The following is a 72,089-nucleotide window of genomic DNA, read 5'->3' as shown; positions in this document are numbered from 1 at the left end:
TCAAAGAACCACCCTTGCTACCAAAACCTTGTAACGTAAACTCAATAGAGACCTTAAGTTGGTGAACATGGAAAAGTTTTCAGGGCTTTATTTTCCCCGACACATCTGTGTCTCATTCTTTTGCAGTTTTATAGAAGACAAACAAATTACTTATTCAAACCTGTCAACGAAAATAATGTTAGGATTAGAGGACGCATTACAGGTAGACAAGGAAATGGAGAAAAAAATAGTTTAAGAAGTCTAAAGTGATACAAGAACAGTAACTGTACAACAGAAAGATACAGTGTGATCATTGCACAGCAATAATTTCCTATAATAAGAGGAAATTCTTCCATGAGTTAGAAACAAGACACGATCCTTACACCTAGGCTTTTCACAAGATATTAAACTGGTTTTAGTGTAAGATTTTACAGTCACAATGTGATCACCACCTGACAACAGCAGAAAGAGGCTTTTTATGTGCACTTCTGATTAGGCCCTTTTTTTAATGGCCTTTAAGTAATAGTACTATATGGGAAAAAGATATGACCAGGGCAGTTGCAGGAAAATAAGACTTTGTAGCCAGTTTTCTTTTTTTTTGCCCTGAACATCTGATGAAACCAAAATGAATATCATCATATTGTGTATGTGACTACACATCTCAACCAAAAAAATCTTTCAAGTAGTTTCAACTTGGTGTTTCATAGTGATGGAGCTTTTACAGCTCATCAAATACCAAGTGAAAATTGGATGATTATTAGAGGAAGGAATCCTATGCTCTTCATACACATTCCAACAACAGGATAAGCTTCAGAATGTCTCCGAAACTTGCTAATTCAGAGAATAAAGGCAACTACGGAAAAACTTAGATTTTTTAGCTTTGCTGGTCATGAAGCTTTTATTTTAATCATGTTGTCTTTTCAGGTACACATAAAAAATAGCAAATTCCTATTTTGTCTTCTACACACAAGACATTTTTCATTTCTCACAAAGCTGTGAGTCCTTTGGTAATCCACAGCATTGATCTAGGGTAGGTTGACAATAACCATTAAAGCTATTGCTCATTATTCTATGACAATATAAAAATGATGTCTCAATCCCATGAGTAAGAAACAGCAAGGATTTCTGCTTTATATTTGGAAATCTGGAAATATTTGGTATTATTTACCTTAAGAACTGCTGAGTGGTGAAAGTCTGGTCTTCATGATCTTGCCCCTTAAATCATTTAAAGCTTGATCTACAGTTGCTTCCCAAGTTAAAAATAATCATCATGTCACATACAGGTTTGGGACAATGTGAAAATATTTTTGATAGGACTTTTTATATTTAAGTGGTTTAGTGTCTTAAAAAGTGACAGAGACATTGACCCACAGCTCGGGCCTGCCTCAGCAGGCCCAGTAGATGACAGCAGTGGTGGGACAAGACCAGTGTGGGTGGGATAGTACTGAGGTCCCAGCAGGGGTGAATTGGGGTTCTGGACCCATGAAGGCAGGGCTGACGAGGCTGTGCATGCCCTTAAGACTGAACAAGAAAGGTCTTTAGAAACCTTTTCTAAAGCTGAAGTGCATACTGAAGTGAGCAGCTGCTATTTAGCCACAATAAGTGGTCTTCCTTCTCATACTTTTCCCCAGCTCTAGCATGGGCTTTTCATCAGCTGCACTGCTTCAGGATAAATCTGCTTCAGCAAGGGTCATCCACAGGCCACAGTTCCTTCTGGAAATATCCCCTTGCTCCTGCACATGTCCTCCACGGGCTTCACGTGGATATCTGCTCCAATATGGTCCCACCATGGGCCACAGTAGAATCTCTGCTCAGGCATTTGCAGCACCTCCTCCCTTCCTTCCCGCTCACCTAGGTGTTGCAGAGCTGTTTCTCACATTTTCTTCCTCAGTCCTCTGCCTGTCCAGCATTTCTGCCCTTTCTTAAATGCCTATTCCCAGAGGCACCAGCAGCGATGCTGATGGGCCCAGCTGTGGCAGGACCTTTGCAGAGCCAGCTCCAGGCAGCCCCTGGCCTCTTCTCACAGAGACACCCCCTGCAGACCCCACTGCCAATACCAAAATACGATTAATTGCCAAATACACCCAGTATATGGGGTCAATGGGGGGAAAGCACTGAAGTGCAGGTTGTTTTTTTGGGAACAGCGGGAGTACGTGCTCAGCCTTGTGCTTGCCTTGACCTAGAAATAGGAACAGCAGCAAACAAAGAGAGGGAATCCCATGAGTCCTGAAGCCCGACACCTTTTGTTTCCCCTACCATGCATCAGTATGTGAGACTGTCTTTGGTTTTATGAGGAAATTAGCTCAGATGAGGTGGAAATTCATCTGGTTTATATTTAAATGCAAAACAAAACACAAGAAATATGCTAATGTAGTAAAATTATTATGTATGTTATCCGAATTTTGTGTAAAACATTAATGATGACAAATTCCAGCCAAGAGAACTCTAATAAATGGAAGTCAGGTATTGAAACGAGTGGTACATGAGAAAGGGCTCTCAGGGGAGAGAGTGTAGCTAACCAGGATTTTAATTTCCGAAGAAAGTGTTTGACATAGCTTAGTTCCTAATTCTTGTATTCTAGCCCCAGATCATTACTTAACATTTATAATAAGCATGTTTTCCTTAAAACAGTTGCCGTATAAGACAGCCTGCATCAAGTTGTCATTTTCCATCTCAACATGCTTTATAACTCAATGTACCTGACAATTTGATCTGATATGCCACACTTTACTCTCTCTATGAATACTAAATTTAAAAATACTTTATTTTTGGAATCTTAGCTATGGTAACCAGTTTTTAGAAAGTGAATAATTCACAGAAATTATCAAACAATTCAGGCTTGACTATTCCCCACAAATATACTGTGAACAGTGCGGATCCTTTTCTTTCCCTTGGCTGGTAGAACTGAAGTTATTGCTCATGTGGAGTGTATTCAAAAGAGAATAATTTATTAAAAAAAATAATTTCCAAAATGAGCAAAGAAGGTGCACTGCTTGGTTTAAGAACTTTTCTCAGGAAAACCCACCTCCTCACAACATAATATAAGCTACTGTTAAGGCTTCTAAACTCAGACCCCTGATCAAAGACCATGTTCCATACTTCTCCTTGCAACCTTCTATCTTCCATTTTTCTGTCAGTGTTTCCAGCATACTACAGCCTGTATTCCTTCTCTTCAGCTACTTCTTTCTATCTATAATTAGTGCTATTGGATAGCGTCACAAGTAACTCTGTCAGCATTCTGAGACGATTGGGATATTTCATTCCTGTTTTTATTCAATCAGAAGCAAGGAGGCAGTAAGATTCCCAATTCTATTAGATCACATGACTTGGAAAATAAGGTTTATCCTGTATCATCCTTGTAACACTACCTGTTTGATATGTCTTGAGGCTGGAAGGTGATTATTGATAATTCCAGTTCCAGTCTGTCCTGGACAGATGCTTTGTCCTCAGAAGATGCTGTTTCTTTCTCTGCCTCATGACATTCATTTCCCCAGTAGCTGTGAGTAGAGATACAAATGAGCTATCTTCAGGGCATGAAATTGACTGAAACTTTTAGTTATAGGCTAAAACCAAGGTTACGGATTCTTGTTTATCTACAATTAATAAAAATACTCCTTTATACCAATTATAGATGCTAGAGATGGAATGAGCTGAATGGATACAAAATATATAACTGACCATTCTCAGTCAAAAAACGGTGGTTTTTTTTAAGTCATAAAGGATTATTTTGTACTCTTATGAGATGACAGCATTTCTGGACTCCTCTTCCCCCTGCACTTTAAGAAAGTTATTATTACAAAAGCCAAGAAAGTTTCAAAATCTACAATAGACCTTGGAGCATCAATATGTCATGGACTTGTTTTTGCCAAAGTTCTTCTGAACCCACCTTCCCTACTTGGTCTGCTTTGGAAGCTATAACTAGGATAAAGCATTGCAGGGCCCAAGAAAGAAATGGCTCCAGGGCTCTACAGCTCCTGTGAGCACATAGTTCTTATAAAACTGAAGAGCAGCAGAAGTCAGCAGAGGAATTGCTGGAGTCCATCAAATCAAATATCGCCTCTTGTTGCTATGGCTGCCCTCAGGCACAGGTGTTTTCTCTTTGAGGTCAGGAAGTTTGTTCACTCCTAACTGCGGTACCCAGCACAGCATGGAAACTGTAAGAGAAAGAATAATTGTATGATATTAGACTGAATTTCTCTGGCTGTAGTATCAGGTTATTCTGATTATTCTGGGCAGTTGTATCCAAAACACAAAGGAGTACCTTTAATAAAAACAAAGAAAAATGAATCTCTTTCAACCAAAAGCCTTAAGGCAATTAAGTTGCTGTGGAAAGCCTCCCTCATATAAATCTTAATAATTTCTCCAATTATGTTTGCTATGTTTTGAATCAGACTGAAACATCCAAGAAGAATATTAAACCTTTTAAATTATATTTCCTGCTTTTGAAATGCTGAAATGTGTAGGATGGTGGTCATTAAATGGTGATACTACTTCTGAAAATAGACTTTAAAAACCAAAAAAGCCCCCCTCCAACTACTAAACCATGAGCTGAGTGAGATATAAAGTAAAGTGGACTATTCATCTTCAGCGGGCATCACCTGTATATGACCTGTTAGCCGGCTGTACCACCCCTAGAAATGTGCTCCTGTATGGGGCAGGAACAGAACCGTCACCATTTGGCTCCTTGGGGCTGTGAGTAGATGTTAAGTTTCAGCTCTCTGGAGTGGAGGTAAATTCCAAGTTTTTAGCACTGTTTCAGGAGAGCAAGTTGCTCTGAGGAGAATCAGCTCTAGTTAGATCCTCTGTCGACAGCAGCACTGCAATATTGTGTGTGGCTTTTTCAGTTAAGCAGATTGCAGCACTGATGGAAGATAATATGATTATGTTAGTTACATATTTCTTAGCTATAGTGAAGTCAGGAAGCAATGACAGGAGAAAACTGGATAATAAATGTAAATAATGGAAGAGTCTTAAATATAAGGCATTCTTTAGATCAAATATTAATAATCACAAGTCTCCAACAATGAATAAATGTGCTTGTTATTAAGTCCATTTTCTAAATGAAGCTTCTTGGATTCGAGGATGCAGTTCACATTCTTCAGCTTTGATCAAACTTATCTCTTAGCAATTAAATTAACAGTGTCCTACTTTTTTGAATCTAAGTACTCTGAAACTTTTTATATTACAAAGAGGCTTGTTGACATCATAGCTCATGGGATTGTTTGTCTTACTCAATTAGGGTTAAATAGGGTAGTTCTATCAGTACGACAGGATTATTCTTTCTCCACGGAAATGTACTGAGTGTACATTCATCATACCAATATCATTAGATTTAGAGTATACTTTTCAAAAGTATGTTTTTAGTATCACATTACAGTTAAAATAAATGGTTAAGGAGTATACAGACCGAGCTATTTTGAACTGATGTGTCATGGTGCACTTTCCCCAGCCCAATGCTTTACTTTGCCATCTCCTAGAAACTATTTCTGTATATAAGCTAGAGCATAAAAATGCTGACGGCTGACAAATTGCAGTTCCACAGGAGTTTCAAGGAAATATTAGCAGTTATTTATACTGGTTTAGGTCTGTCTGGATTTTGATTAGCCAAAGCTTTAGTACTTTCAAGAGTGATTCCAGCCCACTCTCCTAGAATTAACCTCAGACACATTTGAACAGGACTGGGGCAGAAATTCAACCTCCTTGTGGCCAGTTCAAAGATGTTTAACTCATCTAAACATAGAGATTTTGATGAACAAGCCTGTAAATAAGTAAATCTCACTTTCAAATCACATTACCAATGCTACAGAAAGCTCTCAGCCTCTCAGGAGATATAGGTCGGCTAGAAGATGGTAATTAGATGAACTGCCATGCCAGTAGCTTAAGAGATATGGTTACCTTTTTTTTTTTTTTTATTTCCCCCTAGTTGTATCAAGTTCACTAAGACATCAAGAGGAAAAAAACCCAGAAAAACAAAAAAACAAAACACTTGAGTGGAGGCTACCTCAGGTTCATATACTAGGTTTTCCAGTGAAGAATCACAGAATGTCAGGGATTGGAAGGGACCTCGAAAGATCATCCAGTCCAATCCCCCTGCCAGAGCAGGAACACAAGAATAGTTGTTCTGCATGTAGTCTGCACCCTGTTTGCTACACTAAAACTGTTTCAAATCAAACTGTGGGCCAACTTTTGTCCCTACTCAAGGATTTCCACTGAATCCTGAAGGAAAACAAGGTCTATCTCACAAATCTGAACTAACGGAGGCATGAGAGATCAGGCAGAGTACTGGTCATGGTGTAACACTATTAATAGACATATTTGAGGTACTAGAGAAAGCACAGAGGAGGCAATGGAGCTGGTGAGGGGCTGGAGCACAAGTGTGATGGGAGCGGCTGAGGGAGCTGGGGGTTCAGCTGGAGAACAGGAGCTGAGGGGAGACCTTCTGATCTCTGACCTGCCTGAAAGGAGCTTGGAGCCAGGGGGGGTCGGGCTCTGCTCCCCAGGAACAAGCACCAGGACCAGAGGAAACGGCCTCAAGTTGCGCCAGGGGAGGCTGAGGTTGGATCTGGGGAACAATTTCTTCCCCAAAGGGCTGTGGGGCATTGGAACAGGCTGCCCAGGGCAGTGCTGGAGTCACCATCCCTGGAGGGGTTGGACAGACAGACATGAGGTTCTCAGGGACATGGAGTAGTTCCAGAGGTGGGTTATGGTTGGACTTGATCATCTTGAGGGGCTCTTCCAACCAAAATGATTCTATGACTATCCCTAGATTTTCAATCAGAACAGAAGAAGGATGTCTGTGGCCTGAGGAAAGGCTTCTGGGTCCAAAAGTGAGCAATTAATTACAGTCACTTTTAAGTCACATCATCACAAAAATCCAAAATTTACAGTGATGTCCCAGACCTTTGAGGATTGTTTAGTCAAGTTCATTTGACTTTACCATGGCTTTTTTACCTGGAACAAAGAAAAGCCCTCACAGAAAGGACAAAAAGCAAGGGACCAACCTGTTAATGCTGGACTGAAGGAAAACACAGAAGATAAAATGCAAGAGAAAAGAGAGTAAGCACAGTCTGACTTATTTTATAACACTAGTGACTAGATACTTTGCGAATGCGCATGGGTTTTGAAGGTAAGCTCAGTCTATTTATTTTCTTGTTGCTGTGTTATTACTCCATTATTAATCTATGCCCTTATGATGACATTCAAGGTCCTACTTGTGAAGGTCAGGTCATTGTCCTGAACAACCAGCACATGTTTCTTTTGAAACCATAGTAGTTTGGTTAGATTGGTTCATTGCCTAAGGTTTGTTCTCAATGCTGAAGATCACCCACCTGATCTTCTAGTATCTGAGGCTGAGAAAGGAAATAAAATAGCAGTGCCTTTAAGAAACTGCAGTTAAGTAAGTATTAAGGTCAGCTTACCTTTCTTTGACAAAGCAAAATGTTGCTATTTCTCAGGAATTAAAAATCAGTAGAACCTTAACAAAGACTAAATTTTCTTATAATTGAAAACACCTCAGTTTTTCTTATCATACATATTTCTGCTACTTGCTTAATAAAAAAATCGTCATTTTGAGCAATGTGTCTAGTAATGCTTATCTGGATGTTCAGAAGAATTTAATAGAACTCATAGCAGAATGAAAACTAAGTGATTCAGTGTAGAGACTTGTTTTTTTCAAAAGCATTTAAAAAGGAAAAAAGGTAAAAAAGGAGAGGCATTTAGAATAACAGCCATCTCTCATTTGTGCCTTTGAAAATCTTTCCTCAAAACCCTGAAGTGTCATTTTAACAAACTGTTCGATGTAATTCGGTACAAAAAACCCCAATGTGTTGAGTATTGCAGAAATCTTGACATTTCTCTCATGGAAATAATTAGCATGGAAATACTTCCAATACCAGAGTGATGCTAATTGCTTCCCAGTGGTAAATGTCAACTGTAGTCAGATAGTAGGAGGTCACAGAAGAGGAAAAGCACATTTCTCGGGGCAATTGATTCCCAGCTCCTTTCTGTTGTGCCTGTGTCAATCTTTGCATGTGCCCACAGATTAGCTGGGTATTTCTATAACTATTAGGACAAATATATATCTCTCTATTTTTCCCCCTGTTCCTACCCAATCAGTTTTTCCATTCTGATAATTTGCCATAATACATGGAGGCACATAAACATATTTTTTGTGTCTTGAGATAAGTTATGATCCTCACCTTCACTATTTCAGACATGGGGCTAATATAAGAAGCTCTTTCACTTTCCATGGTTGAGGTTCTTTGAAAATTTAATCATGGTTCCATCTTTGGTCTAAACATCAGCTGAAATGTAGCCGTTTCACAAAACAGTAAAAAATAGGAACTACATGAATGTTCCCATATAGCCAACTCCCATGAGTTTCTTATAATAAAAGATTGCTACTGATTTCAGAGATTTCAGTCAAATTAAAACCAAATGAGAGCACAGAGACCATATGTGAGGCCTCAATGTAGATGTGTGTATGTTCTGGAATTTAAAGTGTGGATTTAACTTTTATGTTGAAAAATAAGACTTATTTTTAAATGACCTAAGCTAGTAGACTGATTTCTAGCTTTAAAAATATTCACAATTGATATCACACTAGATCCATATTTTTTAAATCTACAATTGATTCAAGATTCTTATGATATTTTGGCCTAAATTATTCTTGTCCCTTATCAGAGTACTGTTTAAAAAAACCAAGTTCTCCTTATTGAAGCAGATCACAGAGTTGCAAGAATGTCATATAACTTCTCCTAGCATTATCAGGTTTTCATAGTTATTCTTTATTGTGATGTTCATGATTAAATAACATGATTCATTAGGTTTTTTTTGTAATAATTTATTTTTAAGCAATTCTGTGCTATTTGCAGATCGGTCTGTGGTTCAATATTGAATTACAATACCCTCATCACTCTGAATTGTATCTTACTTCATATTGACTTCACTGGATCTTCTCTAATTTGATATACCATTCATTATCAAAAAGCTGGTGTCTTCATAGACCTTGGCCCATCACTTTGTAATCGTTAAAAATGAAACAAAAAACCAAAACAAACCAAAAAAAGTCTTTAAAAAAATGTTTTGTTGATCTGGAGCTTCTTTTACTATACTATTTCAACACTGACTCTTTTTAAAGGCATTCTGTGACATTAATAAAATAAAGCAAAATAAAAATTGGTACTAAACTTTGAAAACAATGTAGTATTTTACCAATACATATTTTTTCCTTATGTATATATTTTCTCACAGTAAAAATCATATTTTTCTGCTGACTAAACCCCTGCTCTCTTTGCAACAGAAATCAATAAATGGCAGAACAAGGCAAACTTGTATTTATTAGCCTGAGAATTTTGTTTTTATAAATATTTAAAAAATAAGTGCTCAGCAGATTTCAACGCAAGCCTTACTGCTGAAAATAAAGTAAATTATGGATTTTCCCCCCACTTGAGATGTAGAAACCGACACTGTCATTTCTAGTCATTACATATCTTTCTATACTGATGAACTAACATGCAAGTATGTACATATATAATTAGGAATAATTATCATTTCACTGCTGAAACTCTGTATCTGGGTAGTTGCAAGAGCCTACCTCATAATTCCCTGGCCTGATGTCGTGTGTCATCAGCTGTGGAAAATGGCTGGAATCCTTCCAGCCAGATTCTCTATTTGCTGAGCCTTTTCATGTTGCCCTGTGTATTCCTTCCTTCCCATCCCAAACATTCTAGCCAATTTTAGTCTAGAATAGCCATTTTATAATAGCATTACTAGTAGATGTAGAGGCAACGGTACAGCAGGGCTTGATACCTTGACCAAGGTCACTAGACTACAGGTAATAAAATCATAAATAAACTAGATTTGTTGATCTCCTTTTCACTGTTCCAGGCATTCAGACTGTCTTCCCACCATCTTCAGTGCACAGTGCTTGGGTAATGAACACAAATGAGTAATGAATACATTTAAGCTTCAATTCCAATTGCTTAATATCATAATATTATTTTAACTTCAATTTCGCTGCTACAGAGACACTCTATCCTCACTACTGCTCCTTTAAAGCTATACCAGAAGGCAACAACCGTATACTTTCTTGCAAGCCTTTGGCACTGAACTGGCTTCATGTCACCTTGTAGAACAATAGTTATTAATAAACCAACTAATCTGTTTGGCGTGAGCAGTCTGTGAATGGAATTAAATAAAGCATTTATTAAAGACTGACTCTGAATATATTTCTGAAGGCTCACGGAGGACCTGTGATACAATACAGTTTTCCACTTAGCTTGTAGGTGTTGAGTGGAAGAACAAGCCAGATGATTCGGTGCTACTCACTGGAGTTATACAGAGCACACCGCTCTTTTTTTGTACCCTAGTGCACTGATACAACAGTGCAGTAAGCCAAGAACTGAAGATGTTTTTTCTTTCTTATTCGAAGGTACTGACATGTTGTTTAGAGGACATCTTGAAAACCTTTTTAGTAGGAGCTTTCAATTTTTACTGCTGAAATTCCAGAACTGTGAAAGAAGGCTGCTTAAAATGAAAACCATTCTACTTTCAGTGCCTGATGGGCAACAGAATTTAACACCGAGAAAAACATCATTGAAGTCAGAAGCTGATAGTTCTGCCAAATAAAGAACAGTTACTCAGTTATTTCATAGTTTTGAGCCAAAAACTTTCCTTTAAAAGTTTTACTTTCTGTGATTTAATTTATTCTTTCCTCTTTTTAAAAATAGTTTTATCTGCATCAATTCAATCCTTTAACAACTTATTACAAAGAGACAGCTTCAATATTAAAAAAATAGGGAAGTAATGACTGAATTATTTGAGTTGGAAATTAGCAGGAGAAATTAAATTTCACACTGTAATTCAGTCACAAATCCAATACTTAGTTTTGCATATGCTAAAAGCCTTATTAGCATTTAGGAAGAAAGAAAGTGATGTTTTGAATTTTGAGCAACATACATTTTTTTGAATACATTTTTAACATCTTAGGCAATGCTGGAATCACATTGAGGATTTGAAAGCAGTTAAAGGGAAAAAAAGAGTATATGAGTTATTCAGTGTTGACTGATTATTTGTAAAGTGAAAAAAAAAATTGTATTCACCCTATAGTGGACAGGTCTTATCATCAGACATGTTTTGATAAATTAGCATATATATAACTATATTTTTTTTTAAATTAAACTAAAATATTTTTTCATTTATTCATGAATTAGATAAGGGACCTTGGAAGGTATCTAGTCCGATCTCTTGCTCCAAGCAAGAGCAGGTCTGAGGTCAGACCATGCTGATCAGAGCTTGATCCAGTCAGACCTCAAAAACCTCCAAGAGTGGAAAAAGTGTGACAATCACAGAAAGCTGAGGTTAGACGGGACCTCTGGAGGTCATCTGGTCTAGACTGGTGACATGGTGACAAAATGTCCTCCAGTGCCAGTTTGTCATTTTTCTTATTAATTTGAACATGATCATCTGATCAAGCAAAGCCACCTAGATCTAAGTGCTCAGGACTGTGTGCAGACATCTCTTGAGTATCTCCAAAGATGGAGACTCCACAACCTTTCTGCACAACTGGTTTCAGTGCTCAGGCACCCTCACAGTAAAAAAAGTGTTTCCTGAGGGTCATACAGAACCTTCTGTGTTTTGTGCCCATTGCCTCTTGTCCTGTCACTGTGCACCACTGAGAAGAGCCTGTCTCTGTCATCTTAGCACCCTCCCTTCAGGAATTTCTCTACATCGATAAGATCCCCTTGAGCCTTCTCTTCTCCAGTTCAAACAGTCCCAGCTCTCTCGGCCATCGCTCACAGGAGAGATGCTTCAAATCCTTCGTGGTCCTTTCTTGGACTCTCTCCAGCATGTCCATGTGTCTCTTGTACTGGGGAGCCCAGAACTGGACACAGTCCTTCAGGTGTGGCCTCACCAGTGCTGAGGAAGCATCACCTCCCTTGACCTGCTGGCAACATTCCTCCAAACGCAACCCAGGATATCGGCCGCCTCTACTGCAAGAGCACAATTGCTGGCTTGTGGTCAATCTGCTGTCCACCAGGACACCCAGGTCCTTTTCTACCAAACTGCTTTCCAGCTGGGTGGCCTCCAGCATATACTGGTGCCCGGTGTTGTTCCTTCCCAGGTGCAAGACTTGGCACTTCTCTTCATTGAACTTCATGAGGTTCCTGACCATCTATTTCTCCAGCCTGTTGAAGTTCCTCTGGGTGGCAGCACAATTTTCTGGCATATCAATCTTTCCAGTTTTGTGTCATCTGCAGACTTGCCCCATCATTTAGATCATTAATGAAGATGTTAAACACGACTGGACCCACTATTGACCCCTTGGGTACACCAATAATGATGGGCCTCCAGCCAGACTTTGTGCCACTGGTCACATCCTCCGAGCTCAGCTGCTTAGACAGTTTTCAGTCTGCCTCAGTGTCTGCTCACCCAGACATCATCAGCTTCTCTATAAGCATCTTGATGGGAGAGGACATCAAAAGACTTACTGAAATCCAGGCACACATCCGCTGCTCACCTGTCCTCACAGACATTTTAGAGCTCATAGGAATTCTGTATTTTCATGTTTTAATGTTGGGGTTTTGTTTTGTTTTTTTGAGAAGTGATGATGTGCTTCAATAGTGGTTTCAGGATTAAAAAAAATGTTTGGGCATGATTTCTGGGGTCAGTGACTACTGTGAAGACTAGCTACTTATAAACTTTTTTGCCCCCTTCTGAATGCATCTCTCACTAACACAAATTGATATTTAAAGCTGTGATCATCTCTACAGAGCATTACTTTATCATTTCTATTCATTTACATTGCCTTTTACAACACATGATAATATAGCAGAAAGTGTAACAAGTAGGGTTATTTTAAACACATATCTTTCTCCAGGAGACACAAAGTCACTCAATTTAATTAACAGCTAACATTTGGCTTTAGTGTTCTGAAGTCACTTGCAGCAACTATAAATAGCTACTCTGCCCTTTGCTCCTGTCTGCATGAATTGCTTTCTTTTGTAGACTGTCATGAACAAAAATAATCATTATGACATGTTTTCTTTAGGTAACTATTACCACCTGAGGACACATATAGTAATTTAAAGATTACATCTTTAAAAATTACAGCTTCATGTATATAAAAAAAAAGTTGGTACTAAAAGTCAGTATGAGGGGTTTTTTATACTAATATCATGTCTGTAGACTCATGCCAAAAAAAAAAAAAAAACACAAAAAACCCACATTTTTCACTCTAGTATTAACATTTCCCTTAAGGCTTCATATGATACCATTTTATATGATACCTTTGAAATTACAGACGGAGATAACTTCAAGTTCAAACTGCACTTTAATGTGTTACCATCATCCCAATTATGCTGCAAATACAATTTTTTTCCATAATAAATACATTATACTTAAAAGCTGTGCTTGCAGAATTCAGGTAGTATTTCCATTACAGCACTAATAACAAAGACTGAGTTGATACTCCAGACAGTGTTCAGCTGAATGACATTTGAATTGACTAAGCAGAATGAAGCAGAAGAATGAAAAGGAAGCAGAGTGACCAAGACAATATTCCTGATTGTAATTTGCCTTTTGGAAGGTCTTAGCCAGAAATCAAGAACCAGCCTGTTTAACCTGGAATAACTGCAACAGTCTGGCAGGGAATGATAAGAGAGAAATGACAAAAGAGGTGCCAGAAAGAAATAGAAGCTGTAAGAATTGAGTAGGAAAAAATACTTACTGAACATGATCCTATTCAGTATTTTGTGTCAAGGCTCTGAGGGCACCAACAAGTTCTGCATCATCTTCCCCTCTCTCTCGAGGGCTTCCCTGTAGCGTTCAAGGTCAGCCCTGATGTGCTACAGCTGTGTAACTGCATCACGCACGCACATTGCTGTCATAGGATCATTTAGGAGAGTGATATATATTAAGCCAGTTTTAAACCATAGAATTAAACTTTACTAAACTAATTCATTAACCACACAGTTTGTGTTAATAAAACCCTAATTCAGGAGAATATGCGGTTCTCAGATATCTTCAAAACACTTTATTATTATTATTTATTAGTTTTTTGAAAGCAGTCTTTAAAATGTAAGCACCCATATTCCAATGAGAATCATGGTATTCTAGAAATTCCATGACTTGATTTCCAAACTTTCTGTTTACTAGATGTAGTGATTTAGGTGAATAATGCTACTTCAGTCTATGGATATTCAAATTAACAAGAAAAATGACAAACTGGTGCTGGAGGACATTTTGTCACCATGTTATGAAAGATGGTAAATCAAACAATATATTAATGCACCATTTTGAAGATCACCATTGTATCTGCCCATTTTTCACAAACACGGTGTATATGTGAACAGGAAATTCGAAAGACATCACCAGCAAAGCCTGTGTTTAATTTATTCATTAGTTATTCCACAAAAGGTTCTTAGTAATAAATGAGCAGTTGCATGTATCATCTCATATATATCAGTTGTATACAGCTGTCACCTATACATTAGCTATGCATCTGACTTGAATATTTAAAACCTAAATAGAAAATGGGGCATATTCTCTCACGACTTGCTCTTATATTTTCTCCACCGTCTGTTTCTTATTCTTTGAATAACAGGTAGATTTCCAACATCATTGCCCAGTCAAGGGATTGGAGAAGGGCCTACAGAGGGGAGGTATTGTGGACTAACCTTAACCCCTGACTCCCTGGCACTGCTTGGGATGGGGAAGAGTCAGGAGTGAAGGACTGAAGTTGACCTTCAAATGTGGGGGACCTTGCTTTAATTTTTCTTCATTGCTACCCAAATCTATTTTAATTGATAATAAGTTCATTTCCCAGGGTGACTCTGTTTTGCCTGTGATGGTCATTCGTAAGTGATCTTCTCGTCTTGATCTCAACCCATGAGCTTTCACATCCCTGTTCTTTCTATTTTTCTCCCTTTGTCCCACTGAGAAGGGAGAATAAGTGAGCAGCTAAGCGGTAGCCCGCGTGGTAGCCAAGGCTAATCCACCACATTAGCAAAAAAATTTCTCTTACAGATGTGAAATACAAGCGCTACCAGGGAATTACGGGTGGGTTGGATGCAGGAACCACAGAACCACACTAATCAGTGACATATGACCAAACATTTGTCTGTTTAGCAGGGTGGGCAGTGATTGATCTCTGTTCTGTGACACAGTCTCATTGATCAAAGTCGTGCCGCTGCGGCCCAGTTGAGACCAACACCATAGACCCAGGAGAACGACAGGACACACACTCTCACTGGCAGGTGACTGGCTTCCCAAGCTGCACATAACTTAACTGGTTTATCAGATGACAGCCAAATCAAAAATCATACTATTGGTGTCTTGTAGTTCTTTCTCTGATACCTGATTTTTTTGTCCCCATTGGAGACCACTGAGTTGCTAAAAATGTCACGGTCCTGAGAAATGCTGAGCTCAGTCTGGACTGTAACAGCTCTTTTAATTTATTTGAATTTAATTTGTTAAACATTAAACACCCTTTAAAACTCACAACAGCATTTTAAATTGAGAAAATTCAAACCACTCATGTTTTTCTATCCTGGAATGTAAGCCTGGAAAAGACCCTGAGACTTCATCTGATCCACCACAAGGCTACTCAGTGCAGCAGGTGACCACACATTTCTGATGCTGCCATTTGCCGTGCTGTAGTTTGCCTTTGCTTGCAGCTCTGGGAACCTTTGCCTGGTTTTCTTTTTGTCAGTGCTATTTCAAAGTCTCTGCGGAAATACTTTTCCCTTTTTGTTCACATGCTGGTTTTTTTGCACTGCTGTTCTTATGACTTAACATTTGCAAATCTTGTTAAGTTGTTACGGTGTGTTCCCATATTTTCTCATCCTTTCTTTATCCATTATCTTGCAATAAAGTCCTTTTTTCCTCTCCCAAAGAAGAAAATTTCACTGTTAGAGTTGAGATATGCCATCATCTCTGGATGCTGCTAATAAAACCTTGTGCATGTCAGGTAGTATCAGCAGATCCTCATTCCAGGTCATACTTGTGTCACTGCATAGCCCTGTAACTTTCACAGAATCCCAGGATCCCAGACTGGTTGGTTTGCAGGACCTCTGTAGATCCCCCAGTGCAACCCCCCTGCTCACGCAGGGTCACCAGAGCAGATCGCACAGGTCGGTCCAGGCGGGTTTGAATGTCTCAGAGAAGGAGACTCCACACCCGCTCTGGGCAGCCTGGTCCAGGCTCTGGCACCTCCCAGCAAAGAAGTTTCTCCTCATGTTCACATGGACCCTCCTGTGTTTCAGTCTGTGCCCGTTGCCCCTCACCCTGGCGTTGGGCACCACTGAACAGAGTCTGGTCCATCCTCTGACACCCACCCTGACACATTGATCCCATTGATCAGATCCCTCTCAGCTTCTCTTCTGCAGCTCAGCAGCCCCAGCTCTCTCAGTGTCCCCTCATCACAAAGAAGCTCCAGACACCTCAGCATCTTTGTGTCCCTCCGCTGGACTCTCTCCAGTAATTCCTCGTCCTTCTTAAACTGGGGAGCCCAGAACTGGACCCAGAACTGCAGGTGGGGCCTCCCCAGTGCAGAGCAGAGGGGGAGGAACAACCTCCCTGACCTGCTGCTCACACTTTTCCTCATGCACCCCAGGTACCGTTGGCCTCTTGGCCACAAGGGCACATTGGTGACTCATGGTCACCCTGTTGTCCTCCAGAACTCCCACGTCCTTCTCTGCAGAGCTGCTTTCCAGGCAGCCTATTGCAATGACTTCATTAACCCAGCAGTTTGAACTTTTCCCCACTTTTCTTCTACCTCATTATGTCTGGTCCTGTTTGTTTTGTCCTGGCTCACAACAGAAATGGAAAAACCTTTTTCATTTCCACTTACAGCCATAAGGGCTAGAAACTTACATTGCGTTTTAAGTGGGAGATTACACTTAAAACCTAAAAGAATCAACAAACTTCATAACTTACAATAAAATGTGACCACTGGCAAACTGATAAGCCATTTTAAGTCTTTGATTTGGATTTTGGTATCTCTAGTGTTGAAAGAACCATAGCTGAAGAATTTTTGAGTTTCATAGTAGCATAAATAAGATCAGCACCTGGCCAAGCTCAAGATAGTAAGATGAGAATGATCGGAAAGATATTAATCACAATAGTAAATATTTTAGTAACACACAGTTAATCATTCTTTTTATATCCTAATTATATGAAACGTTACTAATAATATGACGTCATATGTAGTCATCTGATAAATACTGATGTTCTTATAATGTCATTCTTCTCATAATACAACCAGCACAATCTGATAACAAATTGACCTTATTAATTTAATTGATCAGACTAAAACCAGACTACTTCCCATTTTAACAAAGCACTTAAATACATATGAAATTACTTTCTTAATACAAAAAAGTGCTTACATGCGTGTTTAAATCTTGCTGAAGAAAGCTGAATGGAACACAATTAAAAGTTACTTTAAACCATGCATTATGTTAAGCCTGTCTCTTCGGTACCTTATTATATTAAAGACAAAATAAGTTAGAACAAGTCCGAAGCTTTGATAGTCTCCAAACAGTGTCACTTCTGACATAGGGAAGAGGAGGCCCCATCATTCAGCATGTTTACAAATAGGGACCAAGATGCAGAACTGAGGAAATGGGCTATAGAAAATAAGCATCCATTTCCAGGGATGTGGGTTAAAAAAGCTTAATTCTATGGCTGTAGTTCTATCTTCCAACATTGAACATTTCACAGCAGAATTTCCAATGGCTGGTTAATATAGTCCAATATCTGGGATAACTATTCTAATAAACCTGAAGACTTGATGAAATTAAATCTTGACCCTTCATTGTAGCTTCAATAAGAAGTGATGAAGAACACAGGAACAAATTAAATTTGAGTCTTTGGGGCAAAATTAATAAAAGCAAAATTAATATCCTCCCTGGGGTAGTTGTCTTCTTTATCTCTCTGCCACTTCAGCCTCCTAAATCTTTCCCTAATTGAGGCAAAATCTTTATCAGGAATTTTTATGGGGTAGGAAAAAATAAAATTAGAATTTCATATTTAGAAATTTTATTACGCAGCAAGTAAAGACACTTTTAGATTCCCGCATTTTCTGATTTATAAAGCGTATCATTCTCTGGATTATTGAACTTCACAGGAAAAACAAAACATTCAGAGTTAGTATAGTCATTGCCTCTCTGGGAACAGTGTTGCTTTGTTCAATGTGCACAACTTTCTTAAACTTTAGTAGTAATAAAACAAAACTTTTCCTCATTTCCCAAATATTTGTTATATTGATTTTACTGAGTATACATGGTGTGATATTAGCGGGGAACATAAATTGATATTGCCCTGTGACTTGAACTGCAAAAATGTACGAAATAACTGCAAATTTTGTTCAGAGTTTGCTAATATATTTTATTGACTTACAGAAAATAGATTTATACTGGGAAGAAAAAAATTTCCCTCTTAGTTTCCTGATGGATATAATGCCATAACATTTGTACAGAGATGGGTAATAAAGTGCATACAACAAATCAGGACAAGCAGGAAAAAGGGTACACAGCCACCAAGATAGTTTTTTAAAGTAAAGGTCTGCAAGTTTTTAATTTCTACTTTTAATGGACTGAGGGTAGCAAGGAGAATGAAGGTCCTGCTAGTTTAGGTGATTCAAAATTATTCAGTTCCTTTTGCATGTAAGAAAGAACATCACGTTTGCCTCTGGGAACGTAGGTCTGAAACTTAAAAATATTTTGAGCCCCTGTCTGAATGGGAAAGATACGACAAATTTATTTGCTGTCTAGCAGATTCATCTCTTTTCGTATTTCTACCGAGTAATTGCTGAGTTGTGTCTGATTATTTCTTCTTCCTGACTGGTAATGCCTGACCATTTTCTGTGACCTGTAACTATAACCTGAGGTTCTGATTGCAGAAGATGGTCTGGACTTATGTGTGGAAGCTCCTGGGACTACCATCTTGACAGGGAAAATCTGTGGAATAGTGAACATGGTGATAATACAAATTAAGAACTTTGTGAAAAAGTAATCACAATAGTGCAATCAGTCTCTGGGGAGACCTTATTGTGGCCCTCCAGTACCTAAAGAGGACCTACAAGAAAGACGGAGAGGAAGTTTTTACAAGGACATGAAGTGATAGTACAAGGGGTGGTGGCTTTAAACTGAAAGAGGGGAAATTTAGATTAGATATAAGGACTAAATTCTTCACCATGAGGGTGGTGAGGCCCTGGAACGAGCTGCCCAGAGAAGCTGTGGATGTCCCATCCCTGGGAGTGTTCAAGGCCAGGCTGGACAGGGCTTTGAGGAACCTGGGGCAGTGGAAGGTGCCCCTGCCCATGGCAGGGGGTTGGAACTAGGTGATCTTTAAGGTCCTTTCCAATGCAAACCATTCTGTCATTCTATGATTCTATTATTTTAAATTTCAAAATATTCAACCAGTTTTTGTCAGTTCGTTCATAAATATGTTTATGTGCTCTGATGTTTTAACACATAATAACATTTCTTTGAAGTCACTTTTGAGAACTCCAGTCCAGTGCACTGAATATTGGTCAAGCTGTTCATACATGTATGTATAGCAGACATAATTGGCAATCTGTAGCACAGAAGTGCATAACAAAGCAGTGAGTTTCATTAATTCAAGATTCTTTACCATTAAGAATTATGTAGTTTTTTATTTGCTTGTTTGTTCCTGGTTTTTTTTTTTTGTTTTTTGTTTTTGTTTTTTTTGTGTGTGGGCTTTTCCTTGTTTGATTGGCTTGGTTTGTAAAGAAAGGTGGAAGCTTTATCTGTCAATTTAATTAAAATAATTTTTATATTGTTCACATTGCTACCTATATTAAAATTATTGCCCATCTTCATCCATTTCATCAAGAAAGAGGTCTTCACTGTAAATGCAGCTTATTGACAGATGCATTGGCATTGCCAATACAGAAAACTAGGCTTAAAAAGGATATGGAAGTTTATTTCTCTTCTCCTCCTGTTAAAACTAACAGTCTAGCTAAAGATACAGTGAATAGCAGTATGATACAGCAAAAATTCTCAACTATTTCTTCTGTAATAAATAAAACAGTAAAACTGTTTACTTTGTAGTCCATAGTTTTTATATTTTCTAACTATTAGAACTGAATGAATATTTAGGGGAAACGTAAAGATATAAAGGTGAATTTATTAACGAAGTTCCTTTTTGTTCTTTTTTTCAGGAACATTGGTTTTACTGAAATGTAAGTGTTATAGTCTACTAAATTTGCCATTCACTGTTCTTCATTGCTCTTGCTCTCTGGTTCATGAGCATCTACATCTCTCTTTTCTGAAAGTATGGATGTAATAAATTGAAATCTTGTTATGAACTGTACTTTTTATATTCATTGTAATTGTATATTTCCATGTAAATGTGTATATGTGCGTGTGTGTATATGTGTGCATATATATTTAGCTACTTACATATACATATATATATATAATTCCCAATAATCTGTTACTTATTAAGAGTTCATATGATATGGCATCTCAGCTTAAGCTTCACAACACATTTTGGTTTGCAAACAGCTTTCACTGTCTAAGTACTAGGATCCTTTTTGGCAGTTGAAACATGGATGAAACACTAAAATGGTCATGTCATATGATTATCTTCCAAATGTTCACAAATATATTTTCAAACCAGCTTCTGCTTAACTGACAGCTCAGTGTGTAAGAGATGTAGAGCACATAGTCATATAGCAGCAAATAATGATGAGTAGAAATGGACTGCATTTGTGCTGAATAAAGGTTTAAACAATTTAGTAATTCAGCTTTCCAAATTACACTTTATTTTCCAAACTCCTCATTATCAGTAAAGCTGGTAGCAATTGAAAAAAGGTATGAAAGTGTTAGGTGAAGAGTTATTTTTAATATGCGGCCTCCTTAATCATTAACTGCTACCAATCACTCAAATCCTTCCCTACAAAAATATTTAAGGAACGCTATCCTCAGAAGGCCTAAACCACACATGTTAGCTAAGTGCAAGCTAATGTCTGCTTGAACAACAGAATTCATTATTTGCTGTTTGCCATCCATTATTTTTTCCTAGGAAATTCCAGTCATTCAGTCAAAACGAGAACAGAAACATACGACCTATGCTGACTAATTGCATTTAAAGTGTAGTAAATTGTAAATAGGTTAAGTTCATCAGATTCCCATGGGTGAAAATTTTCTTTGATATGTCATTTGAAAATAGTAAATTGTGTTTCTTTCTAAACACTCATTAAGGCTTTTCTGAAACCTAAAGCGGGTATTTGAAGGAGAAGATTTAATTATTTTTCATCAGGATATGTAACATTTATATAATATGAGCCAGGAAGTATTAAGCATGTTGAAGATTTTATTGTATATGCTCTCTACTAGCCATCTAACCAGAGATATTTTTCATCCCAGGATGAAAATGAATGCATATACCTATACCCTATATGCTAACTTTTGAGCAGGCTTCCAACTTCAACCAATTTTCAGTTTCCAGACTAAGCTTTCCATACATGGTTTCTATTAAAGTATTTCTCCTAATTCCAAAGAACTTTTCAGTTTCCAAATAGGTAATGTCTAATTAAGCTGTTACTCTCCTAGATAATTGTCTTCTGGATAAATAATATACCATGTTGAAATGTGTTTTCTTTTTAAATTGAAAAAGTAGGAGTGAGAGTCATATTAATAATAAAAGTATTACTTACCATGCAACCTAAATTATACACTCATTTCTATGGATCCAGAGCTAAGCAGCTGTCTGAAGTCACTAGAGACTTTTTATCTTTTTGGAAAGATTTTGCACTTGTCAGGGTATTCTGTAAAATGTCTGCACTGTACAGAATTCGCACTCGGCATTTTATATTTAAATGTCTCTGCTAAAAGGTGTGATCACACTTATAATTACATTCTCCACCTTTCTGAGTACACCTACCTTGTCATCCTTTTGAAATGTCATACTTAAAAAACAGTAATGCAGAACATTTAAGATAATTCCTTTGTTCTAAGAATGTATGTATTTAGTATTGGAAATATTAGATTACTTTTTCCCTCATCTTATAATGTTGAAATAATTTGTATCTCTATGAATCTCTATAGCCATCAGTAATATGAATATTTCCTCTTGGACAGAGAGCCCAAATCATGACTATCACAACAAGTATGATCAATTTTTAGTGTGTCATAAAATTGCTGATAAACAATTGGTCTCATTCACACCCATTAAGATATTTTCTCCAATTTAGGTAATTTTGGTCTACTGAAAGCCACTGTGTGGGATTTCTTGAATTCACAGCATTTAAGGGCCATGAAGACTGGAGGAGCTTTCTGCCTTCAAGATTTCTGTGATCTACTAAGCAGATCACATTTAATTGATGACTGTGCCTCAAAAATACAAAAGCCTCTCCAATTTATTTTCAATGTCTTTCTTGGTTAAAATAACTTGAAGACGTGGGCGTCTACGTCTTTAAAGTGATGAATTTTGTTATTTTTACATGTTGTCTGTTAGCTATGCCCCATTATTCAGCCAAAACTCTCAAGCAAAGAGATTGTAGAAGGGCAAACTTGCAAAGGTATATTTTTAAATATGTTATTTTCTGTTGGCATTTCTTAACCAAGTCCAGAACTTAGATGGCCAGGTTTTCTTCCTTGTTTTAAAGTGCTCATTAAACAGAAAGCACAACTATATAGTTGATTATTTACAAGCATTTGCACCAGTTCATCTCACCTTTCTCCTTGTCTCATTAGTCTCCCTGAATTCCTTTTATCTCTAAATAATAATATCTAAAAAAGATATTTATTCATTAACAAGGTCTGCTATCTTCGTTAGTCTTCATTCAAAGAGTGTAATATATTTGAAGGGAACTGTCAACTGTGCCTGGCATACAGATTTTGTTATTTGCTTTTCCCATATCTCTAATGAAGATTAAAACACACTGAACACTAGAACAAGTTGGAACATTGAAGCAAGTTTACTATATTTTGTGCATTTTATCTGAAGGTTTGAGCAAGTTTTATACAGACAATAAAATTCAATACAACCATGATCACATTATGTACTTTCAAAGGAACAAAACTCAATAAATGGAATTTCTGTAGTTCATCTGCACTCCAATATTACCTTGCTGAAAAAGGATGGAAGACCTGGTAGAAGTAAAAGTAACCGTATGCCAAACTATAGTCTAACCTCAGTAAAAATACCCTTTAGGGTCTGGATGAAAACTTGTTGTGTTGGGGCATGCCCCACCATAGTAATGCTTGATAATTCACTTCAGCATAATACTAGTACTAAAGCTAACATTAATTCTAATACTAATACATACTAATAATACTACTAATAAAAGAAATAGCGGTATGGAGTTAAAAGGAATATCCGTTTGAGGCCTTGATCTATGTCTGTGGAAACTGCTTTATTGGATTTCACACTGAAAAACTTTTTTAAATCATGGAAAGGGAAAATGTTTTTGTATTGACCAAGTGGCTGTAAGCTGAATTCTCAGCAACTGTCATTAATGAGCTCCTGAGAATAACAAGATATCAAACACAAGCAAATATTATATTTTTGTTCTCGTAAGGCTATTTATGACTAGAGAAATAGTTCTTCATGTTACCGTTGTTGTAGATGGGAAATCATTATACTCAGTTTAATGCAATGCAGGTGCAATGAAGGTGCAATGTCAAGTGCTGCTGCTTGCAATTACCTCCTCCATAAAAGCGTTGGCCCGTATTCCCTACCATTTCCAGCCTGAAGCAGCTGAAAAACATAACACAAGGTAATTTTTTAATACATTCTGTGTAGTATTTGTGTGTGTATATTTATGTATATGTACAAACATAGGCACCTCTACACACAGACTCAAAACCAGACTTTCTACGTGAAAGAAAACTTTTAATAAAAGCATCTTCTACCTGAGGACTGACCCAAGACTTGATTTCTGAGAACATCTTGCTACATTCTGATATCTGACACATTGTGTAGCTGGAAAGAAATTTTGTCCATAGGCCATTCAGGTTTAGGTGAGTTTATCACCGTAATCCCTATCTAGCAAAATGCATAAGCCCAGGAGCAGTGCTACCTAACTTGCCTCTTCCAAGATAAGCTGAGCAAATACTTATCTTACAGGAACCTGTAAATAATTTCAATTGCCTAAACTATCATAAGGTCTTGGGGTTTGGTTTTGGCCTGCCAGATTCAGCATATCTAGCTCTGGACTGACCAGTTTTGTGGCCTCCGAAATAGAGGTTTCCCACCAGAAGTTGCCAGGAGCCCAACTCAGATTACCAGAACCCAATTTAAATTCGATTTCAGATGAAATTTGTAAATGTCCTTGAAAGAATTTGAGTAGCACTTGCGTGAATATAACAGAAAAAACATGTCTTTCTAAGGTTTATAACTATACATAGACAGAATCTGTACTGGATAGAAAGATTACTTGGGAGGGAGATAAGGAGACACTAATTTGTTGGAATAACACTTCTGTAATAACCACCACTACTGTTTTTTCCCTAATCATTTTTCATCCTCACAAGCTGATTCCAACTCTACTTTGCTTGCAGCTAGAACTGGAGCATCTGCTCTTTTCCTGCCTTGTGTTATTTGCTTGCTGCTCTAAAATGTTGCTTCCTGACACTTCAAAAATCAGTGTTTATTCTAGAAGTATAAGATGAAAATGCTTTACTGGCAGTGGGTCCTGTTTCTTAACCTGTCCATTCCTTAACTATCTTTTTTTTCCACTTTATTTTGCATCAGGCATTACTTCTCAATATATCTACTAAATTTCAGTTCATAGACAAAATATGATTTCCGTAGTTAGCCTCACTGCCTTGTGCCTATTTGCTCTTTTCTATTCCATTCATCTTATGCATAACATATAGGCTTTCAGTAAGGAGTTCTGAATAGAATGATTCCTGCTTCGTATTCATTAGTGACACTGTTCCCAGTGGTAATTTTCTAAGGAAGCTCAATGATTTCCCTTTATTGGGAGCCACATGTACTTTGCTAATTTGCACGAGTTTCCATCCATGACAGAAGGAAGGTCAGGAAAAGAAAATTGCAGCTCAGTGTGTGAAGGACAGGTTTTCATTTTATAGAGCTGTAGTCATAACTGGTGGCTACTTGGGCATTGCATGATAGATATGACTGATACGGGAAATGATTGGTGCTTTTTTCTTTTCTGTTTTCCCAACAGGACAAATTTGAAACACATTGCAGAAGCAGTATGGAAAGTTTGCCTGTACTGCAGTTGCTATTAGGAGAACCACCATGATAATTGAGATATATGTCTGAGCACTAACGTGTTCCTGAAAACTGATTGCATATGAACATGAGCTCCAACCTGGCAGTGTACCTTGAAGCCACTGTGTACTTGCCCTTTACTCAGTCTCTTCATGAGAAGCACATATCTGATTATACGTTATGAGTTAAGAGCAAGAGGCAGTGGTTTGGGCTGCTCTGCTTTGTTTTTAGTCAAATTGCACTGAGAATGTACCCTTCTCTTGCTCATTTCAATATGCTTCTGACTCATCTTTCCATTTAGCTGAACCTCCTTCACTCCAAATTGTGCTACTTACTGTTGCTGGGCAACCCTGCACCATCGTCTGCCGGTACGTTAAGCAATACCATCGGTAACTTTTAAGTCTTGTTTTTCACAAAAGGGATAGACACAGCATAAAATGCATTATGCCTTGAGATATGCAGGGTACCCTGGTGGATGTGGAAAAGTTGCTTTGTATTCAATTCTTACTTCTCTCTGATTCTGCATTAAGCATTTTATTGCGTAGCACAGACATCTGCATGCAGGTTAAGTGAGGGCCACTGCTGGGAATGGTTTTTGTGGTAGGAAATTTCTGTTATAACCAGCAGCGAATCCTGAAAAAAACTGTATTTAGAGCCTTTGCACTAAGCCATCATCAAAACAGACTGAACTGGACTGAAAAGAAAGCTTTTGACACTGTTTTTGCATCAATATTTGTGTTAGTGTTAGAAGTAATTGTAACTGTTAATATCTGAAACCTCAGGCAGCTTTCCACGCCTCAGTGTGGTGGTGAAGCTGCGAAGAAAGCACAGGCTCCAGATTGGAAGAGATTGCCCTAAGGGAGTAGGTACTCATCTTTGTAGAACCAGCTCCTGATTGCCAGTTTAGGCTGGGTCTGGGCTCCTGTGGCACTGCTGAGCGCCTGCACTATTTTTCAAGTACTGCAACACCGATTCCAGTTGACATCTAAACTCAGCTTTCTGCAATCATAAATCTTGGATCAATTTTAATGATTCCAGTAAATTGGTTAATCATTGTTTGACAGGAAAATCAGGAAAATTGACTACTCCCTCCTTTCATTATTCCAGAATGTTCTTACTCCAGCCTTTGCCACATCTCACGTATAATTTTCTACAATACTTTCTACAACTTCTTAGATATGAAAGATTTAAAACTTTTTAGCATATCTGCCAAATACTCCGTTAGCAGTACTTGAAAATTTATACTGCTTCAACTAAGATGCAGTTTGCAAGCATTCTATATAAATAAGAACTTTACACTGAATATAGTATATCAAAAAGACAATCATATCTCAAATGAAGGCAATCCAATCCGTTTTTCTGTACAGTTCCATATGAAAAACTGAGATTATAATTTTGTGAAGGAATTCAATAGTCAATTTGTAGTGTAGTTTACTGCATGACTTCTTGAAATCCAATTTAAGATGAGCCTAGACAGCAGTGACTAAATAGTCCATCTGATAAGTGATTTCTTAAGAGCTCGGTAGAAGGTATGTAGTAAATATAATTTCGAAGTCCACAAACTCCAAGGAAGTACATGTGTTTAGAAATTTTGAACAGGTTCCCCTTAAAACTGGTCATGGTATTCCTCATTTCAAGTGTATATATGTTTTGCAAAATCTGTTAGAATTATGTGAGGAATGTTATTTGAAAGTACAAATATTCCAGTTGTGATAATTTGATATTTCCTGATCAACTGTTTCAAACAAAACATGTTGTCTAATTCTGTCAGAATTATTACTAGATAAATTTAATTAATTGAATTTCTTTGATGTAAGCCAAGTCCTGATTGAATCACTCTGTAAGAAGAGAACAGGACTAGCATGGATTTTTATCGTTCTATACGATACAGTAGTTCAGTTACTGTGCCTATTTATTCTTTCATTGTATCCTGCTGTTAATATTACTTGACCAAACAGACCAGTGATATTTTCCCTGTTGTTATGTTTTAATTAAATTAGTGGTAGAAATGTAGTACTTTTTATGCATGTTTTGTTACGGCTCTAAGTATTCCATCAAGGTCTTTTTTGTGTGTTTTTTGTTTGTTGGATCATTTAGTTTTTTCTTTGTTTTTGTTTGTTTGGAGGGGGGAGGGAAAAAGGAAGGTGTTGGGTTTTTTTTCTTAAAGTGGAATAGTATGCAGAAAATATTTCCATGACACAAATAGGCCAAGATAGATATCTACCAAATACCAGCATTTGGAGCCAAGAATAAAACAACACATAGAAAAGACCAAGAAAATAGAAGAATGACAATTGGGTTGAGTAAAATCTGAAGTTAGGAAAAGAGAGTCTCCACAGAGGGAAAGTTTTCAAATAATTCACAAAGGTTTAAATAAACATTTTGGTTAAAAACACATACAAATTCAACTTTCCCAACTGCTCCAAGTACTAAATGCTGAATGAAAGAATGTAAAATGGTTACAGTGCTTGTCCCAGAGTAGAGAAATCCTGGCTTCAGTCCTCAACGTGATAATTAATTTCCCCTGTTTTAATCTGTCTGATTCATTCTATAAAGGGAGGGCAGCAATACATATTTTCCCTCAAAATAAATAACACGTAATAAAATAAATATATTTAAGATTGTGAGGCTTTTAGGTACTGAACTTACAAGATTATTCCTTTTAATGATCTAGAACATAGTGTGATAGAAACATTTGCTGTCCAGCTTGCACTGGATTTCAATATGATTTTGGAATAAGAACATTTTTCCATAAATATGCATAAAGCAAGAATAATATTTTAATTTTCATTTTCATTTTCACTTACGTTGAAATTCAAATAGTTGTGTAGTGTTTAATGAAAATAATATGTGGATATACACTTTTAACACACAACTTTTTATATATCTTTGAGCGATTTAGAAATAAACTCTCAAATATGTAGCTAGGATTGTTGAAATATTCTGTATGCAAACAGCAGATATAATAAGAATATCAATGATTAATTAATAAAACCAGAAAAAGCTACCAATGAGGGAGGACTGTTAGACTAGAAGACTAAGTGGGAATCAATGATTATGATCTGATTACATTTGCAATCAACACAGAAAAGGCAGTCTGTAGTTGTAATATTATGTAGCTATATTAGGCCTTCAGATAGGGCAGCTTCTCACTTCCATGGGAATTAGAAAATAAAATCATCCAAAGACAAAAAATAATCTGAATAAAACTGAAATTTATTGAAGCCATTAGAAATGACTTAGGAAACCTGTGCTTTTCAAGGGAGACTAGTATGCTCTTGCTTTCTGTAAGATTCCATGCAAATCTGTTTAGTTTCTTCATATACTGTACACAAAAAATGTTATATATTGTGAGTAAATATCCCAGATCTTGTCTTTGAAAAAACTAAGAAATGACAGCGCATCAGTGGAATACCTGTAGAATAGAATAGTTCAGTTGGAAGGGACCTACTACGATAATCTATTCCAACTGCAGCTGTAGTAGTCGGTATAAGTAATTTCTACGCTTGATTTCAGAAAACACAAGTTAAACCATGTATAGTTAGAAAGAAAGCGCAGCCTGCAAAGAGCCCACACTGGAGCAGGTTTATCCATTGGGATGCAGCCCATGGAAAGGTCCCATGCCTGAGGCACAGGAGCTGTTATGGACTGACCACGAACCCCCATTTGCCATCACCCCTGAACCCCTTGGGGAGAAGAAGAGGAAGAAGAGCCGGGAGTGAAGAATCAAGTTGAGCCTGGGAAACAGGCTGTGGGAGGAAGATGATTTAGCTGTTGTCTGTTTCTCACCAGCCAACTCTATTTTTAACTGGTAATAAAGAAAGACTTGAGGGATTGCTTAGCAAGTTTGCTGATGACACAAGATTGGGAGGAGCTGTCGACACTCTCTAGGGCAGAGAGGCCCTGCAGAGGGATCTGGACAAACCGGAGAACGGGGCAAGCACCAACCGCATGAAGTTCAACAAGGGCAAGTGCCGGAATTTGCACCTGGGACATGGCAACCCTGGTGTACAGACAGACTGGGGAACGAGATGCTGGAGAGCAGCTCCATGGAGAGGGATCTGGGGGTTCCGGTTGACGGCCAGTTGAACATGAGCCAGCAGTGTCCCTGGAGCCAAGAGGGCCCCGTGTCCTGGTGCATCCAGCACAGCACGGCCAGCCGGGCAGGGAGGGGATTGTCCCGCTCTGCTCGGGCCTCACCTGGAGCATTCACTGTGTGCAGGGCTGGGGACACACGGTAAAAAGGAGATAAAGCTACTGGAGAGTGTCCACAAGAGGCTACGAGGATGGTGAAGGTTTGGAGGGGAAGCCGTATGAGGAGCGGCTGAAGTCCCTGGGTTTGTTCAGCTGGAGGAGACTGAGGGCAGAGCTCATGGGGCTGCAGCTCCAGCAGGGGAGCAGGAGGGGCCGGGCTGAGCTCTTCTCTCTGTGACAGGGACAGAACCCAGGGAACGGCAGGAAGATGTGCCAGGGGAGGGTCAGCTGGACATGAGGAAAAGGTTCTTCACCCAGAGGTGCTGGACACTGAACAGGCTCCCCAGGGAGGTGTCACAGCCCCAACCTGACAGTGTTCAAGAAGAGACTGGACAACGTCCTCAGACACACGGTGTGACCTGTGGGTGTCCTGTGCAGGGACAGGAGTTGGACTCCACGATCCTGTGGGTCCCTCCCAGCTCAGGATATTCTATGATTCCTATGTTGTGTTGTTTTGCTCACATCTTTATCTTGACTCACAAGCTTTTCCATCCTATTTCCTACCTCTGTCCTGTTGGCGGTAGGAGGCACTAAGAGAGCAGCTCTGTTAGTGTCTGGCAGCTGGCCATGGTCAGCTTGACACAACTGCACAAAAGTTCTCATGAACATCATGTGTTAATTCCTTAAAGTCATACAATATGTACCCTTGACTGATTACATCTGAACCAATAGGGCTGAATGACAAATGAATAAACATAACCTGACAAACTGTTTGTAACACAAAGCAAGGGCTTTGAGCTCAAGAACTGAAACCCATACGAGATTGTAACCTAAAGGGGACAAACCATGAGACTGTAAAAAGGAGTTTTATATTTTATTTCTCATTTGAAGAAGGATACTAATGTGGAAAGATTATAAATTAAAAAAATAACTTCAGATTGGTAGTATATCAAAGAAGTTATCTGATCGCTGCTTCTGAAGTTTCTGTTTTGCACAATAACCTGCAGTGAAATTACTTCACATATGAAAAGCTTATTAACTTCAGTAAATGTCATGCTCTTAATACAGTCATTTTCCAAATACTATTATATCATAAAATGTTACAGAAAATAATAAGGATGTTTTATAATTAGAACTAGGCAGGATCACAATGTGAGATTAGTCATTTGCTGGAACATCCGTGTGCCACCAACTGTCTGTATGACATTTGAATGTCACAAAGCTTCATTTATTAATATTTGCACAGTAGTGTGGAATACTTGGATAATAGTTCATACATTCACAAGGACTTCTCATTAGATAAACACGTAAGCTGTGGATACACTCAGTTTCCTGCAGAGTTTCAGAGACCATGTCTATAGGACTGTATAAACATCTAATATTCACCAACGAGTAGGTTAAGGTTTTTAAGAGGAAGTAAGAAAACAAAAAATAAACCACCTTAAATATTAGTCTAAATACACACACATAATAAATCTCCAAAATATAGTGGTAATGATATAAAAAGACACGTTCTCTGATGTCACCAGGTAGTACTCCTCCAATAATTTGCTGGGGGCCAACAAAGTGAAGAGACCAGGTTTAACACAGGGAAAAAGAATGCCGACTTGCTGGTCATCATTCTTTTGGCGATCTCGGGCCTCAGATAGCTGTGCTTTAAGAAAGGTGAGTGAGAAAGTGATACTAAATGGATGGGTGTGTGGCTAAGGAGGTGTCTCAGTGTTAGTTTTATGTTCCTGTATGAAAGGATCATTTTTGAAAGTACTAAAAATGTTTTTTCATGTGTTTTGTTTGGTTTGGTTTTTAAGATTTTAGTTGATTTTATTGAGGGCTCACAGAATTTCATGTGGAGTGAGTCACAGGCTGTGGACTGGCATTCTTGTTCAACGGATAAAAGAAAGAGAGGCTTTCAATACCGTTTCCCATGGGCCCCTCCTTGGAACACAGATGTGTTCTGTTCTGGACAAGTGGTCTCTGTGGTGAGCAGGGCAATGGCTGACAGGCTGTACTCAGAGAGCGCTGGTAAATGGTTCCTTTTCAAACTGGCAGCTTGTCACAAGTGGGGTCCCCCACGGATCGATATTGGCCCAACACTGCTCAACATCTTCATAAGCGATCTGGATGCTGGGATCAGTGTGCCCTGATGAAGTTTGCTGATGATACCAAGCTGAGTGGGGAAGTGGACACTTTGGAAGGGAGAGTCACTCTGCAGGATGACCTGGAGAGGCTGAAAGAGTGGGCTAACAAGAACCTTACAAAGCTCAATAAGGACAAGTGCAAGATCTTGCACCTTGGAAAACATAATCCAGGGGTGCAGCACAGGCTGGGATCTGCGCGGGTGGGAACAAATCTGTGGGAAGGGACCTGGGGGTCCTGGTGGACAACAAGCTCAATATGAGTGACCAGGGTGCTGCTGCTGTGATAAAGCCAATGGGATGTGGGGCTGCATCAACAAGGGCATCACAAGAAGACACAGAGTCATCATCCTGCTCTACTCATCGCTTGTCAGGCCACACCTGGAATGATGTGTTCAGTTTTGGTTCCTGCTCTACAAACCAGATGTGAACGGGCTGGAGAGGGTCCAGAGAAGGGCCAGAAAGATAATCCAAGGACTGGACAACTGCCATATGAGGAAAATTTCCATCTGCTATATTTGGGATATTTTCTGTATTGGTTGAAATAGACATGAGGAATCTCAAACAGCCACTAGTCTTTGTGACACAGCATCACTGAAAACTTGCAGGAAACTTGAACTGGATTTTGAGTCTGGATATGGAACTGTATGTAGGTAGAGTTGCCAGCTTCCTTTTTGTAACCAGAATGTGTCTACATGTAATTTTTTTCCTTTGTTGTCAATAGTTCATGGCAATTTTTTTTTCTTATTTTAGCTCTTCTTTTTCACTTCACCTAGTGTTTTTCCTTCCATGTGTGATATATTTTATTTCCCTTACACGGTGTTCTCTAACTTCCACTTCGCATTATGGTTTTCTCAGTCTCGAAGCATTTCACTTTGCTGTCAGAATGTGGGGTGGGAACAAAACAAGTGATAGTTAATTGTCTTCTTCCTTGTAATTTCACAGTCTCTTTTTTTTTTAAGTAGAACATTTTAATGTAATCCAAAAAAGGTCTTCGAAATGGTCATTATCTTTTGAGACTGTTTGTATTTCTACACATTACAGTTTGACAGTCTTTTTTTCCCTTCTTTTCTACTAAGCACCTTGTATACCAGTTATTTGCACTTAAAATCCATGTTTTGCTGCAGTCGTTTCAAAAGTCTTGACAGTGATTGTTTGTTATCTGTTCGTATCACCTTCTTCAGTATACGGCTTTGTAAAATGTTTCTTTTTATGTATCTGCTCTTCCTGACCATTTCTTTAACTTGTTAAAGTTCATCTACTTGTTAAGTTCATCTACTTGTTAAGTTCAGGACTCTTTGTATTGTGGTCAGCACTACCTCTTTAATTAGTAGGGTATTTCCTTCTCATAGTATTGCCAACAGAAAGGTTAAAAAGTCATTATGAAACATGAGGGTTTTGGGTACAAATCTTACTTACTCCAGAATGGTTCCAGGCATGCATTTCTACTGCTGTTTGCTCAGGGTTCATAAGCTAGTTTTTGATTCACTTAACAGTATAGCTAGGTCAAATTATTTTGAATTTTTAATAAAATCTATCTAGTGTATTAATCTGACTTTCGTGCTAAAGAAGGTTTTCTTTAGAAAAAGCTTTTTAAAAAATTAAACATATAGTACATAAATCCTTAAAATACAGAACACTTTTATTCATGTTTAGATATTCCTCCATCTGATTTAGCATTTCAAGGTTTTTCTGTTCTTCAAGAAATCACTTCCAGTTGCATCCATGTCTCATGGAACAAGAATTCAACAAACTGATACACTATACATCCCCTCGTTATCCTTATTTTTTGGGAATCCCTCCTTCTAGTTATATAGGTTCTTTAATTGAAATAGTTTATAAAATCTTTACAAAGACATATATCAAACATGACCCAAATTGTGACTGAATTTCCTTGCTCAAGAAATCACCTATGACAAATTCAGAGTATTTGATTCCAAATAATAGCCCTGTGATTCTATGAAATGTAATAAAATTTGCAAAGGCATTCCAATGCCCCCAAAATAGTGTTCCATACACCAGTCAGATCTGGTGTGTATTATTTTTTTCTCCCCTTCTTTTTTTCCCAAAAAAAGACCTAATTCTATGGCTGCAATGACCTCTTTAGAAAACTCTTTTCAGAGAATGCCATTAACTTTCATTTTAACTCTTTATTACTGATTCTTCATCTGATTATGTTGCAGTAATGTATTTAATAACTGTCCCCAAAATAAATCAAACTTGAGAAATGTTTTCTATGACATTCTACAAACATAGATAAGTAAATAGTGCATTTAGTTCTATTTGTAAAATCTCTGTTCAGCAATTAATGATGGTGAATTTGGAAAGAATATGCTTAATCATAGTCTTCATATTTGCATTCTGGAGTTGTAGATACAGAAGACTAGAGACATTCATGTGTAAGTTCCAGCTTAAAAGGCAGGTTTTGCAGCACAAGGAAATTAGGCTATAAAATAAAATCTTATAAAAAGGATTATAAAAGAAAGCAGAAAAGGCTAATATTTTTCCTTGATTTTTTTTTTTTTTTTTAGGAATATAAATTATGCTAGGGATAACTTCTCTGGGGATCTAATTATTACTGACAGAGGCCAGAAAAAGAGACTTGACTTTGAAGAGTGTTCACTGAGAACTCAGGTTAACATCAGAAATCAAATAAAACAAAAACACAAAAGGAAAAAAAATCTGAAAATTAAAATATCTTTGTGATGGTATTATTCACAAAGTTCTATCTTATCAAGAAGTAACTCTGCAGTGTGCCAACTATTATGTAAAAGTGCAAATTTTGGTATTTCTTGGATCACTCAACATTCTGGAAGCAAGTTTAAAACCAGGCAAATTCAGTCCTCTGTACAGCACTGTATAATGACATAATTATGTGATCCCTTTTGAAGTCGTTTTGGTCATGGTATATGTAATACTATTGCTGATTTTTTGTATATATTCAGCACCTTAAAATTTCTGTTTTGACAACTAAAATTTCATGATTTGGACTCATTAAGTCCATTCATTTATTCATTCATAGGATATCTATCCTCGTTCAAATCTGTAATAGTGACTTGCAAGAAAAATCACTTGCATGTAAAGTTAGTAAAGACCATGACCTTGCCACCTGGGAAACAGGATATTAACAGCGATAAGTAAATGTTTATTAAAACCTGTTCATTTTACTAGATGTTGGCATCAGAAAGAAAGAAATCTGGAGACTTGGGGGTATTAATGCTCTTTATATCCTATGAAATGTACTGTATGACCTAGCTCCATGTTTGGTTGTTTATATCTTCTTTACAGAATTTATTATGAACATTTATTGTCAGTAGCTGAATTTCAGTATTTGTAATCCCATCTGTTACTCACTTTCATTGTTACTGTGATTATTTCCCAGGAACAAAGGGTCTTAGGGTAGGCACCCACCTTCACAGTTTCAATTTCTACTGGCTGTAGACAGTATTTTTTCTCTCTGTCACTTTTACTTTACAGATACTGTAAAAAGGAATTGGCATTTGCAGAGGTTAAAAGAGCCTCAGCAACAGAAAATAAGGTTCAGCGATCATGCAGAAGGCAGACACGGTTCAAGATGTCCTACCAATAAACCAGTCCACGACCGTAGCCTTCAGCAAAATAGCTCTTGAGAGGGTGAAAATTAATGTGTCCTTCTATGCTCTTTTTAGACTTCGGCTGTTTTTTCTACGGATAAGTCATCCAGATGAAATTTTCTCCAGCTACATGTTAGCTTCCGCTTGATGTTGACAAGATATGAAATCAAATGTTAATGTACAGGTAATGACTGCGAAATTATATGTTTACACTAATGGATTGCTGTTCATTAGCTTGCGCTAAGCACACATCCTCATCAATCACTGTGTTTGCATCACTTCTGCAAGTGCTCTGCTAATTCTCAAATGTATTGCTTATCAGAGCAAAGCGTCATATTTACGTCATGGTCATGTTCCTGTGTTTAAAAGTTTATTATCTGGTAGTTTCCTGAACGTTCAGGGCTTTAGAGGGTTTTTTTTAATTCATTTTACTTGTGTTTCTGGTAAATTGCTTGCAGGGTTGAAACTGATATCAAATTGTGACATCAACGTGATAAACTCTTCCAAGCTGAGTACCAATACAAATTGCTATTTGTTTCCAACAGATTATTCTAAAACTAAGCATTCTAATCAAGATTTCTAAAATAGAAATTTTTAAAAAATCTATTTTAGATAATTTGTTTTAAAGATCTATTTCTATTTTTTCTTCATTTATTTCTGCACTAGTAGCATCTGTTTGTACCGAGCGCTTCATTTTCTGAGAATCAGATAGCTGCTGAACTCTACCATCGCATGATTATTTTAAAATACTGGGTTTTAAATACTAAGTTCTGTGTTGACTCATGAAGAAATAACTAAAGACTGGAGGTGGGTGACTGATAGCCAGGGGAAAGCCAACCTCATTATGTTGCAGGCAAATGAGTCAGAAATGCTAAAGTGCAGTTTGAACTGGGACCACAATTTTAGTAAGATATTAACCAAGCAATTAAAGACATTTGTGAGTATTCTCATTAAGGACTGGCAAATTCTACATATATATTGCAGAAATATTATGCTGGAAAAATGACCCTATTTCCTGACAATTTACAACTCATATATAAATATACATGTGTGTATGTGTGTTTCTCTGTGTGTGTATACACGCATACCTTTTTATTTCTTTGTATTCTAGCATCCATAATGGTTATTTTGCATTGCTGCATAAGAAGCGAGTAATTAAAGAGTAATTTCAGATCTTAAACTACGAGTGTTTTTGTTGCTGTGCGTACTTGAGCTTACAAACCCTGATAAAGCTAAAGGATGGATTTGTATCATCTTCCTTTTGCTACTAGCAAAAAGAATGTACTGATAAACCAGATAAAAGGAAATACTTAACATATCCATCATCTTTTTCCATTGAACCCTTCCTGAGCAGTGTTTTTACCTAGGAAAAAATATCAACACTAGAAGACAAACAGGAGTTTATTTTTTTAGCAATGCGATTAATGCCAACGAAGATGTAAGATGTATTCTTAGTCACTTTGAATGCTTGAATTAGTATGACGTTCTGAAACGATCTATTCTAATTTAGCCAGACAACACAAGCTAGATGGTTTAGAGTGCACTACCAGTTTTAATATTTATATAATGCAAGACATCTTACTAGGCAGTGGAATGTTTAGTTGTTGGGGTTTTTTTTAACCTAGAAATCTATAAATTTATTATTTGCTTCACTTAATTTCTTAAGTTGCTTATGCAAACATGGCATCTCTTCTACATTATTCAGCTAATTCTTACTTAAACAGATCAGTATCTGCTGTGCCTACATCTTGCTTTTATGTGTTTGGAACATTTTTATACCCTTGCTAGAACATTCTCTTAAGGATGTTATTAAAGGACCTATGAAGAGGAAGAAGCCCAAGATAGCTTAGAAAAGATGTATCCTTGACAGCAGGACAAACAAACAAATGGAAAAAGCATAAATCCATGGGTGGGGTTTTGTTGCTGATTTTTGGGTTTTATTTTGGGATTTTGTTGGGAGGCTTTTATTTGTTTGTTTGCTTTTTCTTTTTTTTCCTCCCGTAGTAAGCAGGAATTGGACAAAATGAAAATGAAGACTTTTCACGTACCAGTTAGTAAACTATTTGACAGGAGATGCAATCTGGTGTTTGAGTTATATTTAGTCTGTGTCATTACTGATGGTGTACATCACCAGAGCTTGTGATTTCATGCAAAAGAAGCTTACTCAGGGGACAGGAGGCAGAAGGTGGAGATTGTTTGCTGAAACGAGGGTATCTGCATTCCTTATGCTTACTTTCTCTCTTTCTTCAATAAGTAAATAGCATGACTCCCGACAGCAAAACGAATGAGTGAAGAGAGAAGAAGACAGATGGTAAAGCATTTTTAGTACTAATGACAAGAGCTTCTAGAAAATGCCACTTGCAGCGCTAATCAAAAACTTCTTACATATATTAGCTTTATTTTAAGGGAAAATAAAGAAACCCTGAATTTCATAAAGGAGTTTAAATCTAAATAATTTTTATGTGGAGATTAATTTATAAGACAAGTAGCTATATCCTTTAGTTCTTTACAGTCCCACACATTTATAGTATCTGCTGTGAGAAACCACGACTGATTTCAGTGGAGATTATGTGCTTTTGCAGAAGTTAGGTACATAATAATTTTTGAGGATGTGAGCTTCGGAACTCTATGATGTATAAATACTGTTATCAATGTAAATATTTCTTGTGAGAGTACTGCATATATTTTCTGTGATGTAATGTGGAGGAATTAAGAAAATGCTACTCAGCTAGTCTAAGAAATAGTGATATCTCATGATTAATAACCTAGTGATATCTCTTGAATTAATGAGAATCCAGGTGAACAGTACACTTTAAAACCTTTCCCAACCTAATGAACAGTAAAAATGATATTACTGTTTTTACTTTTTTGTACTAAATATAGAGGGGGATAGGTGTTTATTTTTTACATTCTAGCTGTATGCCTGTTTAACCTAACAGTTTACTCACCAGATTTGGCTCCAGAAGAAAACACAGAAGGTTTTCTTCAAATCTCATCATCATGAAAAAACCATATTTTGTTTATTTTTATTACATATAGCACATATAGATGCAGGTACACACTAGAAATTCTTTCTCTGCTGTATGTTTTTTTCAATGTATTTTTATAAATTGTGCATGTCTGTATCCAGCTCTGTGATACTCAGTACAAGAAAGACATGGACCTGCTGGAGAGGGGCCAGAGGAGCCCCAGAAATGATCCGAGGCTGGAACAGCTCTGCTGGGAGGACAGGCTGAGAGAGTTGGGGGGTTCAGCTGGAGAAGAGAAGCTCTGGAGAGACCTTAGAGCAGCTTTTCAATCTATAGAGGGGGCTTATAAGAAAGATGGAGAGACATTTTTTTACCAAGGCCTGTAGTGACAGGGCAAGAGGTAAAGTTTTTAAACCAAAAGGATGTGGATTTAGGTTGGCTATAGGGAAGACATTTTTTGCTATGGGTATAGTGAGACACCGGGACAGGCCACCTAGGTAAGTTTTGGATGCCTGGAAGTGTTCAAGGTCAGTTTGGACAGGGTTTTGAGCAACCTGCTCTAGTGGAAAATACCTCTGCCCATGGCACGGGAATTGAACTAGGTAATATTTAAATGTCCCTTCCAACCCAAACCACTCTTTCATTCTATGATTCATAAGCACATTCTATGTATATACTTATATAAATTCAACTACTGCATACATTACCAAGTTTTGCAATAAATAATTGCAATAATTTCCATAAGAATCTAAATCTAGGTTTCATTAAGTATTTCTATCACTCCTAAAAACATAATCTCATTTTTATTGTCTGCTCAGAGTTTCTAGGAAATCTGAGTTGGGTAAATTGAATATGGGCACACTTTCAAATCTTATAGCTATTAAACTCAATACTTCTATTTTTCCATACCTTCAGGTAGCAAAAAAAAAAAAAAAAAAAAAATCCTCATTCTTAAAGAAAGCAACAAAGTTTAGTAACTACAGAGAAAAAAGCTATCTCAAAATCTGATAGAGCGTATCCAGCTCATTATCATAAAAAGATGTTACATCTAATTTATTAAACTGTCTACTTAGATATTCTCAGACCATTGGAAATACTGGGGCTGTTTAGTAAAGATTAAAGGAGTCAGTTTAATTCTAAGCAACCTTTTTCGTCAACTGTAATGTAATCCTTAGAGGAGTGTGGTATTTCTGGTTGATGGCTGCTTCAACTCAAGCACTCCAATTGCATCATTGATTGACTTTACCTATTTTATACAAGAAGAATCAACTTCTGAGCTAATTACAATGAGCTTGCTAAATCAGAAGCTGGAGTTTGCTTGATTCTCTGCACTTTGTGTAAATCCAGTTTCCTCTGAAGATAGAAGGTACCACAAACTATCTGGTATCAAATGCTATGTCAAGCTCTTTGACATCATCTCTGCACTGAGTCTGCAGTAACACATGGAGATACCTAAATTAGCTCCAATATAGGCAGTAGTCTAAAGGGAGTAACATCATGTAAGTTAATTTACATTGGTTCCTGAATATTGGGTAGATTTAGTCGTGGAGGGTATGGACTTCTATTATGACTTTATTTTCTCTGACAGTTTTGATCATTCCTGAGCATGGGCTGAAACACAAACCTAGCTCCATGTAATATACAAGAACCTCTTTTGCCACTCAGTAAATAAAAAATGAAGTAATTTTTTACTAGGGAAAATGTAATTGGGTGAAAAACATGAGCCTGCTGAAGACAGTAATCAAATTATCCTTGACAGCAGTGAGGGAAGGATTTTACTCACTGTCTTTTCATTCTTCTTTATAATAAACTAGCTCATTATTACACCTGTTACCAGACATGTTCACAAAAGACAATGCCTGGTGATCTCATAGGTTTTGGAACCATGTAAATCCTTGCTGGTTTTGAAATCCAGAACTAAAAGCATTTTCCACTGAATCTAAATAACATGGTAATAGTAGAAAGTGATATTCTGTATAGATAGAATCTTCTGAGGCAAAAGGACCTTTTAGAAAGTTAAGAATATCTACTTTATAGATAGTTCTTTATTTTTTGCAGAAAAATTGGAAAGGACGAAGTTGTACAGGAAAGAAAAAAAGATCCAACAAACCAATTTCTCAGAAATCCCTCACATAAATCACTCCTTAATGAGTTCAAAGGCAACATTCCTCACTTTGATGAAGCTTTAGAATATACCCATACTTGTTCCCATATTCCCTGCACACTCCAAGGTTCAGAGCTGTGGGAAACAATGACAACAAAAAAATAGCAGAAGGCCTTTATATATGGTTTTGTGACATGAAGCAAATGCACTTCAACACTGACAAATGCACAGTGTAGGAGCCTGGTTGCCAATAGAATATCAAATAGAAAATGAATTAAGTGTACCAGACTGAGAAGACTGAAAGTCATCTTAGCATGTATAGACATGCTGGCTTTGCAAACCCTTTGCCCTCTTCTTTTCGTGTCTAGTGTCAATCTTTTTTATTATTATTTGGCTTTCTCCTCTTAAAAATCCTTTGACTTTATTTGTTTGTTTGTTTCTTTCTTCAATGTGCCCTTTCCCTTCCATTGAATAGGTGACCACAGGGTACATAATATATAGTCTGTCTCAGAGGCTGGTATAACCTGCCATAGTATGTTTGATAACCCACACATCACTGAAATTGAATATATTTTTAATGCAGTTTTACTCTAAAGGTTGGATTTAAAGATGGCCTTATAGTACTATGTGCTTCTATTTTTTACAGTGATAAAATGCAGAATGTGGTCCATTTACAAATAACAATACATATGCATTTCTATCAAATTGATCCTGTCTTCTCAAAGTCAAGCTGTTTTTCTTCCTTCTCATATATTATGACAAGCATTACATTTCCTCAAGCCACATCATACCCCGTGTGGCGCTTCTGCTTCTGCGATCTTTATTCAGACATGATTCAACATCAAATTATCGTATCTACCAAATAAGGTCTATAAAAACTTATATACATCATTCTGCTAGTAGCTGATTTTAACCAACTCTAAAATGATGGATCATTATAAAAAATAAAAACAAACTTTAAAAGATGTACACTTCTCTACTGACTATACTACAACCTAGTGAACTCTTGATTTGTGTAAAATTGTGTTTCAAATAACCTTATCCTTATATGAAAAATTACCTTTAATAGAGATATTGCAACCAAATATATCACCATATTAGGATATCCAGTTTTTGACAGTGCATCATGAGAATGCTTTGGCTTACATGTATTTTTAAGAGGTAAGGTTTGCCTTCCTAATATGTAGCTCATCTACAAATAATTTGCATGCCTGCAGTAATAATTCTTCAATTATTCTGCAAATAATCCTTCCTTCATTAAAATTATTTATCAAACTCTGTTCTGTAAAGGTAAATTATAATCTTGTTTAGTGCTTCTTCATTTTTTTTCTCCCTCAGTTTAGTATTTTTTTCTTTTCTGAGATGATTTTCATCCATCAGACTATGTTTTCAAAATAAGAAAACTGCAGGTTGTTTATTTTCGTAGTATGTCATTGAGTAGCTTAACAGTGATAAAGCCAGCATTTTGTATAAAAACATGAAAGTGCAGGGGTTTTTTTCTTTAATTCTGTGCCTTAGTCTGCAAGTGTGAAACTGTAACTTTGATAGCAGTTTTGAACCCTCATGATAATATGACATTTGATAGTAATGAACTCTGTCAGATTTAATGGCTATATAATTAATACTTGATGATACTAATAGTACAGCATGTCTGTAAATAGGGAGAATGTTTTAGAAGCAACAAGCCATTTCAGGAGGAAAGTGGTTGGTTTAGCAGAGATGTCCAAGATACTGAAACCTGATAGATCATTACATGGTTCAACTGGAAGCCTGAAGAATGTACTAATTTATTTTGAAATAATATTAAAGAAGAGAGGTTTACATGTTTTTGTAATGCTTTAACTTTGTTTTCCTCTCAATTTAATGTATAATTACAAATTTAAGATTTTCTTTGAAACAAAATGTGCCAAAACTATCCAATGCTCTAAGTTCTTGCTTTAGTTCTTCGAAGTAAACCATTGCAATCCTCAGTTGATATATATATATATATATATAAAATATGCCACCAAAAACTGCATTGCACTTGTGAAAACTGATTTAGGACTAGGGGTTTTTTTTTAGCCTTTAAATGTTTAGTTTTCTGTGGGAACAGCATATGCCTTTCGGGAAAAATTTGTAGCAAAACTTACTTTTTGCAAAAAGAAGTCTAACAATAAAGTTGAATCTTGAATCTTCTGTCATATGACATCTTGACTGATTAAAATAAGAGTGGCATGTAGACAAGAAAAGAACAATGTATTTTTATTATAGTGTGTTTGTTGTGATATATAAAGCCTTTTGGTCATGAGAAAAAAAATTATAAATTCAATTTTTGCTAAGAAGAATGACATGAGAAATAATAAATCATTCTCAAACTGATCCCAAGATATAATGAACAGAGCATTGTAAATAACAGAGATAAATTCAAAGTTATTTTCTAAAAAAAATCAAACACAATCAAAACTAATCAAGTACGTAGATAGGCAAATGGATATTTGATTCTGGGAAGCTAATATTGCATTTACCAACTCGACCTTAATTTCTGCATACATGTTTTCATTTTTACATGGAAATATATAATTTTATATACAAAGAATTTCAGTCTAAAAATCCTAATCATACTCAGTCTCTTTAATATTTGAAAACAATTTACCTTAATAATAATTAAATGACATTTCAACCTCTAGTCAGACCTAAATCCAAGACATTATCACTGATATTCAGAAAAGTCTAAATAACAGCTGAAAATGCCACACTGTAAAACACCATACATCTTGAAAAAACATCTATATTGACAGCTCAGTTTTATAAAAGAGAAACTGTAGTCAAGAGTTTCGGTAACTAAAAAAAAAAAGAAAAGGTAATTCTTGAAACTGACAGAATTTTTAATTGTTGCTTTTTCATTACCTATAACTAAACTAGCATTTTGATTGCCCCAGAAAATACAAGCTTCAAAGCTCTTATTTTGAAGGGTTTTTTTCTGATGCTGGATGAAAATCACATCTGTACTTGACATTTCCCATGGAACCAGTATTTCAGATGTTGTCAAGCTTTTAACATTACAGTCATCAAATGTAATGTCATTTGTGACACTCACATAAGAGTGACACTAAGTAAACACTGCACAGTAACAAATAGCATACTTTGTTAAGAAAGGTGTTCTATTAGTCTGGAGAGATGGAAAACTTTCCCTTCCACGAATAAGTTCCTTGTTTACTTTTTCCTGTGGTTTATCTCCTATAAATAGACTTGATAGATCTCATTTTAATATCCACCTAATTAATATTTGTATTTCTTTCTTCTAAATTTCAAATAATCCAGTTTAAAAAAAATTGATTGTATATCTTATGATTCATATTTATAGAACATGAAATAGCTACTTTATAACCATCTGTAAACTAAATGACATAGCTTGGGTTTCTTAAAACTTATGTTCTTCAGGAATTTTACGTCCAGTTCTCTAGGCTTTGGAATCACTCTCACATGAGCCACTATTGAACATAATTTCAGGAGGGTGGGAACCTAAATTAGAGATATTATTCTGGTGAGAATCTGACTGGTTTATCAAGGGAATACCACTTTCCTGTGGATACTTAACACCATTTGTACTCATAGTAATAAATATTTGCATTAGCTTTTTTCTTTTTCTTTCTGTGATTGTGTGAAGCTTGTATTCAGGAGCAAGTGATTGGACCAACTGGCCTTTAGAAATCTCCTCCAAGCTGAATTATTCTAAAATTTTACATTTTTCTTCACCATTAGAAAATGTACTGAATATCTTTGGCACAACTCAGACTTATACGTGATCCCAATACTCAGAGAAGAGCTCTGATTTTTTTTTTTACTTGATGTGGCACCTGGTACAAAGTGCACTTCTTATGCATGTTACGGCACTGGGCTTGGCACTGCAATTTCCCCAACAATTTTCCCTACTTGTCCGTCTGCTTGCTGGAGTTTCTGCTTAGTGAAAGAGAAAGATAGAAGGACTTGACCAAGGTGGCTCTTTAAGAAATGCTATTGGGAGTGGATCCTGCTGTCCCCACCGTAAGGACTGTCCCCTTACCACTAGTAATTCCCAGAAGATGATTCGTCATCCTCAGCTAGTTTCTGAGCCGTACCTCTCGACTTCTTCTTATGCTTTTCTGTGGGCGTCAAACTGATTTTGATATTTAAACAAATTAAATAAACCAATTTATAATCTAAAGCATAAAGCTTAGGTATGCATACACTAGCACACATTAAGTATGATTATATATATATTAGGTAAGAGCTGTGTTAAAACCATATGATTGACATTCATGATGAAATTACTCATAAATTTTTTTTTACAGTGAATTCTATATTATTTGACTTTTTTTTTTCCTGTGATTACCACCAAAGTAACTGACTTAAAATGGACAGATACATTGTTTCTCTCCCATCCTTTCAAAATGCAGTGTGACATTAGCTTCCTATTCCTTCTGTTTCCTCGGTTTTCCAAGACTTCATAGTTAGAAATGTGAATGATAGAAATTTCTCCTTGGCCGAGCTTTTAAAACCCTTGGATGCAAATCATTGACAGATTTCGAAACATACACCTACCTCCTGTAAGGGTCTTGAGCGCTGCATTTCAATCTCATCTGAATCCTCACCTTCAGCTGCTGATGCTTACAGCCTCCTCTCATGTGGCACGAATGGGTAGCCCTGAATCAGACTGGATGTGACTTTACCAGCACAGATGACAAGGGGAACTGAAATCTCTGTCAGGCCTTTGCAAACACACAATGACATTTAATTTCTGTTTTATTTATTTACTTTTTACTTTTATTCATGTGTTTCTGACTGAGAATCTTTTATTTTCTTCAAATGATTTCAGATTCTAGCTTCAAGTCTACCATTTGTCTTAGCTAGCAGATAGCCTGCACCACACTCTGCTAAAGTCAGTAAAACCTTTTCTTTGGTTTCCTGGAAAGTAGGATCTTGACATATTTACAATATTAAGGACCAGCTTTTTTAATTTTTTATGTATTTATTTATTTTTTTTTTAAATTTGTGGTAAAGTAGGACAACACTATTTTTTTCCAACTTTCTTATTATACATATGTACAAGTAGGGTTGAATCAAATCTTTAGAGCTGGACACTCTTCAATGTTCTGCAAGTTAATCAATAACAATGCCAGATAGAAATCCGGACTACTTCCACAATTATATCAACAGGCATATGCTATTTATTAAGTCTAACTGCAAGCTGATTTTAAAATAAAAGGAAAAAAAAATCCAACACATCGTCTGTTTATCAGTATATTTCTATTTTCCCCATTTTGTTTCCTATTTCTTTTCAATCTAGTTTGTCTATGTCTGAATCCTGAACGGCAAAACTGTAAATGCTGTTTCAAGTACAGAGTGACATTCACTGAGATAAGTAGCCCTCCTCAGGTGGCATCACAAAAACATTTTTCAGTTCCCTGGTTGCTTGAAAAATGGGGTCCAGGTCTCCATTCCAGTCTCACTTTCACCTTTCTTTATTCCTTATTTCCCTAAAACTGAACAGGTGCATCAAATGCACTGATAAGGCCTGGTCTGAGAAATGACATTAAAACAAAATGTATGGAAAATTCAATTCTATGTCTTTCTGAGATACAATTAATATTCTTGGGCCATTCCCATTTTGAACCAAAATATATACAGAAATCAGGTGGAAAGAGGAAAAATTACCAGCTCAAGGATGGCAGGAGGAAAAATACCAAGTTTAATCTAACTCAAATATTTTGAAGCTTGGACCTCAAACAGATAACTATCTGGTATATCCTTTTATCTTACACTGATCATTAAGGGAACCACTCAGTGCGGTTTTGTCGTTTTGAAGAACTCTTTCCTAAGTACATTTGAAGTTGATCTCCATTTACAAACTGAATTTAAAGGAAAGACCCTGATCTTACTTTTAGTGCTACGTAAAGCTTTGAAGCACTTCTTATGTTGTTCATTTGTGGACTTACAGAGCTGGGCAGATGAAAAAAAAGTAAAGAAAAAGGATAATATTGTTAAATGTAATTAAAGTACTAAGTAGTATGGGTACTCTGCACTATTCAGGATGAATTTTCGAATCATTATCTGTCATAGTCAATGTAAGTCTTCTGTGGAATTCAAATAACTTTGATATCCTGAGAAAATCTATGTAAAGTTGAAATTAAAGGCTTGAATTAAACTATTATCCATTTTGAATAAATAATGTTAATATGCATATTTTAGAACTTAAAGTTCCTCGTGTGCCACTGAGTAACCTTAATTTTAATAACTCTTTTATTATAGTAAGAACTTCAGGTGATGCTATGGTGCTTGTAAATATTACCTAATGAAAATCGATTTGACACATCAATAGATGACAATAAGATGCTTGGAACTTCAATTGAATTAGTGCATTCAGAGACCTTTGAATGTTTAGGTTATATTAGGAGACTGAAGTTGAATGGCAATGCAGGAATAAAAACACTGGTTCTGAAAAAGAAAAAACATGGGCTCTCTGAAATTATTAGTTAGTCTAACTTTATGAGAGGCCATGTACCAATGGAAAATTACACTCATCTACAGCTTGGTGCAGTCTTCATGATTCCCTATACTTGAATGAAAAATATGGTACATATTGGTACATATGGACATTTGGTAACTGCCAAATTGAAGCACTAACGACAAAGTAATTTTTAGGGGTGTATGTTGTGGTGGCGAGTTGCAGTAATTAGATCGATCTTATATCAAAATGGAACAGCATAAAGGGCTTCCTAGAAAAGTACATGTTAATCCAACTGAAAGTTAAAAGAATCTCAGAAAGTTTGGGGTTTTTTGTAGTGTCTTAGCATACTTTTGATGTGATGTTTAATGTCATAGACATGTGAAGTCTTTAAAATGATGAGTTAATACTGAAAGGTATCTTCTATGTCAGAATTCTACAAGTGCTAAATTTGAAAGACACCTCTGGATGTCATCTAGACCAACCCCAACACTGAACAGAGACTCCACGACCTCGCCGGGCAACCTCTTTCTGTGTTCCAACACTTTCATAGATTTAAAAAAACCAACCCAAACTAAACCTTTTTCTTATGTTTAAATTGAATTTCCTGTGCTTCAGCTTGTGCTGATTGCCTCTTGTCCTGACGCTGGGAGCCACCAAGAAGAGTTGCTGCCCTCCCATCAGGTATTTACACATATGGATAAGATCCTTCAGAGTATTCTCTTCTCTGGGCTGAACAGTCCCAGCTTTCTCAGCCTCTCCTATACAGGGAGATGCTCCAAATCCTTAAACACCTTCCTAGGTTTTTGCCAGACTGTCTCCAGTATGTCCATACCTTTCTCACACTGGGAGGCCAGATCTGGACACCATTCCAGATGTGAGCTCACCAGTGCTGAGCAGAGAGGAAGGATCACCTCCCTCAACATGCTGGAAAAGCTCTGCCTAATGCAGACCCAGAGATTTTTGGCTATCTTTGCCATGAGGAAACATTGCTGGCTCACAGTCACCTTAATGTCAATGAGGTGACATCTTTTCTGCCAAGTGGACTTCCAGATGCTCACCCTCCAGCCTGTACTGGTGCCTGGAGTTATTTCTCCCCAGGTGGGGGATTCTGCATCTCCATATTTAGAACTGTATAAGTTCATTATTGTCCCATTTATCTAGTGTGATGTGATCCCTGAGAATGACAGAACACCCGTCTCATCTGTCAGCCACTTGGCCCAGTTTTGTGTCATCTGTGAACTTGCTGTGAACTTTTCCATTATCTAGGTCATAAATGAAAACAATGAACAGCATTGGCCCCAGGACTGATCCCTGGAGTACCTGACCAATGACTGGCCTCCAGTTGGACTTAATGTCACTGATCAGAACTCTTTGAGACTGGCAACTTGAGCAGTTCGCAGTCCATACCACTTCTAGTTATCTAGTCTCTACTTCATACATTTGTCAGTGAGGCCCAAAGCCTCACTCGAGATATGTGGCATCTCCTGTTCTGCCCTCATCCACCAAACAAGGCATCTCATGGTAGCAGGCTTCTTCCAGCACTTTGAAACCTCCTCTGAACACCATAATTTTTCAAATATAACTAAGAGTAGCCTTGCAATGATGTCAACCAGCTCCTTCAGCACTCCTGGCTGTACCTCACCAGGACTCATGGACTTGCGCATGTCCAGTTTGTTTAAACTGATGTTTCTGCACCAAGGGTAAGCCTTAGTCCAGACATTCCCTTTTGTCTCAGGGGTCTGGGATTATGACAACCATCTCTCAATACAATATTTAACTTTTTTTAAAAAAACAAGCTGAAGTATAATAGACCCCAGCGACACAAACTAAGAATAAATCATAAATCAAATAGCCTTATCTGTTATTTTAGTAGCAGTAACAGACCCAGTAAATTTCTGAAAGAAGAAATCTAATTGGAAACTATAATACACGACTATTTGCTGGTAAAAACAATAATGAAAACGACGGCAATGAAACAGTGTGTGAAATTACTTCTGGTGTTTCATCATTGAAATATATAATTTGGAATTATGAACGTCCAAACAAAAGGAAGAGTTGCATGCTACAGGAGACAGCGGAGAAGAGAAGAGTTGTGGGAATGAGTAATAAATAAAGTTACAAATATAGAATTTTCTTAGAAGCTGCAATTAGACTTACCCTGCTGAGAGAACATGCTTCACGCAAGATGTTAATCTAAACTTGGGCATAGATGGTAGATGTGGGTAAGGACAACGATCGAGTTTGAATACGCTGTCACCTCAGGATCTCCCCTTAAACCAGAGCAAATCTGAAGCTTAAACCTTGAAGACAAAGTTTATGATGTGCTGCATAGTCAAATTCAGTAAGGTTATGACTTGACTTTCAAATGTGCTAGCAATGCACAGCTCCCACTGAAGGAAAAGTCATTTGCTTTTCCTGTGGTTAGAATAATTACTCATTTGCAGTGTAATATAATTTTCAAATACTGAGTTTGTCTGGAGAATAATGTGATGTGTGAAACAATACAGACTATTCTCCCTTTATTTATTTTAACTCTAACTTTGCATGGACTGAACTATCTTCTAGAACCGGATGGTGCCTTGATCAGATAAAATTTTTTCATTTGTTTGATTTAAACTGCAGCTTTACATTGATCCTATGAATTCTGGAGACCATTTTCCATATCAGGCTTTCTTCAACATATACATAATTTTATTTGCACTTCTGAAAACATGTGGTGCTCAAAATAAACACAAGACAGAGAAAAGAATCATTCTGTATAATAGTAGATATCTAATTACACAGAGTTTGTACTTAGTCATTAGAGGGATAAGTTATCAGAGACTCAGAATTAAGGTAAAAGGAAAAAAAAGTGTAATAGGAAGATTTCACTAAGTAAAACAAAAAAATTAAACACAAAATCCTAGTGGTTATCTGTGATCAGTTCTTTGCTTTCAGTCTTCTTTACTCAGTCCCGATCTGTGCCAAAGACTTCTGGGGAAAAAAAAATAAACCATTCAAAATGGATTTGTTCTCCATTTTTTTTTGCAGAATCGGAAAAACAGCCTCTAATTTGTATGCTGGACTTCAAACAGGAAATTATGATATTTTACCTGTCTTTTTTTCCTCAAAGTTATTAAAAAGATTGCGATACAAATTACTTCTCATTATATCATGCAGTTTATCATTTGAACATAAAGTTTTTATCATTAATAGTCCTGAAGTTACATATGAAACACTGAGGAAGGTAGTTTGTCAAATGTATACAATTTCCTGTTTCCACTGTGTGTATTGTTTGATTTCTGGGCTTTTAGAAATGCTATACTAAAAGTTTCAAGCAACCAAACATGTCATTCACATTTGCTGTGTAACAAGTTGAAATTTTTCTTATAAGCAGATAAAACCTACAGAAAGTAGTTTCCTAAAGTTGGTTTTATTTTAGATAAGTAAAATCATAAAGAAGGAAACCATCAATAAGTTACTTACAAATTATTTCACCAGATTAATGTTATCAATCAATACTAATGTTTATCATGTTAACCATTTATCATCTGATAATAGTAGTAGTTGTTTCCCAAAATGCCCAATGACTGAATTATTGTATTACCATGCAAATGTCCATGAGTAGGATACTAGTAAGTTTAGGAAGACATAAATATGGACTGCTAGAAAATCAAATTAATCATTATATTTCCAAGATTATCTGTTAAAATTTGTATTACTCAGAGTTATAAATAAACATAATTGCATTCTCATTTTCATTTAAGCAAATAGAAGACTTTTACTATCAAGTAAAGTTATTGTGAATCAATAATGGAAACATTATGACGTTTATTGAGGGATGGCAATCAGGTGTGCAAAAACAAACTCCTTTCTTGAATATTCATGAAAGTCATCTGAACATGGCACAAATATCAGAAATTAACATTTGCATGGTAAAGGATTAATCATCAGAATAGCAATTCTGTCAACCACAGAAATGTTGAGATAATAAGAACTTCTATGAGAGTTTCTTGTGTATATTCACAAAGACACACACAAGTGCAAGACATCCGAAAACCATCCTACACATCTAAGTACAGTCCCTGTGGGAATGAATGAATCTGGAAACAGTTTTGCCCACCTGCTGTAAATGCAGTTCTCCGTCTGAAAACAATTTGGTGAAAATTCTACTCCTTCATGAAGAAACTTCAGAAAGACAGCCTAATTAAATTTAATTAAGGAAAAAGAAGCCTCAGGCTTATCTGATTCTTGGCTAAATGTTGTCTTGAGACCTGATGATGTTTAGGTTGCCATGTGTTGATGCTGTTTTCTGATAGGCTATTATTGTATCTCCGACTGTTTTGAGATAACGTGCTAACATCAAAGTCGACTTTTCCTTTGGGGGTAGCAATCTTTAAAATTAGCGGCACTTTCAGAGTAATCAGGATCCCAATACAAAATTTCCAGAGCATCCAAAGGCTATGTTCTTTTAATTGACTGCATGATCCAGTTTGCAAACCAGTAACTCAGGAATACATCGGAGGCCTTTCCACATGCCTGGCACCACCCATGGAATAGGAAACAACGTGCTTAAAGAGTTTACAGAGGCACAACTGAGTCAGAGGTTGTAGCAGTTTAGCAGTCCAAAGAGCGATAAAATCTGGAGGTCAATAGGGTTGTTTTTTTAAATTAATTTGGGTAGAGAAATTCAGAAAAAGAAATTTTTATATACAAATACACAAATATATATATATATATGCATGTATTCATACACCAGAAACACTCCTCTTGAAAGCAAAATGTCCACTGAATAGAAAGAACAGTCCTCAGGAATACACTGCTTTTCCTATGGAGGCAATATGGGACACTGTAGGATTGCAAAAATTGAGAAGCAACTGAATGCTTATGGAAAGATCTAAAGAAGGCATTGATGATCCAGTCTGGAGCAAACACTGAGTTTTACAGACCTGAGTGTAAAAAGCTTTGCTTTGAGAGAGGCATGTGACCCTGGGAGAATTCAGAGCACTTCTAAAACAGCATTACTATTAAAAGATTACTGGGTATTTAATAATCTCCAGCCAGAAGTCCATTTCCCTTTTGGAACAGTCAGCTAGAACACTTTTGGTCCTTAGATACAGCCCAGCTAAATGCAGCTAGTCTTTCATAAGAATTCTAGTTTGATTAAAAAATAAAACAAATAAGTTGAAATAAAGCCACAGCAGAAGGGAAAGAACAGAAAGACACACTGAAATTACAAGGCAGCATTAGAAATGGGAGTCACAATGAACTCATGAGTGAGCTCAAAGTGATCTCGACTAACATTTTAGGACTGTCTCATTGTGACAGGCTCTGGATTGGGCACCTTCCCACCTTCAGTTGTACAGTATCTGAGCACCCACAGAGCTGCAGTGGCCTTCAAGATGTGTCTTTGCACCTCAAGCTGGACAGTGGAGTCCTGCCAGTTCTCAGCTTAGGGAGGGAGAGAAGTACTTAAGAGAGGCTTTCCTTAGAAAGTTCTGGCTCAGTCCAGAAGGGAAGAGACAGAAGTTCCACTGCAAGAATTAGCACATGAATAATGTAGGACTCTGATAAAAGCCTCTGCCTAAACCTCCTGCCTGTGCTAATAAATGGATAAAAGGACACTGGCAATAAGAGACTATACAATTGCTCATTTCATAATGCTGTGCAATTCTAATTTGTGAGGAGGCAACAGAAGAAGTTCTTTGCAGTAAAGTTCTCACAAACCTTAGGGATGTAGCTGCTGAGATGGATTAACAGATGGAAACCATAATATATTTAGAGCCCAGCACTCAGGAGCAGGAAAAAGACAAGACAGAAATCTCAGTAAGAACATAAGAACAGCCATAAAAATAGTCTGATTCAAGTTTCTAAGCAGTGGCCAAAGTCTAGAAGCTTCAGAAACCGCAGAAGCCCAGGGAAAGCACATACTGAAACTTCATCAAGTACTTTTTGACACTACAGCACTCCAGGGGTTTCCTGAACAACTGGAAGAGATGTCTTTCAGTTCTCTTCAAAAGGTTTCTTTTTCATTTACTTCTTTAGAATTCCCTATATAAAGGCTTAGCATCTATAAAATCCTTGGACAAGGAATTATGCAGCTTAATCTTGGTGCTGGACTGATTTTTATATATTTATATATCTCGTAGCACCACTTCCTGCTCCTCAATTTTTGTTTTAGCAGAGACAGTGAATAATTGATTTCTGTTTATCCTTTCTGTGACACTTGTCAACTTGTAGATGTTCAGTATGTCTTCAGAAACCTTTTTTCCTTGCTGAAGTGTCCTGGTCTACTCAGTGGTTCTCCTTAGGGAGGTCATCCTTATCTTAATTTTTCTCACTTCTATTGCATCCTCTTTGAGATAAGAGAATGAGAACAACAGACAAGATGTAAGACTTGAATATGTAATTTCACTATTTCCTATATGATGTTGATGATTTTATTCTCTATGTCAAAAGGATGATTAAAAAAAAAATGTTGATCTAAGGAGGAAATGTATGGATTGTTGTTTGTTTTAGACCAGCTTGAGTGCTAGCCCAAAATGTTTTTCAGACAGATGAAGGAAATTGTTCCTAAGGACTCTCAAGGAATACTGCTGGAAAATTTGTTACCAAAGGCACACGAATCTACAGCAGTGTTGTGGTTTATCCCAGCAGGCAGCTAAATATCACACAGGCGTTCACTCATTCCTCCTCAGTGGGGTGGGGGAGAGAATCAGAAAAAAGGTAAAACTCGTAGGCTGAGATAAAGACAGTTTAACAGGACAGAAAAGGAAGAGAAAATAATAATAATGATAAAAGAATATACAAAACAAGTGATGTACAATGCAATTGCTCACTGCCCACTGACCGATACCCAGCCAGTCCCCAGGCAGCGGGCAACAGGCACAGACTGAAACACAGGAGAGTCCATGTGAACATGAGGAGAAACTTCTTTGCTGGGAGGTGCCAGAGCCTGGACCAGGCTGCCCAGAGCGGGTGTGGAGTCTCCTTCTCTGAGACATTCCAACCCGCCTGGACCGACCTGTGCGATCTGCTCTGGTGACCCTGCGTGAGCAGGGGGGTTGCACTGGGGGATCTACAGAGGTCCTGAAACCCAACCAGCCTGGGATTCTATGTTATCAATGTTATTCTCATCCTAAAACAAATGCACAGTACTCTACCAGCTAATAGGAAGAAAATTAACTCCATCCCAGCCAAAACCAGGACAAGTAGGGGTTCTATACAAGCTGACCAATAACTAACCTGGAGGAGCCAACAGCTGAAGAGAACTTCTGAAAACCTCAACAAAAATTTCTCCTTGACTAGCATGTAAATTGCATTAAGGGACTATTTTGCTTCTGAGCACAAGGTCTCAAAGTTCTCTATTTTAACTGACATATTCAAAGGAAAGCAACATAAACCTTCCATTACCTGCAGGGACTGCTTTGAGAGTTGGTAGAGTGAGGACACTTTGTCCACCAAAAGCCTTTGCAGTTTTTTCTGCCTTCCTGGACATTTAGCCGTCTGTGCTTGTGTTCAGCTGTGTAACCTTGGACCAGGTCTGTGCAAGAATGACCTGGAGAGGCCCCAGTCCCTGACAGTGACACAAGGACCACCAGTGACATTGCCTTCTGCTCGACAGCACCCATCAGAAGAGGTGTCAGCACAAAGCAGGAGGGGTGCGGATCAGTAAATCTGAGAAGTTTATCAGGAATTTTAAATTACTTTTAGAAATTGTGGGGTTTTTTACAAATTTGAGCACTTTCTGCCATAGCCCTGAGTACCTCAGTCTATGTTTTTCTCCAAATGTGTTTGAAGCATAATATATTTTTCCTGGGTCATCTCTGATTCCTCTTAAAAATAATAATAATCAAAGAGTACCTTTCTCAATCTAATAAATCGCGTTAAATTAAGAAGGATTTTTTTTAAGATTAGGTTTTGAAGAAATCCAAGAAAATGAGGATAGTTATGGTACTTAAGGATGAATAACAGGTGACAAAATCTTATTAGAAAAACTCGCTCAGCATGTCTTTATATTCTGCTGATCTTATTCATTCAAACTCAAAAAGCATGGTGATGCTTGAGATACAGCAAGGAGGGAATTAATTCATGTGTAAATTTTCAATAACATCTTTCTGTTTACAAGATATGCTTTTTCTAAAAGTGGCGTACCAATTTAAGCCTTTTTAATATTTAAATTGAAGTTATGTTCCAAGGTGATTCTTCCCCTAATAATATTCTGATCCTCTTGTAGTGGAATAATGGAGATATACAACAGTATGCATATTGAATGAATTTCATCTCTTCTTAACTATACTGACTGAATATATTTCCATCTCAATTTTCTTACAGAACAATCAAATAATGATTTGATAAAGCCTAATGAGTGCTGTTATTTCCTGTCTGAAAGCCACACTTATTGAACTTCCATTGAGTTCACAGGAGATGGAGAAAAGCATGAGCAATCATTCCAAACCTTAGTTTAGAAGACACTTCCTCCCCTGCCCCCGGTGAATATCTAGATTTATCAAGGCAATAGAAAACTTTTATTTTGTGTCAGTATGCAACAACTTTTTGTTCTGGTGTCTGGTGCTCATTTTTAGCACTGGTAGTGATATTGCTATAGCTAATCAAGAACAAATAAAACAAAATGTCAATCAATGAATTAAATTCAAGGTTTGCTCGGATTTCCATGACTAATTTCCTTGTTCAATGAGTTCCAAAAATTATTTATATTTCTTAAATAGGTTAAACAACTAAAATCAGCATCAGAAAGGCCAAGCCTTTCTCGTTAAATCCATTGTGTTGCGTGAGGACAGCGTAGGGTCCTTATATATCGATCAGTTTACATGAAGTTTATCCTGCTGATGGTGCTGATTCAAGAATTGAAAATATGCCAGATCAGTTTTGTGCGGTTGCTATTAATAATACAGCTCATTGCCAATCTTGTTATTGAAAATCTGGCACATGTTCATTGAAAGATTTAGAAGTCACCATGAACATGTAGAATCATAGAATCATTTAGGTTGGAAAAGACCTTTAAGATCATCTAGTCCTCCAACCGTTAACCCAACACTGCCAAGCCCACCACTAAACCACGTCCCTAAGAACCTCATCTATACATTTTTTAATATGACTGTTTTAGCATGACATTGAGACTTGGATGGAGGAAGTCAGAGATATCCAAGCTTCTGCACTCTTGAGGCTGTTTTGCCTTAAAGAGACACAGTAGCTGCCATATTTACCATGTCACTTCTGTCAGCTTAGCTAGAGCTGCTAAAGTGCCAATTTTCAACTGAGGTTGCATTCAGTCTCAGAAAATTACATAATGGGCATAAGTATTCTTCTCGTATATTTATTACACTTCTTGCAATATCCATGTCCTATATTTAAGTCCTGCATGTTTGAAAAACATCTTCAGATTGACAGCAGCTTTTCAAAGAATGATGGCGCATTAACAACTTCCATGCAGTGATTTGCTGACATGCAGTTATCACACTTAAAGTCTCTTCTGTTTTGAGAAAGCAAAATTTCAGACATTTAATTTCCCATTCTATAAAAGGAGAAACTTAATGCAATAGCAAGGTCTGTCCTTTAGGACTTTTAAAAAATTATTATTTCTATAAGCCACAATATAGAAATATGTCAGAGACCTAAATATTAATTTTGTTTCATTCCTGATAACTTACCTTCAGTTACCCTTATAATGTTCATACAGTATTCTCAATACTGAGCTAAATATAAATGTGTCATATTCACCCTTATTTTAATAATATCTCTGTTGAGTGTGCCTGATTCTGGGTTCCCAAGGATGTTATACTCAGTATGGAATATAATGCCAATAAAATTAATCTTCTGTGTAATGTTAAGAACAACATGTCTCTACTGTTTAACAATTCACCCATGGAGTTGCTTCTGGCATTGCTGCATAGCAAAGTACTAATATTCTCTCTTGAAGTTCTTCTAAAAAAAAGATTATATTCATTTATAGACATGCTAATGCTCTATCTCCTGTAGAATGAAAAAGGATGGGAGAAAAATTCTTAAGTTTTTTAGTATGCTACCAGTATTTCTGAAAATACAGAGAGTACAGACTGCATTCAAACTTGATGTCCTTGTTAAATACATTGTTAAGTGGAATAATTTTCTTAACAAATATAGCTTGTGTATTGACTCATTGGGATAATGTTCTAGACAATCTTACAAATGACATTTAAATCATTTAGAGGTTGATTGTTTTCCATTTCAGTCATACAGTAACTCTTAAGAAAATCATATACATCGATATCGCAGCTCAGGAAAGAAATCAAACGCTTTCTTTAATCAATTCATGTGCAAAGTGGATACATAATTCATATGTATTTCAAAAGAATTCAAAAGATGCCAAAGTTAAGCACATGCTTAAATTAGGAATCGACAAGCTACGTCTATTCTACATAAGCATAATTTGTTGAATCAAAGACTGAAGTAACATGCATGTAAATGAAGAAATCTCTTATTCTTTTTAATGGCAGTAAAACAACTTTTAAAATCAGATAAACATTAATTAATATTGATGTTGTCATTGTTAGTTGTTTTGTTTCAGTGACTAGTTACACTCAATGAGCAAGGGGACAGGTTTGAATTAGACACATTATTTCCAACAAGCCTTAGGAAATAATTTTAGTAGTTGAAAAACATTTCAAGGATGTATTTTAGGTCAAATTTTCTTTAGACAAACAAGGTTTTAAATTAGTTATTTTTCCTCATTACTTCAAAGGTTTTGTTCAATATGAATAGCAAAATATCATTCAGATAAAACATTGCTAGAATAACTCCAGTTTATTCCAGTTGATCATATTTCTAGTCTTTAGGTGGGAAGCATGGCCTTTGCTTGTGGTTGTGTACCATCAAAAGGAATCCTAAGAAAGAAGTCCAACTGATATAATGCTTTTCTTCTGCAGAAGGCTGTAGCCATCCTCTCCTTTTTTGCCCATTGTAGTCCTGTAAATACGACTTTCGTTTTATTTAGTAAAAGGTTGTGGGGTTGTCTTGAGCTGATTTTGCAGGATCTCAAGATTTGCTGGTCTTGCCTTGGACTTAATTGATTTTGTTTATTGTAACAATTGTCTAGTGATTGAATGACTTTATAACTCTCTAAGCATAAGCACAATGAATGACATCTAGGGAAACAGTCTGACAAATGCAGGGAGTCACTCTAACAGACAGCAACCCTTGATGTCAACTAAAGCTGAGGGAAGCTAGTGTACAGCTCCCGAATTGCAAGAAGGAAGAGACCCTTAAGATCATCAAGTCCAACCATAACCTAAATCTGGCACTACCCCATGTCCCTAAGAATCTCATCTCCACGTATTTTAAAACCCTCCAGGGATGGTGACTCCACCACTGCCCTGGGCAGCCTGTTCCCATGGCCAACAACGCTTTCCAGGAATAAATTTTTCCTAATATCCAATTTGAACCTCTCCTGGTGCAATTTGAGGCTGTTTCCTCTTGTCCTGTCTCTTGCTACGTGGGAGAAGAGACCAACACTCTCCATGCTACAGCCTCCTTTGAGATAGTTGCGGAGAGCGATATGGTCTGATAAGGATATGAGTTAAGGATATATCAAAGTAATCCAGGTGGACCCAGGACTGAGGAAGAAAGCACTCCTGCTACCATGAACGTCACATTCCTCTTGGCAAAGATATGAGGCTGCAGACAACTTGTTATGCTTCCCTGCTCCTCTCTTCTTCTGGAGGATATCTGAAGTTTCAGCCTCAGGAACCAGGACACTGGAGGGATGAATACAACATCAAAATAAAGATGTAGATGTTGGCAGATTCTCATGTATAATAATTATAGCTGTATAGCTAATGAGGACTCTCTGTCTTGAGTTGGGCTAAGGGTATTTTTAGTATTATACTGGACAAACAATAACTATTTGTATTTAATTAGACTGTTCAAACATTATCTGAACTAACACTCGTTCCTTAGCTCCTAATGTTCCCTTTTGCCCATCACAGGATTATGACACTGTGCAGCTTGATTAGCAAAGTCAGCGACATTTGGGCTCATACATATAATTTAGTGGGCAGAGTCATTGTGCAGAGAGTGTCGGGGAGAAATGACAGTGGCTCGATTCATGCAGCAACACAAACACACGCCCTATCCTTTCCCAAAGTCACTTTCTATCACATACCTAGTGATCGGTCCTGACAGCAGGACATCTTTTTAGAAAAATTTAAGGTCAATAGTCCCAATGTGAATAACGACAAGAGTCTATTGATTCAGTTTATTAGAAAATAAATAGGAAATTGAAAAGCATTCTGAGCAGTAAAGTTTGCCTGTTGGTGAGTATAACACTGTACAATTTAACATCATTTTGTGATCAATAATGAGACTGAGGGCCACTATCCATCTTTATCTCTCCTGAGTTTCAGGGCTGAATATCAGCTGATCATTCTTCAATTCCTTTGCTTTTTTCCTAAATCGTGGCATTTTGCAAAAGATAAAAGAAATTCAGATAAAATACTTAGATCTAAGTCAGATTAAATAAACGCTTTTCCAAGTAATAGTTCAAGTAGTTTAGCAATTCTTATCAATACAACTGAAAGATTTCTGAGGAAATTAAATAAACTATTGAATAAGCAGCTTTTGAAAATAACTAAATTCATATTCCAGGAAATAATAGGGAATTCCAGAGAATTCATAAGGAGAGACATTGGAAATTCACACAAAATTTCACTCATTAAAAAAATTATCCAAGCTTCCATAAAGAATCTGATTTAGGTACTTAAGTGGCATCAACTGCTTTCTAAACAAGCAAATTTCTGAGCAGCATAATTTCTAAACTTGGACAGGTATCTCAGAATCATTTTGACAGACAGTCAACATACTCCTTAGATATTCTTTTGTAGTGGATTTCTAGCAAATGCTGTAAGCGTTGAATTCTATACAGCTGAAGTGTTTACAACAAGCAACTAGGAAAAGTCTGCAAACAATGAATTATAGTATTGCAACCTTGATGTGGTAGGATATAAATCAAAGCTGTAGATCCTGCTGAAACAGCAACGTCCTTAACCTTGCTAAATTCCTGACGTGTAAATATGAAGACTTAACAATGTGGCCCTCAGAACAAGTTTCAGGGTCAAATATAACACCAAAATTATTCAGTGAGAAGGTAATTTTATATTCCCAACAAATGGTACCATAAATGAGGAACTGCTCTTTAGCAGGCAATGGGCCAAATAAAATCAATTCTGTTTTAAGCACCAAATGTTAGCAGACACTCCACACTTAACATCTAATAAGTATCCTTCCAGACTAGAGACAGATTTATCTAAGCCATCATGAACTGTTTGATATACCTATTATATTTGGATGTCATCAGCATAAAGATAGTAATTAAGATCCTGCTTATAGAATAAATGACCCTACCGAGAGCACATACTGTGCATATTAAATAGGATAATCGTGCTTTATAAAGACTATAGTGGGATTTCCAGACTTTATCAGTAAAGCACTGCAACACTTGTAAAACAGAATTTTAAGAAATAAAGGAATATTACTGAACAAAATTAATCATCATTTCATTTTGTTGCGTCCTACCAAAGTAATTCATGTTGATTTATTCAAAATTCCTAATGATGGCAGGGAAAGTGGGAAGCTTTGGAAAGGAATATACACTATTAGGATTTATAAACTGCTTGTTTTGCAGATCTGCTTAGTTATTACCATTTAATTAATTATCCACTATATGAAAGAGAAGATTAAGCAGATACATCTCTCTCTCTCAAAAAAAAAGTCCGTTCAGAACTTTAAATGCATCTTTCATTGACATGTCGAAATTTGTATCGCTGATTATTTCACATGGACAAACTATTCAGCACTTGTTATGTATCCCTAAGCTTTAAAATTAGAAAGTTTTAAAAACCGGAGGAATAGATAGGTTCGTTTATTCTACTACCTTTGTAGGTTACACGCACTTTTGTGGTTTACAGGAATTTGCATTCTTTTTAATTAATTGCACTGGGAGCTATGCAGAGGAGAAGGGATTTGGGAAAAAGCTCGTAAACAACCAAGTAAAGCAGAAGACTCAAAATATAGCATTAAAATACTGGATTCTGGTTTTGTTTGTGTTTGGGTTTTTTTTCTGTAAGAAATATAACTGAGTATGTAATGTATTCATCACTCAGTCTAACCTTTATATACTCACATGAATAAAAAGGTATTAAGTCTTAAAGCTTTTTTAGTGGTTTTAAAAATATATAAATATTTTAAAACTTTCATTGCAGCAGAGCAGAAATGGTCTTCCTGAATGCTTTTTCCTTCTTAGTGGTGTCCATACATGAATCTGATAGAAAAATAGATTGTAGCTTGTTTTGCACAAAATACAAAATTCAACAGATCGTTCACACTTTTGAAAATAATTTTCAATTTTGATGTGGCTGTTTTTATCAGAAATATGATAGTTCTTTAAAATTATGTTACAAATACCAAAAGATACCATCCCCTCCTCCCCCCCCCAAAAAAGGAGAGACAAAAAAAAAAAAAAGATAATGTAAATGGTCTCAGGCCAAAATTAAAAGAACTTCTGAGGTAAGGTTCTTAAGGACATGGTTTAGTACCAGTGTTGGGTTAACGGTTGGACTCAATTATCTTTATGGTCTTTTCCAACCAAAACGATTCTATGAAAGCAGGATGACACCTTTAATGTCCTAACTTCACAGGAAAATTATTGTCTAATACTTTAAAGCCTTTTTTGTTTGTTTTTTTTCCAGAGAACAGTCAAGATTTGTTGTTGTTGTTGTTGTTTTTATTTGGATTTTTTTTCCTTTTTTTTCCTTTAAGTCTATTGCAATTCAAGACCTCAGCCAGAGTCATTGCCTTGACAGATCTCAGTCTGAAAATCAGACAAATTCAAAGTTTTCATACAACACAGCAGGGAAGTCTGTTTGTTACTGTGGTTTTCTGATGTAGCAGTAAAAGTCCAGTAGTAGAATTGTAGAGGGCTTTTGCAAATTCTTTTCTTTTTTTCTGATGTGTCAAAAAATAATTTTGGTGAGAATTCGGGATTTTTTTTAAGGGAAGAATTTAACTGAATTTGTTAATCTTAGTCTATTTCAGTAGTGCAATTCTCAAACATTAAAAATGAAAGCATGACAAGGCAGATAGAGAATAGAGTTTATGTCTCCTTTATGCAGGGAAATTCAAGTTAATGTGTCAGCAGTCAAGATAACTATTAAGAAAGTCCAGTTTTGACAATAGTTTTTAATCAAACTGACATACTTTTACTTTAGAATGGAACAGAAGCTCTGTTTAGAGAGTACCATTTTCCCATCCAAAAAAATAAGACGTTGTTATATTTATAACAAATTTTGAATAGTTGTTAAATATTTTCATGTAAGTTTGAGAAATGGCAACATAAACTATACGTGCATAAAAGGAGTTAAATTTAATAACACATGAATATATGAGAATTATTCATAACCCTTACAGAAAACTGTCTTAAGACTCAGAGGACACAGGACAAGTACATTTTTACTTCATCTTTATTCTACAATTCAAAGGACAAATGAGGATTTATGAAAAAAAGTAAGGAAGGAAATACCTTAAACTACCCTGATTCAAAAAGTATTTATATAATTATAAATACATACAAGATAACTAACACTGTCTTTGATTATAAAGACTAATTTCTAGCAAACTGTGATAAATATGTTTTCTCAGGCTTCAATATTGACAGTGCAATTTCTGTATGAACTCTATTCCAGTACTTGTTTTTTAGAGAAAGGATTAAAATGGTAAGAATCATGATTCTGTAATTCTGTGAAAAATCTGCCTAATAATGGTTATGAACACTTCACAGGTTGTACGAAATGGCAAGTTTTAACCATAGTTTCTACCATAAATGTTGTTGATCTCCCAGCTGAAAAACTGAATTCTGAGGCTCATGGATCATTCAATATTCATGTATCACAAAAAATTCACATTATTGCTGATACCAATCATTAGTTATATTGATCTGACAAAAGTGCAAGGTGTTTCTCAGGTATAACTACAGAATTAAACTGCTTCCACGTTTCAGCATATGGTTAAATAATAAAGTCTCAGAAGAATAACATTATGGCTGCTATGATATATTTTTCAGAACAACAATAAAAAAAATTACAATCCAGCCTCCTTCATGAAGTTCTTGTGAGATGCACTTTGTTCTGAATTACCTATATCATAAGTTATTTTATTCCCTTATGACTTCACCAAAGAATATTTACAAATCTTGTCATAGTTTGAGAGATGAAAACATTCTTATCTTACGTTTTTAATACATTCATTGCTATTTCATCTTGGGGTAAAAATGAGATGAGTTATGGAAATGTTGTACTAAATTAAGAGTTTTACTGTCCAATAATATTCATATAAGGCTTGATATTTTGTTTTTTAATACATGATCGTACAAGAAAAATGCTATCAGAATTAATGCATCATTCTGTTTTCAATTGATTTTAAATTAAGAGAACATTTAAATGGAAATAAAGTAAACCAGATTTTTTCCACAAATAAATAATTATGTGGCCAAAATTGCCTTAGTCTGCTAATTCTTTACAGTTCAAGGAGTTTTCATGTTTTACATATGAAAACAGTTTTTTGATTGGCATATTCAAACATGAATACTCCTAGTAACTGTTCAAAATGGCCATTAACTCATTAATATTTATACAGTAAAGAGAGAAAGCAAGTTTCACCTTGGTATTTATGATTTCATTATTGCCAATGTTTCATCAATTTTATAACACTTTTAAGAGAAGATAACAAACTCTGTTCAGTTCTAAGATATCTTGGCATTGTATCAAGTTGACAGATAAATCAATATAATTGATAATCTGCTTTCTGGTGTAACTAAGCATCAAGTGGACCTTAAGACATCTCAGGAAAACTGATAGCTTTTTTATAATGTGAATTGCTTTAACTGCGTCACTACTGCACAGCAGAACTATGCTCTTCAAAAAGCTATGAGTCATAAAAGTTATCATTTTCACTCCAGATATAATAATAATGACAGCAACACCAGAGCATCAAGATAGGATAAAATATTTAGGCACTCCCCTTCAATTTTTTTTTTTTAATTTTATCTTCTGGAAAGAAAAATCCATAAATTTCATGCAGTCCCCAGCAAGTGACAACATGGAGATGAGAGTAAAAAAAAAATATGTGTTCAGCTTCACTGAGCCGCATTCCAATTGCAAATCCATTTCCACTAAAACAAGATCTTCTCGTGCAATGGTCCCCCAAATATCCTATCCCCACTTGCTGACATGTCCTATCATTAGTACCTAAACACAACAAAAAGGCACCTCCTCGTCCTAAATCTCCCTCCCCCAAATAAATACTTAAAGCCTCTCAGAAATACACCAGAGACTATTGCTCGAATAACGTGGTCAGAAGAGGTCCACTTACTACACCATTGTATAAGAACTTAGACTTCTTACTCCGGAGCTGGCTGATCTGGGGTAAATTATTCACTGCCCGAAGAGTTTTAGGAACACGACTGCCATAGGAGTTCACCAGCCATTAGACTGCAGCTGATTTCATTGTGTATATGAGATATAGACAGAGCTCCTCCTGTTCTGAGGAAGGAATTATATTTTACCTAGAAATAGATTCACAGATATAAAAATACAAATGGAAAAAACCCAAAAACCTATAACAAAAAACCCACCACAACACAAACTAGAAAAGTGACAAAAACAATCAAAGAAAACAAAACCAAAACAACAACAAAAAGAAGAAAACCAATCCAAAACATAAAACAAAAACCCAAAGAAACACAACAAAAAACCCACAAAAAAATAACAACCAAACCAAAACCAAACACCAACAGGCCAGGAATGAATGAGTGAGAAAAAAATTGTTTCGGAAGACTAAGTCCTAAGATTTAGTTTTTGCTTGAAGTGCTTTGTGTATGAGGTTATTATGATCTAGTTCAATATTAGTGTATGTCTAAACCACAGCAAACACACTTGTATAGACAATTCTAGCTCTATATATCTATATAATTCTACCAGTTCTAGCCCGCACATCTAAGATTTTGAAGATTCGTGTCCTTGGATGTGTTCAGATTTATGTCACAGGTATATGTACATGTGACATATACATTTTGGATTTAGGGGCTTCTATTCTGCCCAAAGCTCTCCTCAGGTGTTTAAACTTCTTTTGTAGATATTTTGGATTATTTTCGAAATTTTCCACTGGCCACCTACTACATCATTATGTACATAAATATCTGCAGTATTCAAGGTTTCAGAAGGCTGAGTCGTGCCTAATAATAAAACTTTTAAGTGCTCAGACTTGTCGTGAATTCTTAATAAAGCCAAATTCTCCTGGCTACTGGATATTCTTACAAAAGGTTTTATAAAGTTTATTTAGGAATTTTCCATAGCAGCCATTTTTTTGGCTTTTCTAAGTTTTTTCAAGTTTGCACTTATCAATAAATGAATTCTTTAGTTTCAAGTAAAATTCCCTGCAAATCTTATCTGTTCTTTTTAAGGACTTAAACAGTCTGCATAATTATATTATTGTAATATTTTTCTGGTTAAGTTACGAAAAATAAATCCTGTCCTCTGTGTAAACAATGTTGTTATATGGTGTTTTCCTTCAAACTGATAGGATCAGGTTTATTGAAGTAATCTCTAGGGTTCTTGCTAGATTTGCACTGTATTTCATAATCAGATTCAATATTTTCCAACTCTTACAATGTAAGCCATTTTTTGCCTTGTGTTTTCAAACTGGTGGAATATATATATTTACTTTAATGAGAGGAATCACAAACTTGCACAGAGCAAAAACATGTCCCACAAACAGGCCTGTGAAGATCAATTCATGTTTTATTTCACAAAGAGCACACTGAATATTTAAAGCTTTTGTTTCTTTGGTTGGTTGGTTATGGTTTTTTTTGTTTGTTTTAAGGACAGTAAAGCCATCACACAAAATCAAAGTACAGGGTGTTTCAAAAAGATGGACCAAATTTGAAATCACTGTGCTTTGAAATTGTGTCCATCTTTTTGAAAACCCTGTATTTTATGGCTTTGTGTAGAGAAAAGACAAAGAAGGATTCAAAGAGAGATGTATAGGTGAGAAATATCTTACATTTTCCATTCTTTTATAGTGAGCACTGGGCAAAATGAGTAAACAATAACCAGCTGAGAATGTTGGGATTTTGAGCTTGGTAAATAATGAGATACTTCAAATGCTTTTGAAAAATAAAAAGGTTGAGGGTTTGAAAAGACCTCAAAAAGACAATCTACGGAACTTCATTTTAAGAGAATATATGTTCCAAACAATATTATTTTTTGGTAAATTAAGTAAAATGTGTTCTAGCAAGAACACATTTATGAACAATCTTATTTAGGAAAATTATGTCTTTTTGATGTTTTCAGTGTTCTTTGAATCTGTCATGAAAGCTGATGGTCATGTACCTAGCAGGCACATTAAATGCTTCATTTATTGGGATATTCGAATTTCTTTTGGAAAGTATTGAAATAAATATCGTAAAACTCTGACATTATATGTACCTATGACTAGTTAACAGGTCACTGAAGCCCACTTAACAGTTTTCTCAACAAAAGGCTATTATCATGCCTGACTACCTTCGATGTAGAACAGTTCTTTGCTTATAAGTAACGTTTTGCCTATAGCAAAACAGTATATTCCATTAGCTGTACATTATTGCTTTATTTATTCTCTCAACTACCAGATGCAAAACACAAAACATCTTTATTAGGAAGTCAAAGATGAAACAACTTCTTTTTTAGTGTAATGTTTCTTACCTGTAATCTAGCTTATCCATGTCATTCAGATGTTAAGGGTCACAAAAGGAAGAAGTGTATCTCCATATGCCAATAGTTACTGCAGTGCTTGGAAACTCCAAGGACAGACTACAAATTTTTAATAGGCAAGATTTTAATGGGTAGCATGGCCTTGCAGAAGGATATAGATAGGTTGGAGCACTGGGCAATTATCAATGGCATGAAATTTAAAAGCAAATGTGGAAGTGGAGAGGGAGGTGCTGATCTCTTCTCCCTGGTATCCAGTGACAGGACACGTGGGAATGGCTCAGAGCTGTGTCAGGGACCCACAATCCTCTACATCTGAACTACTACATTTCACTGATGCTGAATTATAAATGCAAAATCATAACTCCAGCAACTCTGAAGCCAGCCCCGAATAGTTACATCATCTAGTCATAACGGCTGGGTCATGCATGCAACATCAAAAATATGAGACACAGCATGTTTTCTGGTCCTAATCCCTTAACTATCCAGATTAAATTCCCAGAAAAATTGTGCAGATATTGTTTGGATCATATGCTGCTTTGGTGAAAGCCGGGATGGTTATTCAGCCATGAGAACAGAGTTTAGGCAAAGATTCAGTATGAAATATTTTACCTCTGAGCCAACAGTTCTAAGTCCTAAAAAGCTAAATAATCAAACGAAATCACTCTTAGTTTGTCAACAATGTGAACTATGCAACTGTGCAGATCCTTGCAAGCATTTCTGACTATATGCATTTAATGATGACAGATGCCCTTCTCTAAATAAAGATTTCAGTTTCACACAGTTTAAATATCTAGTCTGCAAAAGCAAATCTTTCCTGGCATGTAAGTGAAGTTTCAGAAGACTTTGTACCAGTGTTGTTTCGCCTTTCAGTATACTTGTATTCATAGCTTGCTGTATCTTTAGATTCTGCAGGATGTATTCCTCATCTTAACCAGCACACCTGTAAAGGTAGTTATAAATTTATGACTCTGACACAATACTCTCTCAATATTCCATGATTCAATGGCACTGTGTCTGTCATAGAGGCAAGACATACTGTCTAACCTCCTAATGGGGCTTCTTGAAGTGCAAATCAAAAGTGTCGGAAAACTAGAAGTGAATCATCTCTTGTAATACTTTTCTCTCCTGAAATTCAAATGGTGCATTAAACTTGGATCTTCAACTTTTTGAAGTTTTTTCTTAGTATTATAAAAGTCACATGTGACTATATCAAATTAGTATTGACAGTCTCTGCGAATAAAATCATCATGACTGGGTTTTTTTGTCATGAAAACAAATAAGTACTTATTTCTGCAGCCTGTAACATTTATAGAATCCTAAAGGATGTTGGTTGTCAGATACAGAAATTGGACTCAAATGTCTGATTGGAGTATAAAGAAATCACAGAGAACACCTCATGTCCAAAACATCATGAGCACTACACTATCAGACCATTGGCAAAGTCAGATATTGGTGATCCATTTATGCAATATTTTCATTTTCTTGTTAGTCAGCATCACAAAGATGCTAATTTTCTCCTCTAAATTTCACATACTATCATTCTGTGATTTTTTAAAAGTTTTATATTAAACTTGAATAAAACTGGTTTAAATTTATCAGTTTCTCTTAATTTCTCTAATTTTATCTCTTTTGTGATCTGTTTTGGGACAAAAATGTAAATCCTGTTGATCATTACAGCATCTGTTTCATTTCACTTGCTGTGCTTAGTATCCTGGCAGCGTCTTTCTTACTACTATGTTTTAATGCTGCAGTCAGTTCAAGAATAATGGAGAACAATGTGTCTTTCTCTAAAAAAATATAAAAGAAAAACTCAGTTTGTGTCTCCTTATGAAATCCTTTTCTTACCCATCTAAAACAATATCATGTATTCACAGGAAAATAATTTCTGTCAAACTCTTCCAAAAAGTATCTTCCACTGCTTAAATTTACATTTTGTTCCAAATTTACATTTTGCTCCAAAGATTCAAGATCTTTGTTTTAAGGTCTTACAGCATCTCAATAATATTATTTTTACTGTGGGATACCAGTCTGCAGACAATAATATTGTCACATCAACACATCACTTTTCTCATTAACTCTCGGGAAATTTAAACTGTTGTAAAACGTGAATCACTTTTACAGTGTATGTAGCCCTCCAATATTCCTCTTCTGCATTTGTTTGAAGCCTTCTATTTCTTTCCAGACTCCTGAAATCCCACTTCAGCCAGATGACAAAGCAAACCTAGGAAGTCAGGACCAGAAGTCAAGACTCCTTTGTCCTAACTGCAGTAATGGCTAAATCATCATCCTTGTCACACTCGTGAAGGCACAGGGGTCTAGTTTCTCTCTACACAGATCACTTGATAGTTTGGTGACCATGTTATTTTTCTGAATGGCAAGGTGTACACGAGTTCCAAAGGACCCAGATATCTAGGGCTTCCAGTCAGAAGCTTTTTCAGGAAAGTGTAAACCATCATGGGCCGTTTTCAGCGAAAGGGACAGAGACGTTTTGTTGGACATGCCTTGAACATTGCCCTTAGGGATACAAAGAGATGACGGGCACAAATCTTCCTGATGCCTGATTTGGGAATGAATTTAGATCAGGGCTAACATGTATAGACATCTGAATACAGGTAAACAGAGAACACTGTGATACAAAACACAGGTGCCAAATTTATTTAGGCATGCAGTAGATTTTGTCATAGTTGGACAACGAAGACTCTGGATCTGTTTCAAATACAGGTGCTAACAATCTACCTAAGCCATCTTAAACCTACAGTAATTCCACCATATAACCCTATTCCTGCTTCTACTTTATATTGAACATCCAGTACATATAGTGTCCAAAATGATATGTCAAATAAAGGAGGAAGTGATATCTGGCTTTAGTCTTAATTACTCAAGCTGTTTGCCAAGAGAATACTAGAGCAAAGTCAGCAGAATACTATTCAATGGATATTAAAGATGTTTACTTTAATTAATATATCCAAACTTTTTCTGAGGTTATCATTTTCCTTGTAGCCATTTGGAATCAGAAAATTATTTCTATTAAATTAATCACTGAGGTTTATTTGATTTCAGATTTGCTTCCTCCATTTCCATAAGGGATATTATTTCTGCCTGAATTTCAGAGAGTATATTAAGAAAAGAATTATTTAGCAATTGACATGTTCTTCATGATAAACCATTAGGGAACTATTTTTCCCTTTTGAAGATGTAATATTTGGGAAAAAAAAAAATCTGTTATCTCTCTTTCGCTTTGGTATTTATTTTCTTCAATGAGTTGAACGGGTTCTTGACGTCATCCTGGAGGACTGGTGTTTCCTTAAATGAATGCCACCTTGGTATACTGAACCATTTCTACAAGCATTTACCTTAAGAACTCTTTCTATTTAGTATTTCCAATCATCATTCTCTCTCAAAGATTCTGTAATCATGTAACTATCTGAAGCTTTTTATGCCACACTGAAATGAACTGTTTTCTTGTTTGAAACACGTAATCTCTGAAATACATGATCCTTTGCAATGTCACTGTTCTGTAGAAGCAGAGTTGCTGTTGGATCCAATGAAATATTACCTGATAAACAAATTCCTCGCTGTCTTAGTACAGTAAAAGTCAGATCCTGACTCTGCCTATACAATCTAGCTCTACTAATGTATTCACCGGCTTAATGTTCAATAAGACTACAAAGATCAGTTGTCACCAGCTTAATTGCTGTCAGAGAAATATAATTCAATCTTCATCTTCTGGTACATTTAGCAGGTTCAATGTTGACTGTTGTAAAAAAGAAGTATTTATCAACAGGACAAGGTGTCAGTGGTTTAATGTCCTTTTTTAGTAACGTGAATGCAGGATTTTTTTCAAATGGGTTCCTAATTATGTATTCTGTCCAAAACACATCTCTTTTAATAAGGTACATAGGAAACCCCCTGTCCTTGTACACATTCTTATTTATAGCAATAGGAGAGAAGCTGGCTAGTATAGTTATGAAAACAGAAAAGTTTTTATTGCTCCCTTCTGGTTTGAGTTATTTATAACATATGATCCTGCTCTTTATAGCTGCCTTCCTACAGAAAAATTTCCATCCCATTTAGGACACATGCAAAATCTTCAGCAATGAACATTTTCTAGACCCCAGCTGAGAAAAAGCATCATGTTAGAACTGGAAAGATGAACTGGCCAGTTTGTATTAGACAAGGAGGAGATACAGACATTTAATTAATTTCTATACACCAATATTACTTTTAAGGGTCAGCTAAGCCACTGAATACTCTCAAGCCTTCTTGCAGGTACTAGTCATCCCAAGAGCACCTTAAAATTCAACTTTGGCATTAAAATTTATCAAGTAGTGTCACAGAGGCACCCCAAAGTCACTTTTAGGTGGACAACAAGTTCCAAAACAGTCTTTATTCTAGCGGGAAAAGTGCAGTCAATCAACCGACCAGAAAAAGGGTTTATACAATTAGTTATCACCCCGACAACATAAAATACAGATTCAGATATCAGTTGAGGAGATTATTGGGGTACAGCAAAATAAGAATAATGAGGATCCACAGCATGCATGCACACATAAACAAAACCAGAGCCCTCTGACTGCAGAGTACTCACAAGAAATTATCACTTGCCTGGGTTAGGCAAGGACTCATGCTTGCCTGGTTAGGCAAGGACTCATTCAAGGATATATCCAGTAAATAACCACTCACCCAAATGAGGAGAAGAGGTGCTCTCAATCCCAGGAAGTCTCCTTAGACAGCGTCACAGACTAAGGAGAGGGCTCCAGTTCACAGACCCGCTGCTCCGAGAAGACCACTCCAAGGGGTCTTCTGTGGAAACCCCGTTTTATAGTCTGGTCAGATCTGGCTGTGGGCATTACAACGTGGTCCAGAAGCTTTGCAGCTACTCTGGGCACCTCCTCTGCTAATGACATTACAACATGGTCCAGAAGCTCTGCAGCTACTCTGAGTACCTCCTCTGCTAACGACCCTGTCAATTGACTCAGGGTCCCGTTAAGGACCCGGTCAATTGACTGAGGGTCCCACCACTCCTGCCAACCAGCTGGTGGAGGTGAAGTCACCCTGCCCCAGGGTAAGGGAGAATGTGACTGTCAGCACCTTGGGACCACCCTGGTGTGTAGTGGGGACAGGCACAGTGGGGCACAAAAGGTGCTAAAAGAGCCATCGACTGCCCCATTGAAGGCTCCAGATCTCAGGGGGATGTGCAGCTGCCACAAGTAGCTTTTATTTGTGACCTGAATTAACATCTAATGTTTGCTTCATTATACAGTCAGCTATTGTGACGATCTTGAAGCGCTCCTCCCATCCTTAGCAGAACAAAGGGCTATGTTATGCCTTAAACATGTGGGTTTTGTTACTTTGGGAGGAAAAGATAGATGACACCTCGTCTTATCTTTCCCAAAGTTTTATGGCCGTGGAGGCAGACACCTTGTAAGTTAAAGGCAATTAACAGTGTTGATATGAAAAGCCTCATGGCCTAATTGGGGTGATAGAGATGAACCATGTGTCCGACAACCAACTACCAGAAGAAACCACGAACCAACAGCTACACCTGACGGGTAATACAACTCACTTCTGGGCAGTACTGTGAATTTTCCCCTAGTATGAAGACCCCAGACCCATTTCCAGAATAGTCTTCCTAATTAGCATGAAGAGCGAGCAGAGG

Source organism: Caloenas nicobarica, chromosome 20, assembly GCF_036013445.1.
Source record: "Caloenas nicobarica isolate bCalNic1 chromosome 20, bCalNic1.hap1, whole genome shotgun sequence".
NCBI classification, from domain to species: domain Eukaryota; kingdom Metazoa; phylum Chordata; class Aves; order Columbiformes; family Columbidae; genus Caloenas; species Caloenas nicobarica.
This window is presented reverse-complemented; position numbering follows the sequence as displayed.